Consider the following 72089-nt stretch of genomic DNA (forward strand, 5'->3'; position numbering starts at 1 on the left):
TTGATGATGAAACCACTCTTCTCCACTTTAAGCTCTCTATGCTGCATCTTTCCCTGTGAGGTGTACCATTTTCGAGCTGTGTCTTCATTGTCTTTTCCCCACTTGATTTGTTGTGGTTCAGTGTCTGAGAGCTGATGTGACAGGTTTTGTGGGTAGCACACTTTCTTCACAGTTGATAACACAGGAGTGGCAATAGAGGTGGACACAACTGCATGTATGTTTGATGCAGTGATTCTTCCTGCTCGTGTTGTATGCCAAAGGTCACATTTGTGCTACTCCCTGGTTTTCTCTTACAGTGCCTGTGTTAAAATCTCCCAATTCTTTTAATCTTTGGGCTGAAGGAAGGACAATACTCGGTGTGTAAATGCTCAATCACCAATCATTTATTTCCATACAATTCAACACTTATGAGCACAAGCCATCATGATGGGGAGACATGCATGAAGAGGGTCACAGCAAGTCTCAAAATGGTGACGGGTTACTCAGCTTCTTATAACCTCTAGTGGCCCCCACCTAGTCGTAAAAGCCTAAACATTCACATCCTTTCTCTGTTACGGCGCCTAAGTTATGACCTCGGCTCCCTGTCTTTCTGCTCTCTGTAAAGGTGGGGGTATGGAATGTGGTCTGTCTCTTCTATTATCGGCACAAGGTCCTCTGCACACAACATTCTCTTCATGATTCAGCAGTATGAAATGTCAAGAAACAGTGTAACACCTTCACAGCAGATCAAGGGTACAGGGTAATGCACACCTGTCTAACAAATCCAAAAATGGTCACATTCTTTTAACCCAAAAATATAATGGAAAGTAAGCTACATACACAGCACACAATCTAGACTAAAGGATATTATATGACCTACAGCAGTTAACATAATTCAACTACTTTAACTACAGATATAAGATAACATATGATAACAGAATAATCTCACACCTGTTAAGTTGAATTATTAAATGTTTGTCATTTTTATGTTTACCATTTGTACATAGTTTTAAAGAATTCTTTCTGTCCTCCCCTCCCCAGATCCTTAAGATTCTGGGAGGGGGGCGGTAGTGTTTTTATCACAGGAACACCCTTGTTTGATGTTGGCAAACTTCCTCCCCTTTGTATGGCTTCACTGTGTTATCTAGGGTGAACCATCTAGGGTGTGGGGGAGACTACCCTCTTTATGACCAAGGATGTTCCTCCTGTGCTTTTATGTTAAGTGACCCTTTGATCAGCAGGATCACACACACACACACACACACACACACACACACACACACACACACTCTCACATAACACACATACCAACCCAGTGCCTTGTCTTTTGTAACCAAGGGGGGTTACGGGGGGAAGGTATGTGTTGTAAACTATTGTTTATTGTGTGAACGTTGTCAATAAAAGGGAGCGAGAGGGGGCCGTCGGGGAGGTCATTTGTGATGAGCTGAGATACCGACAAGGCCTCCCTTGCAAGTGAAAAGATCGATCGCTGTTGCCTTGTTTTTCTTTCATGGGAATAAGTTCTGGGATCAGCGGGGTCTGACTTTAGACCCAACAGTGCCTCTGCCTCTCACACAGCAACACAGTGTTTCAGACCATCACAGTGCTGCAGAAGGACAGATAGCTCACAGCCCTTCATCTGTCGGTCATAGTAGAAGTGAGTTGGGGAGGAAACGAGGCTGGACAGGGTCTGCATATAGGTGGCAGAATTCCTCCATAACAGCGCATAGGCCTGACCGGTTTTCATGCATGAGATCTGTGAGAGGTTTTAACTCGGCCTGTGTACGTATTTGTAGCGAACTGCCACCAGTGTGAGTCCGGATTTTGAGATTTTGTGAACAATCACTTTGTCTTTCACTAATGGACCGGTCGAGTGCCCTTTTCCTTGCTGCACTGGTGGTGTAGTCGATTGCTTGGCCTGGTACTCCTTGCACTTTCTTCATGTTGGAGGGCATTATCCAGTAAGCTTGGACATCTGTTGGCGTGATATTCCCTTGTAGACGCACTGCAGTGTCAATTTTGTACAGGAGAGCCGCCACATGAAGGGCGATCGTGGCTCAAGAGTTGGGAGTTCGCCTTGTAATCGGAAGGTTGCCGGGTCGAGCCCCGACTCGGACAGTCACTTCACCTACCGCCTACTGGTGTTGGCCAGAAGGGCCGATGGCGCGATATGGCAGCCTCGCTTCTGTCAGTCTGCCCCAGTGGCTACAACTGTAGCTTGCCTCCACCAGTGTGTGAATGTGTGTGTGAATGGGTGGATGACTGGGTGTGTAAAGCGCTTTGGGGTCCCTAGTGGGGACTAGTAAAAGCGCTATACAAATACAGGCCATTTACCATCACATGAAACTGAGCAGGGCCACGCTATGAATTCTGGGATAGGTTGGGCCATGAAGTATACACCCGACCCATCCTTCAAATCTGGGGAAATGAAGGGCGCATTTGTCGGCTGCATTTGTCAAGTTTGCGGATGACACAACCATCATAGGCCTCATCACAGACAATGATGAGACGGCCTATAGAGAGGAGGTGATGGCACTGTACGAGTGGTGTCTGGAAAATAACCTGACTCAACATCAGCAAAACTAGAGAAATTATAGTGGACTACCGGAAACGACCAGTCAGGGAACACGAGCCCATCCACATCAACGGTGTCAAGGTCGAAAGGGTCAGCAGCTTCAAATTCTTTGGAGTCAACATCACCGAGGACTTCTCCTGGACCCTTCACACAGACACTGCTATCAGGAAAGCTCGCCAGCGGCTTTACTTCCTGAGGAGGCTGAGGAAGTTTGGCATGAACGCCAACATCACCTCAAATTTCTACAGGTGTGCAATCGAGAGCTTGCTGACGAGCTGCATTACAGTTTGGTACGGAAGCTGCTCTGCCAGCAGCCGTAAATCACTACAGAGGGTGGTGAAGGCAGCAGAGCACATCACTGGCATGAGGCTTCCTGCCATTCAGGACATTTATCTTCAGCGATGCCTCCGTTAAGCACACAGCATCATCAAGGACCACAGCCACCCAGCACATCAGCTGTTCTCCTTGTTACCATCTGGCAGACGTTACAGGAGTCTGTCTGCTCGGACTACAAGACTTAAAAACAGTTTCTACCATCAAGCCATACGACACCTCAACCGCAACACTTAAACAAACACACACACTCCACAGGACGCACTCAGAAGCTACCCTGCAGCTTCACAAGTACACTGTATAATCTGCACTGGTCACTCCACTTTATTGATATTTAATTTTTTTTAAAAAAAAAAGTGCAATACTGTAACAACTGCCACGAGAAACAAAAACTTTTGTACTGTTTAGTTTGTACTGCTGCTCATTCCTGTGCAATATCCCATCTGCCCCCCCCCCCACATTCCTATTTAAGATTTTCTTTATTTAATCACTAGTGTGTACATATACATATATATACATACATATATATATACATACATATATACATACATATACATATACATATACATACACATACATATACATATACATATATATATACATATACATATACATATATATATACATATATATATATATATATATATATATATATATATATATATATACATATATATATATATATATATATATATATATATACATATATATATATATATATATATATACATATATATATATACATACATACATATATATATATTAGTCAGTTAACTGAAAATCTCTTTTTTCTTTTACTACATCTTATTAATATTTTGCTCTTACTATTTTTCTATTTATTTTTTATTATTTTATTTTATTTTTTTCTACTGTACCATTCTGCTGAGTGACTGTCTTCTGCCTGTCAAATACATTTCATTGCGATGATGACCCTGTGCTAACTTGCATATGACAAATAAAACTGAAAACTGTCTGTTCTCTCAGTAAGTGAGTCAGACAGTGGACAGCAGTGAGGGCTGTGCGAGTGCATCGCAACACATAAATATGCCTGACACCCGTAAATGAAGCAGCATCTGGCTGCAGTTTAAAGACTTTTTGGTCTCGGCCTTGGTCTTGTCTCGACTTTGTCTTGATTTTGACTCGGTCTGTCTTGGTCTTGGTCTTGTCTTGGTCTCGATACCCTCTGGTCTTGGTATTGTCTTGGTCTTGGTTTGGGCGGTCTTGACTACAAGTGTAACTACTACTACTAATAATATTAATAATAATAATAAAGGTAGAATACTGGCCTGCTTGGACCTTTGGGTGGCGCTGTCACTTGGTGTTCGCTATCGCTGCAGTAGAGTATCACTTCCTGTTCCTGTTCTAACACACTATGGTGTTTTTGAATAGCTTATCTGCATAGCAATTTATTTAAAAACTTTTAGATAACCTCTTTTTAAATAGTATAATCTTCACGTGCTTCATCGAAGCACACTCTCTGCGTACTCACTCGCTAATTTATAGCCAAAGATTTTACTCACTGTATCTTTACTGTTTCACTAACTTAGCTTAGCTTGTAGCTGACTCGCTAGCAGCATGGCCTCTTCACCTGTCCCTCCTGCAATTTCCTGCTCATTGTGTCAGATGTTTAGTTACTGCTCAGCCTCCTTTAGCAGTAATGATACTTGTAATAAATGTAGCCTATTTGCAGCTCTGGAGGCCAGGATCACCGAATTGGAGACTCTGCTGCGCACCCCTGATGCACCCGTAGGTAGCCAGGCTCTTGTAGCCGGTATTCTGACAAACCATCCTACTTTGGCAAAAGGTCCTACCGTAAGTAGTTTATGCACATTTCTGCTGTCACAGAGTAATTGCAGCACAAATTTAAGTAGGTATGACTGTTTGCTACTTAACTTTGCCCATCAGAGTATGCTTGTAGCTCATATTCATAAAGCCAGGGCAGTTTGCCACTTCATTTTACCCGTCAAAGTATGCTTGTAGGTAACATTGACAACGGTAGCATGGTATGGCACTTAATTGTAGCTGTTAAAGTATGCTTCTAACTCATGTTCACAAAGGTAGGATTGTTTGCCACTGAATTTTAGCTGTTAAAGCATGCTTCTAGCGCAGATTAACAAAGGTAGGACGATTTGGCACTTAATTTTGCCCATCAGAGTATTTTTCTAGCTAATATTCACAAAGTTAGGACAGTTCGCCACTTAATTTTGTGTTGTGCGCAGAAACAACAGGTAGGATGGATTCCCAGGACACCGGTGCAGCCAAAGGTAGCGTAGACCCCGCTAGCTGTCACCTGGCAGGCCCCGAGCAGCAATGGAAAGAGGATGCCTGGGTGGCGGTGAGAAGGAAACATAGTCTTAAACAGAAGCCCCAGGTACACCACCAACGTGTTCATGTGTCAAACCGTTTTTCCCCACTCGGTGACACACCTGCCAAGGATCAAACTCTGGTAATTGGCGATTCTGTTTTGAGACATGTGAAGCTAGAGACAACAGCAACCAAAGTCAATTGTCTTCCAAGGGCCAGAGCAGGCGACATTGAGGGAAATTTAAAAGTGATGGCTAAGAGTCTCTTAGCCATCACTGTCTAAATTCAGTAAAATTATAATTCACGTCGGCAGTAATGACACCCGGTTACGTCAATCGGAGGTCACTAAACTCAATATTGAATCGGTGTGTAACTTTGCCAAAACAATGTCTGACTCTGTAGTTTTCTCTGGTCCCCTCCCCAGTTGGACCAGGAGTGACATGTTTAGCTGCATGTTCTCCTTGGCTGTCTGAGTGGTGTCCAGAAAACAATGTGGGCTTTATAGATAATTGGGAAACTTTCTGGAGGAAACCTGGTCTTGTTAGGAGAGACGGCATCCATCCCACTTTGGATGGAGCAGCTCTCATCTCTAGAAATCTGGCCAAATTTATTAAACCCCCCAAGATGGGACTATCCAGAGTTGGGACCAAGAAGCAGAGTTGCAGTCTTACACACCTCTCTGCAGCTTCTCTCCTCCTGTTATATCCCCAAAACCCCATCTCCATTGAGACCGTGTCAGCTCCCAAACAGACAAAAAACAAACTAAAAACCAGCAAAAAATGACTTAAATATAAAAAATCACAAAGAAAGAAAAATACAGTATCCACATCTGAACCAAAGAGTAAAACAGTGAACTGTGGATTTTTAAACATTAGGTCTCTCTCTTCCAAGTCTCTGTTAGTACATGACTTAATAACTGATCAACAAATCGATTTATTTTGTCAACAGAAACCTGGTTGCAGCAGGATGATTATGTTAGTTTCAATGAGTCAACACCCCTGAGTCACTCTAGCTATCAGAAACCTCGGGGTTTCAGTTCCTATCTAATTGCACAATTAGTACAAAAAAACACATTTAAACATATAAGTCTAATCAACGAAACATGAATTACTAGTTATTTCTTATTTATTAATATTTCAACTACTTATTGTTTCAACCTTAAATATCTTATAAAAATGAACTTAAATGGCCGAGTTGCCTATGACGGCAGCTAAACTCCCATCAAATCACTTGTGATTTCCACACATGAACTTATGAAATGTAAACTAATCTGCTTCTAATAGTGTCACAGTCTTGTGTATAGGTCTGTCAAGTAGAACTGGTTTACTCAGTCTCTTTCCATGGTCATCTAACAATGAGTCACTCATTAACAGTTGTACTTTGTGTATACATCCATCTTCACTCGGGTGTATGGCAACAACTTTGGCCAACTTCCAGTCGTTTCTTGATGCTTGGTCATCTTGTACAATCAATATGTCATTGACCTTTGCATTTCTGTTTGTTTTGTGCCACTTTTGTCTTTGTTGTAGGCTCAATAAATACTCTTTCTTCCATTTGTGCCAAAATTCATTGGCCAAGTACTGGACTCTACGCCATCTTTTGCAAAGATACAAATCTTCCTTTACAAAGTCTCCTGGTGGTGGCAGTAGTATTGATGACTTGTCTTTCCCAGGCTCCACCCATATGACTGGCAGAGGGAGGATTAATCACAAACTTGCAGCCTAGCTGTTTCAGACTTTCCTGATCCATTTCTTTTACTGCTTCCAGAAACTCACGTCTGGCTCCACCAAAATTTGTGCCTTGATCTGATTGCAACTGACGTACATTTCCACGCAAAGCAATGAACGAACGTAGTGAGTTTAGAAAAGCGTCGGTTGACATATCATCGAGTAGCTCTATGTGCACCACACGAGAGCATAGACAGGTAAATAGAAGCCCATAACGCTTCAGTTCTTTTCTTCCTTTTTTAATGTAGAACGGACCGAAACAATCCATCCCACAATACGTGAAGAGAGGAGTTGTCTCCATTCTCTCACTTGGTAGGGTTGCCATCTTTTGCTCTTCTGCTCGACGTCTGAATTTCTTTTGTTGGAATTTTGCTTCCAACAAAGGTGGGGGTGAAGCTCCTGTGGAATGTGCTCTGTCCTCTCTACTATCAGAAAAGCAAGGCCCTGACTCTCTGCACACAATATTCTCTTCATAACTCAGCAGTATGAAATGTCATGAAACAGTGTAACTCATTTACAGTAAATCAGCAGTCTAATGTAATACAAATCAGTTTAATAAATGTAATAGTTATCACCTTCTTCTAAGTCAGGAGAATAATGCAAACTAAAACTACATAATAATTTCACAATCTTTAATTAGGGGTCTAACGTGGAATAAGATAATATAATAATCTCACACACTCTAAGAACACCCTTCTCATCCAGGAAGGGATTCAGTAGATAGAGTCTATTTGTTCTGTCCTTGGGTAGATCCTTCCATGTTTGAAGTGCTTTGATTTCCTTGCAGAAGACTGATCTTTGTACAGTGGATATGATTTTAAGCTCTGCTTCTTTCCTTTCTTCAAGGTTAGTGGCTTTATTGCTTCTTCTTTCCAAGCCCTTAAACTCTCTCACAAATCTGAGAAGTCTTGCAGTAGCTTTGACCAACCTTGACCAACTGGAGAATTTCAGAAAACGTTCTGCCAAAGAATCTGTTTCCGTAGTTGTATGGAGTACAACAGTTTTGCATACTTCTGGGTTCTCTGCATCAAGTTTTCCCACCTTGACTTCTCTGTAGGGAAGCTTCTCTTGCCAAAGAAAACTTAGACCGCTAAACCAGTTGGAGGTAATGAGGTCTTTGGCCTTCAGTCCGCGTGATGCATGGTCAGCTGGATTGAGATCTGATACCACAAACTTCCATTGCATCGGTTGAGTGCTTTCCTTAATACGCTGAATGGGATTTGCAACGAAAACATGGAAACGTCTCGCATCGTTGTTGATATAGCCCAAGACAACTTGAGAATCTGTCACGGCGAGTGAGATGAGCCGTGTGGAAGAAATAAGGGAGGATCCAAACGCAGGCACTTGTAAAGGTGTGAGGGTGGTTTATTAAACACAAAATAAAAATGGGCAAATGGCAAAAGGAACAGAAGGCTATCTAAACTGAGAACAACTAAACTAGTGAACACAAACCAGGACATGAACATGAAGGAGGATGAGCAGTGGAGAATGGCGACGGACAGCAGGGAAAACACACAAGTGAGACATGGTGGATACACAGACGGACCAGCAACTACAATGACAGAAGATGCGACTTAAATACACACAGAGAAACACAGGGAGATTACACACAGGTGGTGGACACAGCTGGGAGTAATTAACAAGACGAGACAAGGGAGGTAAAACTGAACACACTCACATGAGATGCCGACCTTCACAATAAAACAGGAAACAAGAAAACACTACACAAGGACACAGACACGACACTGAGAGACAGACAGAAAATGACACATGGAACTTGAACTATACTATACAGACACAACCGAAGGACAATTCCTAAAACATGAATAAACAGACACATAGAATTCCAATAATAATAATAATAATAATAATAATCAACAAAGCACAAGAGTAACAAAACGATCATTCAAAAATAAATCAAAACATAATAAACTCAAAATGCTGGGTCGAACCGACCCAGAACCGTGACAGAATCTGTCCAGAAGAATTCTTGAGCATCTTCTAGCTCCAACTCTGCTTTGAGCATGTCACTAATCCACACTGCTACAACTGCTGCAGACAGCTCCAATCTTGGCACCGTAGTAACCTTCGTGGGTGCTACTCTGGACTTGGCAAAGACAAGAGAGCAGTGGACTTGTCCTGCTTCACTGACAGGTCTCAGGTATGTACAAACACCATACCCTGAAACACTTGCATTTGAGAAATGGTGAAGCTCGTACTTTTGAACTGTTTGAAAATCTCTTGGCACGTAACATCTGTCAATTTTGACATCAGCTAGATTTTTTAGATCCAACAACCAGGACTCCCACCGTGACTTCAGATCGCTTGAGAGTGGTTTGTCCCAATCTGCTTTCTCACAACACATTTGCTGTAGTATCTGCTTCCCAAGTAGAACAAAAGGTGCCACAAAGCCACGTGGATCGTAAATAGAGGCTAACATGGACAACACTCCTCTTCTGGAAAGTGGACGCTCGTTCACAACTACTTGAAACTGGAAATGATCCGAGTTGATGCACCATTTGACACCCAGGGCTCTTTCAATTTGTTGCTCGCCCAGTGACAAGTCTTTTCTTACTGTTTCTGCACAATCTTCTTCCGGCAGCAAATTAAGTACTTGCTTACTGTTTGAAACGAACTTGTGAAGTCGCAAGCCTCCTGTGCTGAAAAGTTCCTTAGCTTACTTTACCAAACGAATTGCCTCTTCTTCTGAGTGGAAACTGATAAGACCATCGTCCACATAAAAATATCGCTCAATGAACCTTATGGTAGCTTCACTGAACTTGCCTTGACCTTGTGCACCAATATATTTGAGACCAAAGTTCGCACAGGCAGGGGAAGAAGCAGCTCCAAACAGGTGTACGTGCATGCAATAGACAGATGGAGTAGAGTTGAAGTCTCCATTGTCCCACCACAAGAAGCAAAAGTAATCTTGATCTTCCTCTCTGACTCTGAATTGATGAAACATGCGCTCAATGTCGCACATCACTGCAAATGGACCGGCACATGACCCCAACCAGAGAGTTGGTTAACTCTGGCCCTGTAAGCAGGTAGTTGTTCAAAAACACTCCTTTGTACTTTGCTACACCACTCTTATTTTGCCAGGCTTTTGTGGATGATACACTCCATGGTGTGGAATGTACCAGGCAGGGCTTTTGTCCAGGTCTACAGAGGGAACTCTTTCTGCATCACCACGCTCTACAGTGGCTTGCAAAAGTATTCGGCCCCCTTGAACCTTTCCACATTTTGTCACATTACAGCCACAAACATGAATCAATTTTATTGGAATTCTACGTGAAAGACCAATACAAAGTTGTGTACACGTGAGAAGTGGAATGAAAATCATACATGATTCCAAACATTTTTTTACAAATAAATAACTGAAAAGTGGGGTGTGCGTAATTATTCAGCCCCCTGATTCAATACTTTGTAGAACCACCTTTTGCTGCAATTACAGCTGCCAGTCTTTTAGGGTATGTCTCTACCAGCTTTGCACATCTAGAGACTGAAATCCTTGCCCATTCTTCTTTGCAAAACAGCTCCAGCTCAGTCAGATTAGATGGACAGTGTTTGTGAACATCAGTTTTCAGATCTTGCCACAGATTCTCTTGCAGCTTTACTTGTGCATGGCTCTTGCAAACTTTCTTGCTCTTCAAAAGCTTCTTGCTGCTCCACAGCTTCAGTGTCACAGCCTTCTTGCTCCATGTCACAGACAGTAAAGGGTATTACATTACACTCGAGTCACCTAGGTCAACTTAAATACGTGAATAGTATTTATGAAGCACCTAGGAACTTAAATTGCTTAAATATATGTCACCATCACTTAAACCAAAATAATAAATTGCTCTTCACTTGTAGTAAAAACAGAAAATAACCTTCAATGTCAAACAAAATACTATAATGTGACCTTTAAATATCTAATAGTCTTAAAAATAAGCAAAAAACCCTTATAATCAACTTTTTTTTTTTTTTTGTGTGTGTCCCGTTTGGATCTTTAGCCATCAGAATTGTTTGTCTTAAGGCCAAGAAAGATGCCAAGCGGATTTATTTTACCAAGTGGATCATCATGGCCTTGCCATATTGGTCCATTTGATTGACCTTTATTATAATTATGAATTTATTTTATTTTCGGTTGCTACAAACGGGACAGACATGACTGGGGGTTAGGACAGGGAGAAAGAATGAAAGAAAGAGAGGGAGAGAAAGAAAACCAAAGGGGAGAAGAGACGTGAGAAAGGGGGGAAGAAAGAAAGAAAAACAAACAAAACACCTGGATCACCTGTATGGAGAAAAAAAAAAACAGAAGAGAAAGCAAACAAAAAAAAAGAGCAACATAATAAAAAACAGCACCATCACAATAAACTAGCAAGCAGTAGATAACAGTAGATACTAAATAATAAACGATATTGTGCAGCACGCAAGATAGACAGCGCACAATGTGCTTTGAGGCAGCAGCCAAGAAAGTCACCCAGCAGCTACGGAGCAGAGGCCAGAGGGGGTTGCAGTGGCGTGCCCGCGGTTCCTGCCGGCAGCCAGCTGTGCCAGAGAGGACCGAGCTTCAGGCCCAGAGGCCAGAGGCCTGAGGGCATCCCACCCCCCGGAAGGGGCCCAGCCGGGCCACAGGCGCCAGGCCCCGCCAATCGGCCACCAGGAGTGAGCCGGTACATACATGAGCGCCCAACCCCAGACGACAAGGACCACCAACACACCAACGTCTGAGGGCATCAGCCACCGGCAGGGAGTGTAGTGAGGGGAGATAGGCCTCCGTACTTTGGAGGGCCTGAGATGTACCCAGAGAGGTTGAGTCTAAGACCCAACCTGACATATAGACACAGACGAACAGGCGCACGCTGACACAAACGTGCTTTCCCACCCCATATGCACAACCAAATACTCGGCACTCACACAACGTGTAGACAGACACAAATAGACACTGCACAGACAGTCGCACTCCCCAAACATACTCTATATCCCAGGTCCAGGTACCCCCGCCCTCAGAGGGGCAAGCCGCACCTAGACCCAGGAGATGTAACCCTTCTCTCTGGGGTGGAGGCAAGCGGACCACCTCCTTATCTGCAGTAGCAGGGAGGCCCCGCATCCCAGACCCCAATCTGACGGCCAGCACCTCCTCCCAGCCCCCCAGCCCTGACGGCTAACAGAACCGGGGTGAGTGAAGACCTCAAACCTCCCTACGCCCGCTCATATGTAGTGTTGCTGTGTGCTGTTCTAAAGTGCATTTAAAACTCAGGAAAGCATGGTACTTGCTTCCTCTCAGAGAGCAGCACGGCTCCTCCCGAAAACCCTTAGTGTCTATATGCATTTAAAATTGAGGGTAGGGCACCAGCGCCAGAGGTGGGTTGGAATACACCGACCATCCTCTGGATGCTGTAAAACGTGCCCACCCCCAAGGCCCTATATGTATGTGTTATGTGAGAGTGTGAGTAATGTGGATGTCTAGGTTGCAGAATAAAATTGAGGCACAGGCGGCCAGAAGGGGACAGAGGGGGAGTGCCTCCCCTGCACCCTGGTGACATACCTGCACCCCAAGCCCTGCGTGTGTGGGTGGGTGTGGTAGAGCGGGAATAGGGAGGCAGCTGAGGATGGGGAGGGAAGAAAGGGAGGGGCAAGCAGCCCCTCCCTGGGGCCAGCTCCCCCGCTGACCCCAGTAGGCACCCCCACACTCTGGAACCCACCAGGGCAAGGGGGCCCAGGCCCATCTGGACCGGGACCCGCAGCAGCAGCACCGCCCAGCCCCACAGAGTCCGGGGCAGCCTTATAATCAACTTAAATGTACCTTAATTACAGTTAATTAGCATAAACAACTAATAACATGAACTTAAACTTTTACTCCAAAACCACCACACTTCCCCTTTCATTGCTTCAGTCCCTTTCAGTCCCTTTAAGATGAGCTAACGAAATCTACTCTCCACATTTAACTTGTATAAACGTGTTACTTCTTTGTAGCTCAACCAAGCTGCACCACTGGACTCTGGTTGCCTTATGGGATATCTATGTGTGTGTTTGGGTTTCTTTGATGCTTGAGAGAGATGGGAGATTAACCACGTGACCAAGCGCGCTGTCGGCTCAGCTCCATTCCCACTCGGCTCTGCTGTGACTCGGCTCCACTGCGGCAGACCTCTTTCTCATTCTCTCTCCTCCAGCACGAAGCAGGCTGAGTTCTGACTGTTACTCCCCTCGAGTCTTAATAAAGCTCAACTTGTTCTTTGCGTTTTAACTGACATTTATTTCGGACAGGAGGATTCTTCCACATGTCTTAACATGTAATGATGTCTAACCACAGCCGATACAATGCCGTCAGAACTAAAAAGAAATACAAACTTAAACGAATATTCTTAATAAAGTCCTTAAGCATTATATATAACGAAACATCCCAACAAAAGGATCAATAAAGTACACATTACACCTCACACTGCGGTAATTGCACTTGAGTATCACGCAACACTCGCGTATTTACATACAACGATAAGGAACAAAATAAAACATTTACCTCATTGGCCTCACTCAAAGGGAATAAAACTTTCATCTTTACATCATGGGGAGGTCCAAAAAGGCACTCTTTTATAACTTTCTGTAGACATGCAAACCTCGTGGCTCTTCTCTTAATTAGCTTGCTGAGTGTGGCAGCCAAAAAAAATGCCCTTTTAGCAACAACAGACGGAACTTTAGAAAAAGTTCTATCTATTTGCACAATTAGCACAAAAAACACATTTAAACAGATAAGTCTAATCAATGAAACATGAATTACTATTTATTTCTTATTTATTAATATTTCAACTACTTATTGTTTCAACCTTAAATATCTTATAAAACTGTGAGAGTTGCCTATGACGGCAGCTACAGCGTTGTTTGACAGAAATTAAGGAGAAATTTTGTTCATTTCTTTGTTTGTTCTTACATGAGCTTTGATTTGTTGAGTATCTGAGGCTGAAAAACATGATTCTTGGGCTTCATTTCTATACTGAACAGTCATCTTAAGATTAGTTGGTAAATAAAAATTAGCTAATGTTGTTCATGAGACTAACATAATCTCACTTTGGTAATGTAAATATAATATGGCTAATATTATATTAATCATGATTAGTTATTACAGCAGTGAGCTTGAACTCTGTGTCATTCACTGGGCTTCAGTAAAGATTCAAGTTAAATTTTTTCAAATTTCCTATTGCCTTAAATCTTCACTTAAAGTATCTTTGACAGTGTATATATAGATGTATTATATATAAGAGACAAATATTGTTCGTTTAATATGTTGGCATTACTAAATTTGGCTCAATGCTTACATATGTGTAAAGAGAAAATGTACGAGCTGTGATAACTGTTTCTGATAGAATGAAGAGTAGACTGATACATTAAATATTCCTTTATTGGGTGAGAAAATCATACCATGTCATAACTCCTTATATCATACAGAATAGATATAAGTAGTGGTGTGCGGATCGATACTGAAATATCGATTCTTCTGATACCATTAATTTATGTTATAGAATCGATTCTCATATTAAAATATCAATATTTTAGTACTTTGGGGTAAATTTGTTGTTTATCATTAACAGGAACACAGTGGAAAGAAACTATATCATTCAGATCATCTAAATAGGAAGGAACTAAAAGAAATAATGGATTGTGTAAGGCAGGTGGTAACCACAGCTAACTTTGAGCCTATGCAAGTTTCCCCTGTATTTAATGTCCACCATCCTCATGCACACACCTGACCTCCACCCACTCTGCTTTCAACAATATCCTGAACCAGGGTTTGATTCTGGTTCCTTACTTGCTCTGGCATCACAACCAGAGCAAGAGAAATGAAAATCTCAAAATGCCCTCACAGCTGCTCAACCTTGAAAGCAATTTCAAGAATAAATTCAACTCTGTTAAGAAAACACAAGGAAATACTTTGTGAGAAATCCACTACTTTTTTCTAACTCACCAGTGAAGACTTCAGGTGTAGGTAGAGGCAACTCCGGAGGCCCAGAAGTTAATGGTGGTCAAGGTACATTAGACAGTGCGCAGATCTGAAAATAAGGAGGAGGTGGCCCCCGGTGGGTCGCATTAACCTAGGACTTCCTCTTGAAGGAGAAACATTTGACCTTTCTAGGCTGGGAATGGCAAATGTTCTCCACAATAAAACTCCTTGTAACCCCCATATCTTGCAAAATCTTAACACATACCTTCTCCTTTCCATCCAAAGATGCAAAATCACCTGAAACAAACGGTACATCTCATCAATACAAGTAGGTTGTGCAATATTTCAAAGGAGATAGACAAGTCAGTGCAATATACTGTTGACAAAAGCACAGTTGATTTCACAGAAACAGAGGAATATATATGCAGGAAAGCCTACATGTTTTTACAGGACAAATAGATTTTAGTAGGCTCAAACTTTCCATTCATACCCAGAACACAGCACTCACAGCACTGAGTAGACTTATAAGATGCCTGGAGCTATATTGTGCCTAAACTTAAAATTCTTCCTTTGCTTCATTTCTCTACGAATCTGACAAAGGGCTGGGTCTGTATCAAGTGTCAAAACATATTAATTGGTCATAACAGCAGTAGCAGAAGCTGTCTTCATCTTCTTCTCATTAATGTCATGGTCCCTGTGCCTCACCAGCTGATCCTGTATTAGGCAACATGTGTTTTGCTGTTTTTTGCGCTCTCTCTCTCTTACCTGCCGGGGCGGTGCTCATTATGGGCTCCCGCCCCTGGCCGACGCACCTGCTGCCGATCGGGGTGATTGACAGGAGGCCTTACGGAGTCCACTGCTCAACAATGTTCGTGAAGAGGTGAAAGATGAACTCATTATGCGAGATCTCCCTGACTCTCTCACCGAGTTAATGGCTTTATGCTTTAAGGTGGATGACCGACTGCGAGCTCGTCTTCTGCCGCGACACTACAGTTCCCAGGACGCCGCGGGGCAGTTGAGGGCTTGCTCCTCATCGGAGCTCGGCTCTTCCCGGCAAGCAGAGAGCGCAGACGCAGGAGAGCAACCCATGCAGATAGGAGGATCACATCTTTCTGCCGCGGAACGCCAGCGCCGCGGAACGCCAGCGCCACGGAACGCCAGCGCCGCATCACTGCCGGTGAGTGCCTCTATTGCGGTCACAAGGGACATGTGGTTGCCTCCTGCCCTTCTCGAGCAAAAGGTCGCGCCCACCAGTGACGGTAGGAGTGCTGGTGGGCGGTCTCAGCCAAGACAAATCTCCTCCACGGTTAATGCTATCTGCCAAGCTCTCAGTCAGCATCAAATGTCACATTCTCTCCGTTTTGATAGATTCAGGGGCGGAACAGAATTTTATTGACTCTGAGTTAGCTCACCGCCTTCAGCTAGAGCAGGAACCTCTTCCCCACACTCTGCACGTCACTGCCTTATCCGGCCAGCGCCTACCCGACATTACTCACGTCACCGAGCCTGTCATTCTCACTCTGTCTGGCAACCACTCCGAGGAAATTTGTTTTTTTGTGTTCAAAGCCACTCGGACACCGCTCGTTCTCGGGCACCCTTGGCTTCGTCAACACAACCCGAGCATTAATTGGCTTAAGGTATGCATTATGGGGTGGGGGGAGGAGTGCCATATGACCTGCCTTAAGTCTGCCTCACCGCCTCACACGCCGGCCTCCTCCACAGAGTCACACACGCCCTCCGATTTGTCCAAAGTACCCCCCTGTTTACCATGACCTCGCCGAGGTGTTTCGCAAGGATCGGGCCCAGTCGTTGCCTCCACATCGGCCTTACGATTGCGCTATCGACCTGCTCCCTGGCGCGCCATTGCCCACAAGCCGTCTCTACAGCCTCTCTCTACCGGAGCGGGAGGCTAAGGAGTCATTACTGAGTCGCTCGCCGCCGGCTTAATCTGCGCGTCCTCTTCGCCCGTAGCAGCGGGGTTTTTCTTTGTCGAGAAGAAAGACAAGTCTCTCCGCCCGTGCATAGACTACCGTGGATTAAACAACATAACCATCAAGAACAAATACCCACTCCCACTTCTTAACTCTGCTTTTGAGCTGCTCCAGGGGGCAACCGTTTTCAGCAAATTGGACTTGAGGAATGCGTATCACTTGGTTCGGATCCGAGAGGGCGACGAGTGGAAGACCGCTTTCAATACTCACCTTGGGCACTTTGAGTACTTAGTTATGCCATTCGGCCTCACTAATGCTCCTGCAGTTCTTCAATCACTTGTTAATCATGTTTTGAGGGATTTCATCAGCAGGTTCGTCTTCGTCTACCTCGACGACAGGTCGTCGTCAGACAGGTCCTGCAATGCCTGCTGGAGAATCGGTTGTTCGTTAAAGGTGAAAAATGTGAATTCCACATGTCCACAGTTGCCTTCTTAGGTTACATCATCGAGCGGAGAAACCTACGCCCTGACCCAGCTAAAGTAAAAGCTGTAATGGATTGGCCTGAACCCCCCAACCGCCGGCGGCTGCAGCGGTTCCTCTGCTTCGCTAACTTCTATAGGAGATTCATCCGGGACTATAGCAAGGTAGCCCTGCCTTTAACACAATTAACCTCTCCCAAGGTTCCTTTCCAGTGGAACGACGCTGCCCAATCAGCCTTCCAGGAGCTGAAGAAGCGATTCGCCTCGGCACCTATTCTGGTCCAGCCCGATTTAACACTGCAGTTCGTGGTGGAGGTGGACGCATCCGAAACGGGAGTAGGAGCGGTCCTCTCACAACAGAGGGATGGTAAGCTTCACCCATGTGCCTTTTTCTCCCGTTGTCTCACCCCCGCAGAACACAACTACGACGTCGGTGATCGGGAACTTCTTGCCATCAAGCTCGCCTTGGAAGAGTGGAGGCACTGGCTGGAGGGCACTGCTCAACCATTTATCGTCTGGACAGACCATAGAAATCTAGCATATCTGCAATCCGCTAAGAGATTCAATGCCAGACAAGCAAGGTGGGCTCTGTTTTTTGCACGATTCCACTTTTCCATCACCTACAGGCCAGGATCTCGCAACGTCAAGCCGGACGCCCTGTCTCAACAGTTCTCCACCTCTGAAGGCCCGGCGGACCCTGCACCCATCCTCCCGGCCACCTTTGTGGTGGGGGGCATCTCCTGGGAAATTGAGTCAGCCATTCGCAAGGCTCAGAGAACGGAACCGGACCCAGGAGGAGGACCGGCGGGACGCCTGTTTGTTCCCCAAACTGTCACCCAGGAATACACCGCACCATTACTTTCCTGCAGGGCTACTTTTGGTGGCCCACCCTGAGCCGGGAAGCCAGAGAATTCGTCTCCGCTTGTACAGTCTGCGCTCGAAACAAAGCTTCAAACCAGCCACCCTCGGGTCCTCTTCATCCCTTACCCATGCCCACCAGACCATGGTCCCATGTTTCTCTGGATTTTGTGACCGGCCTCCCACCGTCTGCAGGTAATACAGTCATACTCATGATCGTTGACCGCTTCTCGAAGGCGGCTCACTTTGTTGCTCTGCCCAAGCTCCCTACAGCATTGGAGACCGCACGTCTACTCACAAATCACGTCTTTCGCCTGCACGGCATTCCGGATGACATCGTGTCTGACTGGGGTCCCCAATTCACATCCCGAGTGTGGAAAGAATTCTGCGTCTCTTAGGGGTCTAAGGTCAGTCTGTCCTCTGGATATCATCCGCAGAGCAATGGCCAGTCTGAACGGGCGAACCAGGAGTTGGAGGCAGCCCTGTGCTGCGTCGTCTCTTCCAACCAGGCCATCTGGAGTGAGGAACTGCCGTGGATCGAATACGCCCACAACAGCATAACCTCGACCGCCACAGGCCGGTCGCCTTTCAAAGCCTCTCTGGGATTCCAGCCACCTCTTTCCCCCTCCATCGAAGGCGAACACTCTGTGCCATCAGTCCAGGCGCATCTTCGGAGGTGTCGTCGGGTGTGGAAGGCCACCCGGGCTGCGTTATTACGCACCAAGGACCGTAATAAACACATTGCTGACCGCCATCGGTCCTCTACCCTCTACGCTGTTGGACACAAGGTATGGCTTTCCACACACTTCGTTCCCGTCAGGGCGGAATCCAAGAAGCTCACTCTGACCTTTATCGGCCTGTTCGAGATCTCTGCTTTGGTTAACCCTGTATCCGTACAGCTCAAACTACCTCGCAACATGAAGATACACAACGTCTTCCATGTGTCTCAGATTAAACCTCTCCAGTCCTGTCCTCTGTGCCTGCCTTCCAGGCCCCCTCCTCCCCCCCGGCTCGTGGATGGTCTGCCGGCCTACTCTATCACCCGTATCATGGATTCTCGGCGCCGGGGGCGTGGCTACCAGTACCTGGTGGATTGGGAGGGCTACGGCTTGGAGGAACGGTCCTGGATCCCTCGGGCGGCTGTCCTGGACAAGCGCATGCTGCGGGAGTTCCATCGCCTGCATCCGGGTAAGCCTGGTGGGTCGCCGGGAGGCTCCCGTTGAGGGGGGGTACTGTCATGGTCCCTGTGCCTCACCAGCTGATCCTGTATTAGGCAACATGTGTTTTGCTGTTTTTTGCTCTCTCTCTCTCTCTCTCTCTCTCTCTCACCTGCCGGGGCGGTGCTCATTATGGGCTCCCGCCCCTGGCCCACGCACTTGCTGCCAATCGGGGTGATCGCAAGGCCTATTTAAGATGGCAGCACTGTGTCACTCGTCGCTGGATCGTTGAGCTATCAGCGTCAGTCTCTCTACCATTAGTGAGTCAAACTCTGTAAAGTTGTTTCCGTGTGTTCGTCGCTAACCCCAGTTCCTGTGTACAGATCTACCCCGGACCTTTTCCTGCCTGCCTGTTTCCGTGTGGACGAGTGAGAGGATTTATGTAACCCCGTTGTGGAGAGTGAAGAGAGAGCCTTTGGAGTGTGTCTGATTCCCGTCTTTCCCCTCAAATGCCGCGGAACCCTGGATCCCCCTCCCTCCAGCACGTTGTAAATAGTATCACCTGGTGTTGTTTGTGTAAATAAACTGACTGCTAACTCTGCAAGGATTCCCGGTCTGCGCCTGAGTTCATTAACTAAAACCTGATAATTAATTTAATTAGCCAGGTGAGCAGACAGAGTACCCAAGTAAAATACTTCAACTGCATGGATAACACATTAAAAAAAAAAACAGCTTATGAAAAATTACTTGTCCAATCCAGTGGACTACATGCACCTGAGCACTCAGCATGAAATATTGGGAACTTACTGTAAAAATGAATTATCTTGTGTTCTATTGGAAATATACAAACACTTGTTTGCTTGTATGCTTTGAAAAACATCTCAGCAATTTTTTGGAACTTTCAACTCATATAGCCCCAATGTTTAGGCGTAAATAACAAAATCAATCAACAGTCCTGTTGGCAACATCTTCAGGGGATTGGCCAGCACAGGACGAGACCAGGTGGAGGACAGAACTGTCGAGCCAACGTGTGACAGTGATGTTTGAATTATTGCTGACAACAGAACAAGCTCCTCTGCCCAGTTCTTTCAGTTGTTTTTCACTCTAGAGTTTGTTATCTGCTCCCTTCAGCCTGTTTGCTCTGTATGTACCTGTGCCATAGATCCCTTGGTCTTTCAAGGCCTCGATGAGTGGAATGCTGCAGAAGAAGTTATCAAAAAACACCTTGTGATTTTTGTGTTTTATGTCATCACAAAGATGCATCACCACATCTCAAGCCATTCCCAATTCACTGATGCGACCACTACTTGCAGAGCCTTGGTACACTTCAAATCTATTCATATAGCCTGAGGTTCCTGCTCTCACCCATACCTTCACTCCCCAGGGTTTGGGCTTTTTTGGGATGTATTGCTTGATGGACAGTAGGCCTTTGAAAGGAATTATCTGCTCATCAACTGACTGAAATTCCTCAGGGTCTGCTGCTGCCTTGAATGTCTCCTGAAGAGCACATAGGATTGGTCTTATTTTGAAGAGCCTGTCTGTGTTTGCTGGCTGGTAAGTCAAGTTATCTACAACGTGCAGGTATCTCAGGATTTGCTCATATCTGTTTACAGACATGGCATTTGCAACTATTCCAAGACGAAGACCGTCCTCACTATACCAGTACATTCGTGCCCTAGGATACCGAATGTACCCCATGATCAGGTTGATCCCTAAAAAACCTGCATCTCTTCTCCTGTTACTGACAGATTTTCTTTCCCTTTTGGTAGAACATACAAGTTGGTGTTGTATGTTATATTATCAATTAGATCTGCTGGAAACAGATGTCTGAAGAAATCTATGGGATCCTTCCCCTCCACATTCAATTTCCACTCTCCTAGATAGGAGGCAAGTCTCCATCAAAGTCATTGTTTTGGACTTTCCAAACATTTTTGCAGGCTTGAGTATGGTCAGGTGCCATGTGCTCATCTCCCACAGCTCCCTGATCATGCTGACCTTCCTCTTCATCCTGGCCCTCATCATTCTCACTTTCTGTACCCTGACTGTCTGTGTCTACATCATAGGTAGCTCCTATGTCTCTGTTCTTCTCTGGCAGCCACTCATCATCACTGGACTTATCACTAAACTCATCATCACTGCACTCATTAATGAAATCATCATCAATGGAGCTGGATGGAATTTCCTGGACAATTCTGTACGCTGCCTTATTCTTTGCTGCATTTGAAGTCTACAAAATATGATAAAATAATTATTATAGTAACTCAAACTACAGCTGATCTGCACAAAAATATATATTTTAAATGAGTAGCTTTTAAATGTAACAATTATACGCTTACTTATAACCAAACAGTCCCAAGAAACAGTGAAGCAACTTATGACTTATGTTAAAAAAATATAGTGGGTAATGCATGATGTCCACTTCATTGGACACATAGTTAATTGTAGTTTTCTAAATATTAGACATAACAATTTCTTATTCCAAACAGATAATATCCTTCCCTAGATGTTACTGCATATCGTCATTTTTTTTTTTACCTGTTGGGCTCTTCTAGCATAGAAGGACTGACAGGATATGCAAGCAGTGGTCGGCAGGGGTGGCAGTTTGTCTGCCATCTTTGATTCAGAGGAAATTTACTTGCAGTTGCACTAACTGAACACTGAATTGACCTCAATGGAGTATGGCAGCAGAGAGCACTCTAAAGGCTAATATCCAGTTCCACCATAGAAACCAATGCATTAAAGAGATATGTACGTTTTAGTAGCTGTCCACTCCAGTGACCACTATGCATCAGAGGGTTATTATTATTATTATTATTATTATTATTATTATTATTATCACTAAGTAACTGTTGTTATTATTTTAATGCAGTGTCAATTATCAGTTGAAACTGCAGAGGTTCTTGTCCATGCATTTGTGTCTTCGAGCATTGATTATTGTAACGCTCTTCTTTCTGGGTTACTGAAGAAAAGTTTTAGAGGTTTACAGATGGTACAAAATGCAGCTGCTTGCATTTTAACCAAAACTGGAAAATTTGAGCACATTACCCCCGTACTGAAATCTCCTTACTGTTTCTTAATTCTATGCCTATTAGTTTTTAAATTGTATTGTTTTTTTTCTGTATTGCTTTTATTTATTTATCTTTTGTATCTGCAAATAGCTGTTCAGCACTTAGTTTGAAAGCGCTTTATAAATAAAGTTATTATTATTGTTATTATTATTATTATTATTATTATTATTATTATTATTATTATTATTATTATTGCCTGTTGGGAAACACAAAAATGTTTCAGCTAGATAGAAAATGGTGCAGCCATGCAACAGCCAAAAGGTTGTATAATGAATAACCGGTACTTACGATTCATCTTGGACATGGAAAGTCAATTTATCAGAAAAATAACCTCTCCAACAGTTCTCAGTCCAAATGAAAATTGTTGCTATGGATCTCCCTAGCCAACTTCACAGCCTTAACATTCAACGTTTTTGCAAATTTGATAATAGGTGAGACCCCACTTGTTATGTCCAGCTCCTTAAAAGGGAGATAAACACAGGAACAGTTTTCAATTAATTATAATTATAAATTAATTATTGATTCTAAACTAAAACAAAGAACAAAAGGAAACTACGTGCTAACCTATAATCATCATTTCTCTTAAATTAGGAATGACCACAACACAAGCAAACCAAAGGAGAAAGAAAACCAAGTTGGTTGCCTGAAATGCACCAACCTTATATAGGCTCCCAAATACGCAAAGTCATGTTCTTTATTAGATGATAGGAACTGTGAATTAGGACCTGACAATAAAGAAACAAAAATGGGCCTAACAACCAATACCAAGAAGTCCAGAGCTTTTACATTAGATTTACTCACAAAAGTCCAACTTTATGCAGTCTAAGGGTTGGAAATCAGTCATGATAACTCTGCTTATATCTTTTTGAACTCAGCTGGCTAAATCCACAAAGAGCAGGTCAACTGATCACAACCTGTACACAAAATGCATTGGAGCTTTCAACAGAAACCAAGTGCAGTTTATTTCAAAAATTATACTAAACTCTGCCTCCTGACATCTGACCCACGTTAACACATGGACTGAACATACACACACCCACAATGGACAACTGTACCCTCAAACACACAATAATAACATGGACTGAACCACCACTCACAACCACTAGCACTTTATATAGATACTGTAGAAATTATCCACATATCTAATTTATCTTAACTGCACTACTGTATAGCTCTGTAAATAATCATTCTGTACATACGATAATTTTTAACCCTACAACTGTTTACAACTTGCATAGTTCCCATTTCTGTATAACTGTATATCTCAGATTTCTGTAAAGTTATTTATTTCATATTCTGTATAGTTTTTCATATTTATATCCTGTTCATAGCCTGTACATAGCTTGTACTCACTACAGCCTGTACATACCTATAGTTATAGAATATTCACAACATACTTCATACCGTGTACATTATAACATACCATAATAGACCCATTTCTGTAATATACTTACATATCTATATTATTGCTAATATATATTGTAATATATCTATATCACTAAAGCACTTCTGGATGGATGCAAACTGCATTTCGTTGCCCTGTACCTGTGCATGTGCAATGACAATAAAGTTGAATTCTATTCTATTCTATTCTAAATCATTCTGTTCCTGATGTTCCACCACCGCAACCTATCTTAGAGTTCTCCCACCTTCCAAATCGCACTTTAACCCCTGACTAGCCTGATTTTCTGTTTAGATATGAGTCAAAGTAACAAGGGAGTATGGGTAGTGATCGACCTAAATAAATGATGAACGGGCGATGGTCACACATGTGGTAACTAAGTCTTTCCAGCTTTACTATCATTCTTTTAGCAATCATTATTAAAAGAAAGAATAGTAAAAATATTTTCTCCAAAGAGAAATCTTGCTGTGGCTGCCAGACCTTGTTACATAATTTGAATAAAATCCCAGAACCAAAAGAATAAAACTACAAAGATTAATGGTTATTCTCTGTTCTCACTGAATAGACTTGCTAAAATCAGACTGGACTCTCAATTTAAACTCCCAGACTAGCTCTTTATGCTGATTTTAAACTTTCTCACCGAAAGAATTTAAGATGTCCTTATTAATGGACAAACAATCCATTAGGTTTGTGTCAAGCTTTGTTCACCTCAGGAATGTGTTAAGCCACTCCTTCTATTTATTACGTACACCGAAAGCTAGAGAACATCTTATGAGAACAGATTTATACTTAAGTTTTTTGATAACACTGTACTCTTGTCCTTGCTTCAAGGTTCTGAGTCTGTCGATGGTCCTGAATTTGTGAAGTGGTCTCATGATAACTATCTGGACTTAAATGTGTCAAAAACAAAGGGCTTCATAAGCTTAAACACTGAGTATAAAGCCTGTGTTACTCACAACACTGATATCCAGATTTATAAGACTGCACTATCTTTGACCATCAACTTGTACCTCAGTGTAGAACCAACAGATACTTAAAATCCTTCTGTCTGTGGTTGTTCATTTTTAGACATTTTTCTTTGTTATTCTACTTTTATTTTACTTTTTATTTATTTATTTATTTTTACCTGATTGTTTGTTGATCTCTGCCTTGACATGTAACAGTATTTGTGATTAGTCGCTAAATACTGTAGATTGTGTGAGTTTGACTGTGAGAATAGGTTGTGTAGGTAAGTTGCAAACAAATTGCCCTTTTTGGGGATTAATAAAGTTTAATATGATTCTTCAACGTACCCAAGCCTGACACTGTCAAGTTGTGAGACATTATTGTAAAAAATCATTTAAGGAAACAAAACAGTTGATTATCTTGTTAATAATCTTACTTTTTAAAAAACGCTCAAATCAGAAGAACTTGACTCCCTGGTATAACTCTCAAACGCGCACCTTAAAGCAGAAAACTGGTAAGCTGGACATGAAATGGCATCTCACTAATTTAGACAATCCTCATTTAGCCTGGAAAAATATACATCTCACACTGAAGAAAATATGAAATGCCCTAGGTTTTTCTTTGTAGCCAAGCTGGCAAAAAGTCAGAGCTCTGTTAAGTCAAGCATTCCTTTAATGTTAAATAGTAATGACTTCGTGAATTTGTTCACTATTAGAGAAAAAGTAACAGCTAATTTCAATACCACTGATATTTATTTAGTCTAGTAATGTGCAATACAACCGCTTTCCTTTTTGATCCGATATCAAGTAAAGTTCAGGCTGATATCGATAATACTGATCCAATACTGATACTTTTTATAAAATCTCAATGTGTTTGGAAAATCAAAAACAAAAGTAATGCATTTTAAATTATACATTAGTGTCATGGTGAAAAACTATGCATTTTTACTTCTAAGCTGGACTACTATAATTCATTATTATCAGGTTGTCTCCCTGAAAAGCCTTCAGTTGATCAAAAATACTGCAGCAAGAGTAATGACAGGGACTAGAAAGAGAGAGCATATTTCTCATATATTGGCCTTCCTTTATTGGCTCCCTGTTAAATCCATAATTAAATTCAGAATCCTGCTCCTCGCATGCAAGGTCTTGAATAATTAGGCCCCATCTTGTCTTAATGACCTTACAGTACCATATGACCCCAGGAGAGCACTTCACTCTCAGACTGCAGGCTTACTTGTTGTTCCTGGAGTATTTAAAAGTAGAATGGGGGGGGAAGCCATCATCTTCTGTGGAACCATCTTCCAGTTTGGATTTGAGGAGACAAACTGCAAGCTCTCTACTTTTAAGATTAGGATTAAAACATTCCTTTTTGATAAAGCATATAGATGGGGCTGGATCCCTTTGTTACGCTGCAACACGTCTAGGCTGCTGTTGAATTCCCATGATACATTGAGTATTTCTTCTTGAGTTTCACTCATTCTGTGGTTATAAGTCAGTCATTAGTTACTATTATCTCTGGCTCTCTTCTACAGCACCTTGCTGTTCTTTCTCCCTCCAGTCACCCCAACAGATCATGGCAGATGACCGCTGCTTGCTGAGCCTCTTACTGCTGGAGGTTCTTGTTAAAAAGGAGTTTTTCCTTCCCACTGTCGCGAAAACACTTGCTCATAGGGGCTCATGTGAAATCTGGGGTTTTCTCTGTTTTCTTTGTATTATTGTAGGGGTTTTACCTTACAATATAAAGTGCCTTGAGGAAACTACTGTTGTGACTTGGCGCTACATGAATAAAACGGAATTGAAATTTAATTTAATTTAATTTAATTGAGAGACCAATCTGCAAACCTTGCCTTTTTTTAATTAAAGCTCCTGACCTCAAAGTTTCTTGATCAACTTTCTCTTTACCCACCCAAACCGTTAGACGTCACAGGAGACGGTTTTAATTTCTCATAAATTTTGTATTCTGTTCATTATGATTTTTCTTACAGAAAATGTGCAAAAAAAAAAAAAAAGAAAAGAAATCTCGCAGAATACAGAAATGGAAAATTATAAAAATACACACTATATACTGTGTATTTTAAATATATATATATATATATATATATATATATACACATGTGTGTGTGTGTGTGTGCATGCGCGCGTGTGTGTGTGTATATAAACCCAGCTTTACAATCATTTAGAAAATAATGGATGAGTTGTGGATAATTTTCTTAAAAATTTAAAAACTTTGTGCATTTTGACCTTTTTTCCCAGTACGAAAAAAGAACAGTTAACAGACATGAAGGCAGAGACACACTTACAAGCAAGTGACCTGGACCTAAACAGGCCAGTGTTTTCTCTGTATTATTGTAGGGTCCTTACAATAAAAGTACCTTAACATTACAACATAAAGCACCTTGATGTGACTATTGTTGTAGCTTGGCACTATATAATGAGCTCAACTGCGTAAAGTTCTAAGCTTCTACACTACAGGCCCACCCACAGGATATATTTAAAGCTTTTGTTCATGCATTCTTAGGTCAGATTTGCTGTAGATGATTAAATTAACTGGGTGGTTAAAGTCTGTGTCATTCTTTTCAGGCCAGAGTCATTCTAGATAATCACATGGCTTGGATTTCTAATGTCATTATTTTCTTTTCTTTTTTAAATTCATTTCAGTGAAAGAGTTTGTGTTCTGCTGGCCATTCACATGGAAACCAGCACAGATGCTATTGCTGGTTTGACAGAAGCCATAACAAGAGCACCAGGGGGGAAACAGTGCTGGGATTGATCTTGTGGCATGCTCCACTTGAAGCTGTAGTTGTAGATAATGCAGTTGTAGTTGTGGAAGCTGTAGGTGCAGCAGTAGTGGAATTGGCAGTAGTTGGTGCAACAGTCGTGACATTGATGGGAACTATAAAATATTTTTCAGAAGTAGATTAATATGTATTTGTGTACAGACTAAAATAATTTCTTTATCCTTGATTAATTCCAAAATAAATTTTGGTTACATTTTCAAATACTCACCAGAAGTTACTGATATTGTGTCAGGAACTATGGCAATGCTGAAATTGCTGCTGGAACTGTTAATAGCCTGTTTCAAAATTTGAACAATAGTAGTATCATTTGGGACTTGTGCATTGGGTGCTGTTTGATTGAACACAAGCTCCACCTCTGCCTCAGTTCTATCCACTCGTGTTTGGACTCTAACAAGACTGTGCCATGAAAGAAAGTGAGTCAGATGTTAGATAATAATGGCAGATTATTGAATGGTTTAACTATGTTACATGGTACATTTAACATTCAAAATTAAATTAAAATAATAATTTAGAGGAAAGTAACTTAATTACTGTTAAAAAGTTTTTTTTACCTGAACCGAATGACAATGGCACGGACGAAGAAAGGAAATTTTGATTTGTAGATTCTATCACACTGCAAAAAATTAACACAAAAAGAAAATTTAAACATGGTGAAACAACTTCAAAATTACATTGTCTAAAAATGCCTATTTAAATTAAAGAAAATGTATGATTTCAGATTTGTTCTCTAGATAAAGTGTCAGTCAATAAAAGATATATTAAGTTGAAATATTACTCACCGTCTCTTCAACTCGTCTTTTGCGATCTTGATATACACTGCTGGTGGGGTCTGTGAGTTCAGGTACATATGGTTCAAGGAACTGTAGAAACAGAAAAACTTGGACAGGTGCAGTCGGAGCTTTTGTAGTTGTGGTAGTTGTTGGAGAAGATGTTGTTGTTGTTGCAGCAGATGTAGTAGTTGATGGTGTTGTGTTTGTTGTTGGGGTAACTGTGGTAGTTGTTGGAGCAGATGTTGTTGTTGTTGCAGTAGATGTAGTTGATGGTGTTGTGTTTGTTGTTGGGGTAATTGTGGTAGTTGTTGGGATCACTGTGGTAGATTTAAAATGAGGACAAAATGGACATAAAACATTTAACTAAGTCCCTCTAAAACCTTTGAGACTTTTTGATCAAACATAACGAAATGTTACTCACATGTGCCACTGACAGTGATGGAGGCCCTTTCGATGTCAAAGCCTGTCACGTTTGAGGCTTGACTGATCAAAACACTTCTAATTTCAGTGTCATTTGGAACAGATGAGTTTAAAAAATGAAGTTCTATGGTGTTGATGACTGATCCTTGCCTGTAAATGCAGACACAAAAATGATAGTTTTGAATATCTAGGGCGTTAGGTCAGTGCTCTTAACATTATATGTCAAAATACTGAAATTACCTGAAGCTCACAACGGCCAAGGAGACAAAGGAAGAAGGGAACGAGTTTTTGTAAGCAGGTTCAATCTGCAGACACAAAGCAGATTTCCTTAAAACAATGTCTATCTGTTTCTTAATGTACACAAACAGATGAATTTTATATAAATTGTAAACTTTACAGTAAGACAGAAGACTAATTAAAGGGCAAATCAAAGAACATGACCTCTATAGTGAGTAGCAATGATGGTTCAGTACAAAAAAAAGTACTTGCTCTATCAATTTTGTATATTTCTGATGTCTAATGTTTTCACCTCTCTCTCTAGGTCAGCAATCTCCAATTCATTTTTTAAACATTTATTTCACTGAGTATTTGGTGTTTTAATGTCTATTCTGTTTACAGAGCACACAGCATTCATTCTGCTTTCCACATAGAGGGGAGCAGATTGGCCTCGGACGATGGAAAAAAACTAATTACATACCTAATAAATGCTATATATTAGTGGGAAAAGTAAACGATTACCTGTGTCTTTATAGATACAGATCGGTCTTTAAAAGCATCAGATGATGAATTCGACAAGTCCTTGGTAAAATTGCTTTGAAGGGATCTGAAAACAACATATCTGGTGGTTGTTGTTGTCAGAGTAGCCGTGGTTGTTGTTGTGGGAGGAGCCGTGGTGGTGGTCGGTGGGGCAGTGGTGGTTGTTGTAATAGCTGTGGTGGTTGTTGGAGGAATCGTACTGGTGGTGGTCGGTGGGGAAGTGGTGGTTGTTGTCAGAGGAGCCGTGGTGGTGGTTGTCGGTGGGGCAGTGGTAATTGTTGTAGTCAGAGGAGCCGTGGTGGTGGTGGTCAGTGGGCCACTGGTGGTTGTTGTCGGAGGAGCCGTGGTGGTAGTGGTTGTCGGTGGAGCAGTGGTGGTTGTTGTGGGAGGAACCGTGGTTGTGGTCGGTGGGGCAGTGGGGGTTGTTGTAATAGCTGTGGTGGTTGTTGGAGCAATCGTAGTGGTGGTGGTCGGTGGGGCAGTGGTGGTTGTTGTCGGAGGAGCCGTGGTGGTGGTGGTCGGTGGGGCACTGGTGGTTGTTGTGGGAGGAGCTGTGGTGGTAGTGGTTGTCGGTGGGGCGGTGGTGGTTGTTTTCGGAGGAGCCGTGGTGGTGGTGGTCGGTGGGGCACTGGTGGTTGTTGTCGTAGGAGCCGTGGTAGTGGTGGTTGGTGGTGCAGTGGTGATTGTTGTCATAGCTGTGGTGGTTGTTTGAGGAATCGTAGTGGTGGTGGTCGGTGGGGCAGTGGTGGTTGTTGTGGGAGGAGCCGTGGTTGTGGTCGGTGGGGCAGTGGTGGTTGTTGTGGGAGGAGCCGTGGTTGTGGTCGGTGGGGCAGTGGTGGTTGTTGTGGGAGGAGCCGTGGTGGTGGTGGGTGGGGCAGTGGTGGTTGTTGTGGGAGGAGTCGTGGTGGTGGTCGGTGGTGCAGTGGTGATTGTTGTCATAGCTGTGGTGGTTGTTTGAGGAATCGTAGTGGTGGTGGTCGGTGGGGCAGTGGTGGTTGTTGTGGGAGGAGCCGTGGTTGTGGTCGGTGGGGCAGTGGTGGTTGTTGTCGGAGGAGCCATGGTGGTGGTGGTCGCTGGAGCACTGGTGGTTGTTGTGGGAGGAGCCGTGGTGGTAGTGGTTGTCGGTGGGGCAGTGGTGGTTGTTGTGGGAGGAGCCGTCGTTGGGGCAGTGGTGGTTGTTGTCGGAGGAGCCGTGGTGGTCAGTGGGGCACTGGTGGTTGTTGTCGGAGGAGCCGTGGTGGTCGGTGGGGCAGTGGTGGTTGTTGTCGGAGGAGCCGTGGTGGTGGTGGTCGTTGGGGCAGTGGTGGTTGTTGTCGGAGAAGCCGTGGTGGTCGGTGGGGCACTGGTGGTTGTTGTCGGAGGAGCCGTGGAAGTGGTGGTCGGTGGGGCAGTGGTGGTTGTTGTCGGAGGAGCCGTGGTAGTGGTGGTGGTCGGTGGGGCAGTGGTGGTTGTTGTCGGAGGAGCCGTGGTAGTGGTGGTTGTCGGTGGGGCAGTGGTGGTTGTTGTGGGAGGAGCCGTGGTGGTAGTGGTTGTCGGTGGGGCAGTGGTGGTTGTTGTGGGAGGAGCCGTGGTGGTCGGTGCGGCACTGGTGGTTGTTGTCGGAGGAGCCGTGGTTGTAGTCGTTGAGGCAGTGGTGGTTGTTGTCGGAGGAGCCGTGGTAGTGGTGGACGGTGGGGCAGTGGTGGTTGTTGTGGGAGGAGCCGTGGTGGTGGTGGTCGGTGGGGCAGTAGTGGTTGTTGTGGGAGGAACCGTGGTTGTAGTGGGTGAGGCAGTGGTGGTTGTTGTCGGAGGAGCCGTGGTGGTGGTGGTCGGTGGGGCAGTGGTGGTTGCTGTCGGAGGAGCCGTGGTGGTGGTGGTGGTTGGTGGGGCAGTGGTGGTTGTTGTCGGAGGAGCCGTGGTGGTGGTGGTCGGTGAGGCAGTGGTGGTTGTTGTCGGAGGAGCCGTAGTAGTGGTGGTGGTCGGTGGGGCAGTGGTGGTTGTTGTCGGAGGAGCCGTGGTGGTGGTGGGTGGGGCAGTGGTTGTTGTTGTGGGAGGAGTCGTGGTGGTGGTCGGTAGGGCAGTGGTGGTTGTTGTGGGAGGAACCGTGGTGGTGGTCGGTGGTGCAGTGGTGATTGTTGTCATAGCTGTGGTGGTTGTTTGAGGAATCGTAGTGGTGGTGGTCGGTGGGGCAGTGGTGGTTGTTGTGGGAGGAGCCGTGGTTGTGGTCGGTGGGGCAGTGGTGGTTGTTGTCGGAGGAGCCATGGTGGTGGTGGTCGCTGGAGCACTGGTGGTTGTTGTGGGAGGAGCCGTGGTGGTAGTGGTTGTCGGTGGGGCAGTGGTGGTTGTTGTGGGAGGAGCCGTCGTTGGGGCAGTGGTGGTTGTTGTCGGAGGAGCCGTGGTGGTCAATGGGGCACTGGTGGTTGTTGTCGGAGGAGCCGTGGTGGTCGGTGGGGCAGTGGTGGTTGTTGTCGGAGGAGCCGTGGTGGTGGTGGTCGTTGGGGCAGTGGTGGTTGTTGTCGGAGAAGCCGTGGTGGTCGGTGGGGCACTGGTGGTTGTTGTCGGAGGAGCCGTGGAAGTGGTGGTCGGTGGGGCAGTGGTGGTTGTTGTCGGAGGAGCCGTGGTAGTGGTGGTGGTCGGTGGGGCAGTGGTGGTTGTTGTCGGAGGAGCCGTGGTAGTGGTGGTTGTCGGTGGGGCAGTGGTGGTTGTTGTGGGAGGAGCCGTGGTGGTAGTGGTTGTCGGTGGGGCAGTGGTGGTTGTTGTGGGAGGAGCCGTGGTGGTCGGTGGGGCAGTGGTGGTTGTTGTCGGAGGAGCCGTGGTTGTAGTCGTTGAGGCAGTGGTGGTTGTTGTCGGAGGAGCCGTGGTGGTGGTGGACGGTGGGGCAGTGGTGGTTGTTGTGGGAGGAGCCGTGGTGGTGGTGGTCGGTGGGGCAGTAGTGGTTGTTGTGGGAGGAACCGTGGTTGTAGTGGGTGAGGCAGTGGTGGTTGTTGTCGGAGGAGCCGTGGTGGTGGTGGTCGGTGGGGCAGTGGTGGTTGCTGTCGGAGGAGCCGTGGTGGTGGTGGTGGTTGGTGGGGCAGTGGTGGTTGTTGTCGGAGGAGCCGTGGTGGTGGTGGTCGGTGAGGCAGTGGTGGTTGTTGTCGGAGGAGCCGTAGTAGTGGTGGTGGTCGGTGGGGCAGTGGTGGTTGTTGTCGGAGGAGCCGTGGTGGTCGGTGGGGCACTGGTGGTTGTTGTCGGAGGAGCCGTGGTGGTCGTTGGGGCAGTGGTGGTTGTTGTCGGAGGAGCCGTGGTGGTCGGTGGGGCACTGGTGGTTGTTGTCGGAGGAGCCGTGGTGGTCGGTGGGGCACTGGTGGTTGTTGTCGGAGGAGCCGTGGTGGTGGTGGTCGTTGGGGCAGTGGTGGTTGTTGTCGGAAGAGCCGTGGTAGTGGAGGTGGTCGGTGGGGCAGTGGTGGTTGTTGTCGGAGGAGCCGTGGTAGTGGTGGTGGTCGGTGGGGCAGTGGTGGTTGTTGTGGGTGGAGCCGTGGTTGTGGTCGGTAGGGCAATGGTGGTTGTTGTGGGAGAAACCGTGGTGGTGGTTGGTGGGGCAGTGGTGGTTGTTGTGGGAGGAGCCGTGGTTGTGGTCGGTGGGGCAGTGGTGGTTGTTGTGGGAGGAGCCGTGGTGGTGGTCGGTGGGGCAGTGGTGGTTGTTGTGGGAGAAACCGTGGTGGTGGTCGGTGGGGCAGTGGTGGTTGTTGTCGGAGGAGCCGTGGTGGTGGTGGTCGGTGGAGCACTGGTGGTTGTTGTGGGAGAAACCGTGGTGGTGGTCGGTGGGGCAGTGGTGGTTGTTGTCGGAGGAGCCGTGGTGGTGGTGGTCGGTGGAGCACTGGTGGTTGTTGTGGGAGGAGTCGTGGTGGTAGTGGTTGTCGGTGGGGCAGTGGTGGTTGTTGTGGGAGGAGCCGTGGTGGTTGTGGTCGATGGGGCAGTGGTGGTTGTTGTCGGAGGAGCCGTGGTAGTGGTGGTGGTCGGTGGGGCAGTCGTGATTGTTGTCAGAGGAGCCGTGGTAGTGGTGGTGGTCGGTGGGGCAGTGGTGGTTGTTGTCAGAGGAGCCGTGGTGGTAGGTGGGGCACTGGTGGTTGTTGTCGGAGGAGCCGTGGTTGTCGGTGGGGCAGTGGTGGATGTTGTGGGAGGAGCCGTGGTTGTGGTCGGTGGGGCAGTGGTGGTTGTTGTGGGAGGAGCCGTGGTGGTGGTCGGTGGGGCAGTGGTTGTTGTTGTGGGAGGAGCCGTGGTGGTGGTCGGTAGGGCAATGGTGGTTGTTGTGGGAGGAACCGTGGTGGTGGTCGGTGGGGCAGTGGTGGTTGTTGTCGGAGGAGCCGTGGTGGTGGTGGTCGGTGGAGCACTGGTGGTTGTTGTGGGAGGAGCCGTGGTGGTAGTGGTTGTCGGTGGGGCAGTGGTGGTTGTTGTGGGAGGAGCCGTGGTGGTGGTGGTCGATGGGGCAGTGGTGGTTGTTGTCGGAGGAGCCGTGGTAGTGGTGGTGGTCGGTGGGGAAGTGGTGATTCCTGTCATAGCTGTGGTGGTTGTTTGAGTAATCGTAGTGGTGGTGGTCGGTGGGGCAGTGGTGGTTGTTGCGGGAGGAGCCGTGGTTGTGGTCGGTGGGGCAGTGGTGGTTGTTGTCGGAGGAGCAGTGGTGGTTGTTGTCGGTGGGGCAGTGGTGGTTGTTGTGGGAGGAACCGTGGTGGTGGTCGGTGGGGCAGTGGTGGTTGTTGTCGGAGGAGCCGTGGTGGTTGTTGTCGGTGGGGCAGTGGTGGTTTTTGTGGGAGGAGCCGTGGTGGTGGTGGTGGTTGGTGGGGCAGTGGTGGTTGTTGTCGGAGGAGCCGTGGTGGTGGTGGTCGGTGAGGCAGTGGTGGTTGTTGTCGGAGGAGCCGTAGTAGTGGTGGTGGTCGGTGGGGCAGTGGTGGTTGTTGTCGGAGGAGCCGTGGTGGTCGGTGGGGCACTGGTGGTTTTTGTCGGAGGAGCCGTGGTGGTCGGTGGGGCAGTGGTGGTTGTTGTCGGAGGAGCCGTGGTGGTGGTTGTCGTTGGGGCACTGGTGGTTGTTGTTGGAGGAGCCGTGGTGGTAGTGGTTGTCGGTGGGGCAGTGGTGGTTGTTGTGGGAGGAGCTGTGGTGGTCGGTGGGGCAGTTGTGGTTGTTGTGGGAGGAGCCGTGGTGGTGGTGGTTGATGGGGCAGTGGTGGTTGTTGTCGGAGGAGCCGTAGTAGTGGTGGTGGTCGGTGGGGCAGTGGTGGTTGTTGTCGGAGGAGCCGTGGTGGTGGTGGTCGGTGGGGCACTGGTGGTTGTTGTGGGAGGAGCTGTGGTGGTAGTGGTTGTCGGTGGGGCAGTGGTGGTTGTTTTCGGAGGAGCCGTGGTGGTGGTGGTCGGTGGGGCACTGGTGGTTGTTGTCGTAGGAGCCGTGGTAGTGGTGGTTGGTGGTGCAGTGGTGATTGTTGTCATAGCTGTGGTGGTTGTTTGAGGAATCGTAGTGGTGGTGGTCGGTGGGGCAGTGGTGGTTGTTGTGGGAGGAGCCGTGGTTGTGGTCGGTGGGGCAGTGGTGGTTGTTGTGGGAGGAGCCGTGGTTGTGGTCGGTGGGGCAGTGGTGGTTGTTGTGGGAGGAGCCGTGGTGGTGGTGGGTGGGGCAGTGGTTGTTGTTGTGGGAGGAGTCGTGGTGGTGGTCGGTAGGGCAGTGGTGGTTGTTGTGGGAGGAACCGTGGTGGTGGTCGGTGGTGCAGTGGTGATTGTTGTCATAGCTGTGGTGGTTGTTTGAGGAATCGTAGTGGTGGTGGTCGGTGGGGCAGTGGTGGTTGTTGTGGGAGGAGCCGTGGTTGTGGTCGGTGGGGCAGTGGTGGTTGTTGTCGGAGGAGCCATGGTGGTGGTGGTCGCTGGAGCACTGGTGGTTGTTGTGGGAGGAGCCGTGGTGGTAGTGGTTGTCGGTGGGGCAGTGGTGGTTGTTGTGGGAGGAGCCGTCGTTGGGGCAGTGGTGGTTGTTGTCGGAGGAGCCGTGGTGGTCAGTGGGGCACTGGTGGTTGTTGTCGGAGGAGCCGTGGTGGTCGGTGGGGCAGTGGTGGTTGTTGTCGGAGGAGCCGTGGTGGTGGTGGTCGTTGGGGCAGTGGTGGTTGTTGTCGGAGAAGCCGTGGTGGTCGGTGGGGCACTGGTGGTTGTTGTCGGAGGAGCCGTGGAAGTGGTGGTCGGTGGGGCAGTGGTGGTTGTTGTCGGAGGAGCCGTGGTAGTGGTGGTGGTCGGTGGGGCAGTGGTGGTTGTTGTCGGAGGAGCCGTGGTAGTGGTGGTTGTCGGTGGGGCAGTGGTGGTTGTTGTGGGAGGAGCCGTGGTGGTCGGTGGGGCAGTGGTGGTTGTTGTGGGAGGAGCCGTGGTGGTCGGTGCGGCACTGGTGGTTGTTGTCGGAGGAGCCGTGGTTGTAGTCGTTGAGGCAGTGGTGGTTGTTGTCGGAGGAGCCGTGGTGGTGGTGGACGGTGGGGCAGTGGTGGTTGTTGTGGGAGGAGCCGTGGTGGTGGTGGTCGGTGGGGCAGTAGTGGTTGTTGTGGGAGGAACCGTGGTTGTAGTGGGTGAGGCAGTGGTGGTTGTTGTCGGAGGAGCCGTGGTGGTGGTGGTCGGTGGGGCAGTGGTGGTTGCTGTCGGAGGAGCCGTGGTGGTGGTGGTGGTTGGTGGGGCAGTGGTGGTTGTTGTCGGAGGAGCCGTGGTGGTGGTGGTCGGTGAGGCAGTGGTGGTTGTTGTCGGAGGAGCCGTAGTAGTGGTGGTGGTCGGTGGGGCAGTGGTGGTTGTTGTCGGAGGAGCCGTGGTGGTCGGTGGGGCACTGGTGGTTGTTGTCGGAGGAGCCGTGGTGGTCGTTGGGGCAGTGGTGGTTGTTGTCGGAGGAGCCGTGGTGGTCGGTGGGGCACTGGTGGTTGTTGTCGGAGGAGCCGTGGTGGTCGGTGGGGCACTGGTGGTTGTTGTCGGAGGAGCCGTGGTGGTGGTGGTCGTTGGGGCAGTGGTGGTTGTTGTCGGAAGAGCCGTGGTAGTGGAGGTGGTCGGTGGGGCAGTGGTGGTTGTTGTCGGAGGAGCCGTGGTAGTGGTGGTGGTCGGTGGGGCAGTGGTGGTTGTTGTGGGTGGAGCCGTGGTTGTGGTCGGTAGGGCAATGGTGGTTGTTGTGGGAGAAACCGTGGTGGTGGTTGGTGGGGCAGTGGTGGTTGTTGTGGGAGGAGCCGTGGTTGTGGTCGGTGGGGCAGTGGTGGTTGTTGTGGGAGGAGCCGTGGTGGTGGTCGGTGGGGCAGTGGTGGTTGTTGTGGGAGAAACCGTGGTGGTGGTCGGTGGGGCAGTGGTGGTTGTTGTCGGAGGAGCCGTGGTGGTGGTGGTCGGTGGAGCACTGGTGGTTGTTGTGGGAGGAGTCGTGGTGGTAGTGGTTGTCGGTGGGGCAGTGGTGGTTGTTGTGGGAGGAGCCGTGGTGGTGGTGGTCGGAGGGGGAGTGGTGGTTGTTGTGGGAGGAGCCGTGGTGGTTGTGGTCGATGGGGCAGTGGTGGTTGTTGTCGGAGGAGCCGTGGTAGTGGTGGTGGTCGGTGGGGCAGTCGTGATTGTTGTCAGAGGAGCCGTGGTAGTGGTGGTGGTCGGTGGGGCAGTGGTGGTTGTTGTCAGAGGAGCCGTGGTGGTAGGTGGGGCACTGGTGGTTGTTGTCGGAGGAGCCGTGGTTGTCGGTGGGGCAGTGGTGGATGTTGTGGGAGGAGCCGTGGTTGTGGTCGGTGGGGCAGTGGTGGTTGTTGTGGGAGGAGCCGTGGTGGTGGTCGGTGGGGCAGTGGTTGTTGTTGTGGGAGGAGCCGTGGTGGTGGTCGGTAGGGCAATGGTGGTTGTTGTGGGAGGAACCGTGGTGGTGGTCGGTGGGGCAGTGGTGGTTGTTGTCGGAGGAGCCGTGGTGGTGGTGGTCGGTGGAGCACTGGTGGTTGTTGTGGGAGGAGCCGTGGTGGTAGTGGTTGTCGGTGGGGCAGTGGTGGTTGTTGTGGGAGGAGCCGTGGTGGTGGTGGTCGATGGGGCAGTGGTGGTTGTTGTCGGAGGAGCCGTGGTAGTGGTGGTGGTCGGTGGGGCAGTGGTGATTCCTGTCATAGCTGTGGTGGTTGTTTGAGTAATCGTAGTGGTGGTGGTCGGTGGGGCAGTGGTGGTTGTTGCGGGAGGAGCCGTGGTTGTGGTCGGTGGGGCAGTGGTGGTTGTTGTCGGAGGAGCAGTGGTGGTTGTTGTCGGTGGGGCAGTGGTGGTTGTTGTGGGAGGAACCGTGGTGGTGGTCGGTGGGGCAGTGGTGGTTGTTGTCGGAGGAGCCATGGTGGTTGTTGTCGGTGGGGCAGTGGTGGTTGTTGTGGGAGGAGCCGTGGTGGTGGTGGTGGTTGGTGGGGCAGTGGTGGTTGTTGTCGGAGGAGCCGTGGTGGTGGTGGTCGGTGAGGCAGTGGTGGTTGTTGTCGGAGGAGCCGTAGTAGTGGTGGTGGTCGGTGGGGCAGTGGTGGTTGTTGTTGGAGGAGCCGTGGTGGTCGGTGGGGCACTGGTGGTTGTTGTCGGAGGAGCCGTGGTGGTCGTTGGGGCAGTGGTGGTTGTTGTCGGAGGAGCCGTGGTGGTCGGTGGGGCAGTGGTGGTTGTTGTCGGAGGAGCCGTGGTGGTGGTTGTCGTTGGGGCACTGGTGGTTGTTGTTGGAGGAGCCGTGGTGGTAGTGGTTGTCGGTGGGGCAGTGGTGGTTGTTGTGGGAGGAGCTGTGGTGGTCGGTGGGGCAGTTGTGGTTGTTGTGGGAGGAGCCGTGGTGGTGGTGGTTGATGGGGCAGTGGTGGTTGTTGTCGGAGGAGCCGTGGTAGTGGTGGTGGTCGGTGGGGCAGTGGTGGTTGTTGTCAGAGGAGCCGTGGTGGTCGGTGGGGCAGTGGTGGTTGTTGTCAGAGGAGCCGTGGTGGTAGGTGGGGCACTGGTGGTTGTTGTCGGAGGAGCCGTGGTTGTCGGTGGGGCAGTGGTGGATGTTGTGGGAGGAGCCGTGGTTGTGGTCGGTGGGGCAGTGGTGGTTGTTGTCGGAGGAGCCGTGGTGGTTGTTGTGGGAGGAACCGTGGTGGTGGTCGGTGGGGCAGTGGTGGTTGTTGTCGGAGGAGCCGTGGTAGTGGTGGTCGGTGGTGCAGTGGTGATTCCTGTCATAGCTGTGGTGGTTGTTTGAGTAATCGTAGTGGTGGTGGTCGGTGGGGCAGTGGTGGTTGTTGCGGGAGGAGCCGTGGTTGTGGTCGGTGGGGCAGTGGTGGTTGTTGTCGGAGGAGCCGTGGTGGTTGTTGTCGGTGGGGCAGTGGTGGTTGTTGTGGGAGGAACCGTGGTGGTGGTCGGTGGGGCAGTGGTGGTTGTTGTCGGGGGAGCTGTTGTGGTGGTGGTTGGTGGGGCAGTGGTGGTTGTTGTCATAGCTGTGGTGGTTGTTGGAGGAATCGTAGTGGTGGTGGTTGGTGGGGCAGTGGTGGTTGTTGTCGGAGGAGCTGTGGTGGTGGTGGTTGTCGGTGGGGCAGTGGTAGTTGTTGTGGGAGGAGCCGTGGTGGTGGTCGGTGGGGCAGTGGTTGTTGTTGTGGGAGGAGCCGTGGTGGTGGTCGGTAGGGCAATGGTGGTGGTTGTCGGTGGGGCAGTGGTGGTTGTTGTCGGAGGAGCCGTGGTGGTGGTGGTCGGTGGAGCACTGGTGGTTGTTGTGGGAGGAGCCGTGGTGGTAGTGGTTGTCGGTGGGGCAGTGGTGGTTGTTGTGGGAGGAGCCGTGGTGGTGGTGGTCGGTGGGGCAGTGTTGGTTGTTGTCGGGGGAGCTGTTGTGGTGGTGGTCGGTGGGGCAGTGGTGCTTGTTGTCGGAGGAGGTGTGCTGGTCGTTGCTCCTGTCCCCGTAGCTGTAGGAGATAAGTTCACATACTCTTAAATATGAATGTATGTATGTATTAAGTACAATTTTTTCATCAAATTATTCTGAGTTACCATTCCCAAATGAATCCTTAATGTAGTATAACTTCCTACTGCACAAATGTCATGAATTCATTCCAACATCAGATTTTGGAACAATTTTCACCCTTACCTGAGTACATCAATATAATTTATACAATAGAACATTTTTAGTTTGATGGTGTTTTTAGTAGACAAAGTTGAATGGCTTAGACACAAATTGAGCTGCAGTTTGGGGAAAGCCTAGGAGGGGATTGATCCCCATGTATTAACGAGAAGTGAAGAAGTGAAAGCTGTAACGGCCTGGAGGTTCAGCTGGTCGCTGATCAGCTGTTTCTCTCTCTCTCTCTCTCTCTCTCTCTCTCTCGCCAGGGAGGAACTGATTACGGGTTCACGCCCTTGGCCCACACCCTCGGAGGAAGAAACACCGGTGCCTCATTAGTGTGGCTGGCATTTAAGCCAGGAATCAACGGCTGTTCTTCGCTGGATCGTTGTGTGAATCGCGTCAGTGAAAGTCGAGCGTCTAGCAAGTGTTTTTCCGTATAGTTGTGTGTTAGAAACTAACAAGCGTTTCTTTGTGCGCAGACCCTCTGGACTGTTTTCCCTAGTGTTCCCTGAGCGGTGAGTGTTCGAGGAGAGAGATTGGATTCGTGTGTGGATTGCTTGGAGAAAGACGTGAGCTCGTGTGTGGATTGTTTGGAGAGAAATGAGAGTGTTCCCCTGGATTTCTCCTGGAGCCCTGCCCCTCTCACCTTTTGTCTGTAGCACTGCCCCGCACCTTTTGTATATACACTTGTTGGACATTGTACGTTAATAAATTCTCTTGTGTGCATCAATCCCCGGAGTCCAGCGCGTGAGTCCACCTTGTACACCGTGACAAAAGCATTACAAAAGGGGAGGGAGGGTGGGGCACTAAAATGAGAACAAACTGCTTTTAGAACTGGGGAATCATACATAGATAAAAACTGGAAAGAGCGTGTTTGGAGGCATGGGCCCGCTCCTGAAATTCAGATACTTTATCCCCAACAAAAGCATCCATGAGCAGTCAGGCTGGATCCTTCATATCTGTTCATGTCTTTTCAGTATAATCACTGTGGCAATTGCCACTCTTTGTGCTGGTTTTTATTTCTGCTTTGCATTTATACATAAATGATATATCATATATGTTCTCATTGGGATAGTGATTTGGTTGGTGTGTGGGAATAGAGTCTATAGGTTTATATTGTTAAATGTTATCTTACAACATATGTTTCAGGTCATTATACAGAGAAATTCAAAAGTAATGTAAAGAGTAGTGCAACAAAATACTTCCTCCTTGGAGTAATTAAGTGATGTACTGCATTAAGTATGTTACGTAAGTACTTAATAAATTTAGTACTTAAAGTATGCTTTTAAGTAAAACGTTCTGTGTAATATATTTAACACATTACTCTTTTTTAATTAACCCTTTAAAACCGGTCAGAGCGGGCACGCTCCGTTTTGCACAACTACTTTTAAATCCTTGTAGAACTGCAACCACGTAAGCTAGAGCAATAATTTTTTTTGCATATGAAACCGGAGGAGTTGTACTTACATCTTACGCCATCAGCTTGTCCTAGGTCACGGTTTCGTTCCACATATGGCTTTGCAAAAACGGCATAAAAAGCGCTTGCAGGAACAAAAACAATATTCCAGAAACACGCTTTGCCGATCCAATCAGCTGTTCATAACACTTCCTACGTTAGAATAGACGTCAGCGTGAACTATCGCATGTCCGCCATTACCTGCCCGAAACCGGAAGTGACGGTAAGCCTCTTAAATTTCTCTAACTAGAAATATATGTTAAAAAAAAAAAAAAAAAAAAAGATTTTCAATTTTTTTGTAGTTTATTGCACTTTCTTGCAATTTATGTAATTTCTATGCACTTAATGCATACATATTATCAAAATTTGGGCTATAATGGTTGTATTGATGTATAGCAACTTAAAATGCTCCCAAAAATGGCACTACAACATGTAAAAATATAATATAAGCTCTGGCGGACTTTGTTCTATGGTAGGTCTTAAAGGGTTAATGAACCCAACACCAATATGGACAGGAACTGATAAGAATTTTGCAATTTCGATTCCATTATCATGATCATTTATTGATTACGTAGTAATTCTTACTGGCTCCACTTTGTTGTCAGGTCTGCAGACCTGGTGGAATAGTGGACCCAAACGCAGACAAAACGAAGCGTTGAAACAAATTTCATTTAACCTAGCCTAACCCAAACTGAAAAAGAGCCGTTTTATTTGTGTAATGGGGAAGGCTTTAGGACCCAGGGGACCCAATGGAGGGTATAAAAGAGGAAGTAGCAGCAGGTGCTCTTCATTTCCACTGACGAGCGGCTGTGAACAATGGTTGTGTGAGTAGGTGAAGAGCCTGAGAAGTTTTAATTGTCTGCTACACAAACAGTTGTTTTAAACCTCTACAGCAGAGGTTCGAGTAGTGATTTTTAGAAGATAAGCCAAGATAAGCCAGGTGTGCAGCAAACACAGTTGTCTGCTGGAGGGCAGGCTGCACATGTGAATTTGTCACTGTTTTTTTCCTCCTTCTCCTTTTTGTTGCGTTTTTGGTTTTAGTAGGGTCACCTTTTAAAACTGTTTTTTTATGCCGGGTTTGTTTTTATTTCTACTGGGCTGGTGCAATATTAGTCGGGCAATGTGCAATCCCTGAGCTGGGCTCTTACCTTAGGGGAAGTAGGTCTTTTTAGAGGTGCTCTGTGTGGATTTGCAGTGAATAAGTTTTATTAAGAGTGATTTTAGTGCCACCGATTATTGCCTGAACTAAAACACTTAGTGCATGCGATAAGTGTTCTGTTGGGCTCGTATTTATTTGGGGTGGATTTGTTTCTTTTAAAACAACGAGCATCTGGGACCACCGGGGTAACGCAAGCCCTCAGGTGATAGCTGCATTGCTGGCAGGTTGCACCAAGACTATCTTGTGGTCGTTAGTGACCTTTCCCATTTTGATGTTTTAGGCCTTTTGCAAACCCTTTGTGTTCTTTTAAAATAATACATTTTAACATATCTGACTGATATTGATCCTCTTGTCCCGTTTATTCTGGGCTCGTTCCTGTAAGAGCTTTGGGCCTGAAAGTTTGCACAAGTAGTATAGAGGCCCTTAGCGGTTACTCGGTGGCTTTCACTCGCTACATTTGGGCTGAGCAAACCTATAACAAACAGTAAATGTCAAGTCTACTGAGGCAGATAACGTGGAACGGAGAGTGTGTGGACCCAAATGCAGATAGAGTGAAATATTAACCAAAAAAATGGGCCTTTATTTTGTATTGAACAAAACACACAAAAACAAAAGGTGAAGCGAGACTAAAATAAACTAACAAAACTAAACTGGGAAAAGCTAAAACAGTAAGAAAAAACAGTTAACTGACATAAACTATATGAGGATCTATCAAAATTAAACAGGAAACATGAGACAGACTAAGACGCAGACTTGACACTGAGACATGACTGACTGACTTTTGAGTTACGCGACGTTTTGTAACTCCAAAAATCTGCGTTTTTCGCCTCTCGCCGCGATCTAATTCTGACTGCTCATCACCCTGTTTTCCAGGCGGCCCTCGCTCCTGCCAGTGGCGCCTTTGGTAATGAAACAGATCTTCAGATTCCACCTTGTCCAACTTATTTTTTTCCATTACAAATTACTACACTATCACAGACCAGTGATCTATAGTGCTAATTTATTACAATGCTGAAAATTTTATGATTTTAGCAGCTTTTCTAATATGGACCTCAGATTCTTGTTAACGCTCCATGGCAGGAATACATACAAGTACACAGCCTGATGAAGCAGACAGAAGCAGTACCTCTGATTGGTGGACTGAAATTGAGCAGAACCAGGTTGTTCTGCCTCTTTTCAGCAGAAAGTTCAGCGTTTTCACCTCTTATCAGCACAAATCTCAGCCTCTTCTGCTGTTATTAGAAAAAGCTTTTTCACCTTTTTGCAGTTACATGAGTACCAGTTTGCCTCAATGAGTAGCTGAACAATTTCAGCTTCTTCTGCTCTTTCAGAAGAATTTCAGCTTTTTCACCTCTTTTCAGCACAATTTTAAGGTTCCTTATCTTTTCAACTCTATTCTGCACAAATTTCAGTTTCTTCACCTCTTTTAGTTTTTTTCAGTTACGTGAGAACCAGTTTGGCTCAGTGAGATGAGTGGCTGAAAAATATAACTTTTATACTTTTTGAGATATTCAGCTTTTTATGGCATTTTTTGCCCATTTTGCTGACAGAGACCACATTATCAGTGTTATCACCAGTTTTGCTTGCCAGGCTGAGCCATGTTTTAGCTCAATGAGATGAGCAGCAGTTCTCAGAGCAGGAGGCCGGGGTTCGAATCCCGTTCATGACAAAAAAATTTCAGTTAACGGTTGAACTGTTTAAACTCTTTTCAACACAAATTTCAGCTTTTTCACCGCTTTTTAGCAGAATTTTTCACTACTTTTCAGCACAAATTCCAGCTTCTTCAGCTGAAAAAAATGTTGCCATAAGCTGGATTCCTCAGCTGAAGAATCCAGCTTTTTCACCTCTTTTCAGCACAATTTTCAGCCTCTTCTGCTCTTTTCAGCACAATTTTCAGCCTTTTCACCTCTTTTCAGCACAATTTTCAGGTTCCTTATCTCTTTTTTGCTGAACATTCAGCATTTTCACATTTTTTCAGCACAAATTTCAGCTTCTTCTGCACAGTGCACTTTAAATTTAAATTTCCTGTTTAATTTTTAAATTTAAATTGATTTCAGTAATTAACAGAGCCCAAATAGATTTTCTCAGCCTTGAAAAAGTCACAAGACTATCCTATAGTGTAATGTTATAAGGGGGTCAAAAACATTGGACAAAAATAAGACTTATTGAAAAGTGTGCAATATCAGCCTAGTCCTTGCATTTTAAGTTCCAGATAGTTTTAAAGTATGAAGGTAATCTTTTGCATGGCTTCATTTAATATGTTAAAGTTATATAAAAGTGAGGGGGTTAAGGCTTTCAACCTTTTTTAGAAATGAGTGATTTTAAAGGGAATGATCTATGTGTGCTGTGACACTGAGTATGAGGAAAACCAAATGCTTCAGCCTCAAGAAGGAAAGAGACAGACAGAAGCAAAACTATCCCCACGTATGCAAAATTTCCTCATCTCAGCCAAACTCAAAGTTGCTCAAACCCACTTTTTGTAGAAATTAAAAAAAATAGAAATTTGGCTTCTTGCATCATTAGGTACAACTCACCTAGATTTACTTCACTCAAGTTAATATGTGCATAACCATTAAAGTATTATAGCATTCATCATTAATACAGTCTACATATTTTCTATAGCAATTATTCATGACATTATATATAGCTATGCTAAAGCAGTTCATTTATTTTATATCACTAGTAAGATTAGCATCTCTTAGCTTACCTGTTAGAAGCAAGGAAATTGATATAATCAGTCCAATCCCCATTGTTTAATCAATTAAATCTGTAAAAGAAACATATGTCAAAACTATACATGACGATTAAAACAAAAACTTGAAAAACGAGTTAAAAACCCAGTAAAATAAAATGTGACAAAAATGCAAAATAATTATTATTAACTGTACTCATCATTATACTTAAAAAAAAAAACAACAACAACTATACGTGAACATTTTGAAATAATATGGGTAAAATACTTAATTAGCATTAGTTTAATAAGTAAGTGAAAGAAACAAAAAGTCATATTCACAGTACATAAAATCAGTTTTGTACATTGTACTTACAAAAACTGAGATCAGATGAAAATGTATTAATTCTCCCCCTTTTTAATCCTTTTTTTAGATATTTTTAAATCACTATGTTTTAAACAGTGCAGTTCACCTCTTCACTCTATTAAATCTTATGTTCACACCTCTTGTGGCCTTATATATTTCAGAAGAGTGAGGGCTAATGACGTATGTAAAAGAAGATAGAGGAATCTGTGACATCCTGAGGAACAACGTCACATCACAGGACTTGCGAGTTTGTCAAGCGATGAACCTGAAAGTTTCTTGGTTCAGGATAACAGCCTCTCCCTTCTTTTTGTTAGTGACCGGAGTTATTTGTAGACATCAAGGCAGGCAAACAAATAATGAATTCCAGTAGAGTGAAAAACATTTGGAAAATATGTCGCATGATATACTGTATGAGTTTTCAAAGATTTTTCACTGTACCATGTAATACAGAACTTTTAAACAAAGTGATACATTCTAATAATAATAATAAAATGTTGTGAACTCACAGCATTGCAGTTAATATTCCTTGCATTTATGCATTAAATACCACACTGCTTATATTCATTCACTATCTTGTCTCTGTTTGCTGCATTGAGATGATTAAAGCTGACATGGTATTATTTTTGAATACTGGTTCAATTCTTGTCACTTTTTCCCTCAAGCCAAGACGAGGAAGCTTTGTAAATCTGGCATTGAGGAGCCATGGACTAGAAATTAATCTAGCTGTGTATGTGTCTTACATCAAGACCTTAGTTGGATCATTTTGGGAATATTTTTCCTGTTGTTTTGTTTTGTTTTGTTTTTACGATGCATTTTCTGCAGCTTATCTGCCCAACAATGGAGAATGATGATACATTCATATGCTTCCTCACATTTTCAAATTACAGTTCTGCTGAAGAGTAAAAAAATAAGGATAAACAAAGAAATACAAACAAGATTTCAAGAATATTGGCCCAGCTTAACATTTTGTTTCTTCTAAATGTATTTTCTCCACTGCTATTGTCTATTTTGACTGAAGAAATGTACTGCAATCTTCTACTGTGGCATGTTAAAACATTATTCTGTGTATTGATTTGTATTTTCTATGTAGTCTTCACATAGACAAAATGTATACCCTGCATACTCTGGTGCTTTCCAGACTCAAGGAAACAAAAAAGTAGTATTTTGTACACTAAAATAAATGCCAAAATATTAGGTCTGCCTTGTACCTACCTGGAAGTGAAACAGTTTCTTACATACTCATATAAAACCTACATGAGCCTACAGGAACAGCTTGGTCATGGAAATTTTTGCCATGAAGCTCCTGGTGCATTTTTTTGTGTTAATGTTTATGCAAAAGGAGATTTGGAAATGTAGTTATTGAGTCAGCAGAGCCTTTGTGACCTTCGTGCACTATGTTTCAACATTAGACAACTGCACTCTGTAACTTTACATGATCTGCCACTTTGTAGCTGAATTCCTGTGGTTCCTAAACACTTCCACTTTGCCTTAATACCACTTACAGTTGATCATGTAATATCTAGGACAGAAGAAATTTCACAAACTGGCTTGTTGCAAAGGTGGCATCGTACATTTGAACTGATGTTGGCAAACAGCGAAATCAGTTGATCTGCAAAGGTTGCAGCTGAGTGTGTCTGCCGGAAATAACTCTGTTCTTGATTGGTGGCTTCAGTATATTATGGAATCTATTCCACTTTTGCAGACTGAGTTTTTCAGTTTTCAGTTTTATTTGTCATATGCAAGTTAGCACAGGGTCAACATTGCAATGAAATGTGTTTGACGAGCAGCAGTAACTCAGCAGCATGGTACAGTAGAAGAAAATATAATAAAATATAATAAAATAAAATAATGAAAATAAATAAATAGAAAAATAGTAAAGAGCAAAATATTAGAGAGATGTGGTAAAGTTACTGAACCTCATTATGTGGGTTTGAATCAGCCAAGGAATGGACAAATTATGGTGTCGCCAATCAAAGCTTGCATAAACTGCCTAACAATAAGGTTCAGGACTGATTTAATACCATAAACACTTGAACAAACATAAAGAAAGGCGTTTTGTCTGGATAAAAGTAATAATCCTTTATTAACAAGCATTATTTATCCATGAATGATGTTTGAGATCTAGTATGTTATGTAACCAGATCTTTTCACATTTATTTTTAGAATCGAGCAGGTACATGTGCGTCACTTTCAATATTGTTTATAACAAGGTGGGGTTATTTCTTGTGAAACAGCTTCATGCCAGTGAACAATCACGTAGACAAATGGCATCTATCACATTGTTTTTACATTTCTAATCCACTCAGGTAAATTCTGACCCTTTAGTTTGTGATTTAAGTACATCTAACTTACACTGGTAGATGTGATGACATTTTCTACAAAGAAAAATGCAACTTAATTAGAAATATAGATACCTGTAATATAGCTACATGTAGCACTTGGTGCACTTTAATTAAATCCTCTCAACTGCTGGAATGGAGAATATTTTAAGTCAAAGTGCAGAAAATCACAGAATATGAAAGAAAAAGAAATCTGCAGACAAGGATACGTTTTAACATAAATAAAAAGTCTAAGATTAAATCAGTTTAAATTAGTAATTAAACGGGTTATTTTTCAAATCAGGTGAACAAAACAAAGGCAACAAAGAGAACAAAATAATTATTGTAAAATCTTAAAAATATGAGGGAAATGTTATTGAGAAGTAACTATAAACATCAATAATAACATTTGGGTAAATGAACAAATATTAATATGAATATTAATATTTTTTGTAGTAACAGAAACATAAATGCTTTAAAGGTCACGGTCTACGTCAGCTACATGCCATTGGTGCCACATTCACAGACTATTTTTCAGAGCAGCTTCAGTAAAAGCTAAACTAATAATGGAACAGGAAGCCTCCATCAGTACATATCTTTCTCAAATGAAAAATGCATGGGGAGTGTCCAGCACACCCACACATTTTCACCAAGTATATTTTGAAGGGGAACAAAGGGGAAAATGTCGTCACACCAAACTGTGATTGTTGGTGTGACAGTCTGTTGACAGTCAGACAGTCATACCTCTCAGTAATCCTCATGCACTACTGAGTTTATTAATCTTAATACATATTGATGGACATTGTTTAATCTGTGACATTAAAGGTAATAAAGTTATTGCTATATTATCTGCATGTGTGACAAAATGTATAAAAAATAAACTTTTTCACTTTTTAATGGGCATGCTGCAGAATTTCTCCAATCAAATATTAACATGTTAATAACTTTTCAACAAGACAGCTTGAGATTGCTGACATGAAACAAAATGTATCACATATACAAAACCAAACCTAATAAATTATTCTTAGACGCTTACAGCTGTTTGTTTGAAGTTTTTCCTTTTATCATTTAACAGGATCTTTTGAATCATTAAATGTAAAAATAGAATTGACATAAAAGAAACTGAACTGCCCAGACTACCAAGATTACTGAAGAGGAAGAAGACTAGAGGAATGTTTTGCTGCAACCATGGTGAAAAAAAAAAAGCAAAAACATTTAACATACTTGGCCTTTCTCATTTAGACATAATGAAACACACACTTACACACAAACACTTGATCTGTGGTGCTTCAGCCATTAATCTTGTACAAACACAGACAGAACACTAACAAAAACATAAATGCTATAAAGTTCATTGTCTTTGTCACTGCACATTTGATTAATGTCTCATTGTCAGACTGTGTTCCAACGCTACAGATTATACATTAGGTTTATTAATCTGAGCTGTTTAATGTTGATGGACATCAATTAGCCTATGACTTTCAACTTGTGACTATTGTATTTTCTACAGAATGTATGATAAAAAGGATAAAGATAAATTACATTTTTGCTGCATACTTTTCAGAATCAAATAAGTATAGGTATATAGCACCTTGTTGCTTTGTCATCTTGAAGTGGTCATGTTAACCACGGCTACTTTATTCTTCCTCAGCCAAACAGCAGCACCCATGTGATTGTTTTGCCCCTTTAGCCCCAGGTGTTGTGCCAAAAAGTGATCGTCTGCCAGAAAGTGATTGCCGACCGTGGGAGCGCAGCTGCACAAAGCTGTAGCGCCCAGATTACTTACGTAGACAGCTACTTCGGTGCAACTGATATAAGGTGTGGTAAGCTGAAGACAGCTTCAACTGTCTGTTTGTTGAAAAATAGTAACGTGACCGCCCCGCATTTTCTTGTTAGTAACGGCGTTGTAACGATAAAAATAGTAATTAATCAAAAGATTACTCGTTACTGAAAAAAGTAACGCCGTTACTTATAACGCTGTTATTCCCATCACTTTACATAAATAGCACAATAACAGATAGTTAATAGCTAGAGTTTATTCCTGGTGCTTCAGCTCACCCTGCTGGATAATACATCACTTGTCCAATGCACATTTACAATCACAGTGACTGTATTCATCCATCAGTATTTTTTTTCAGGGTTTTTTGGATATGTGTGGTACACTTGGTCAAGGATCAAATAATTATGGGGACAAATGCCCATCCCCATGTGTTTGAAGGCATTTTTGAGGGTCAAAATGTGGTTTTAATGTCAGGGTTACAATTAGGTTATGGTTAGATATAGGCTAAGGGTTAGGGAAAGCCATTCAATTTTGATGGTTAGGGTTAGGGTAAACAGCTAGGGAAAGCATTATGTCAATTATATGTCCTGACTAAAATATGAAAACGTGTGTGTGTGTGTGTGACCTACTATACTCACACCTGCAGAATTAGAACAGATATTTCTCGTGCGGTGGTGGGTAGGTAGGATTTTCTCACAAGGACATTAACAGCTTATGCAAGATAAGGGAGGAGCAAACTTATAAAAGCTTCCATGACCCCCTTCTATTTAAATCATTAGTCTTGGTGCACGGTGTACTGTGCAAACTCTATGTTCCCTAAAAAAAATTCCTCTGGGAACAGATTTACTGTCAATGAAATTGACATAGAGGCGAATGTGTTTGAGACAGAGGATTGTGTTGAGGAGGACGCCGATTTTGAGGAATTCTCATCTGATGAGAATCTCTCCCCCCCCCCCCCCCCCCGCAACACACACACACACACACACACACACCCACCCTCTCACATCATCCATAAGTCCATAAGTGACTGAGACAGGACTCTCTTCCAGACACTCTAAACCCACTGGCACAATGTAAATTTCAAATTCCTTTAAATTTAAATATGTTTACATTGTCTATTCTATAAAACAGTCAGATTGTCTATTCTTATTTAATTCACTTAATGTACAGAGTTCACCTGCTTGCTGCATACATGCTACTACTGCACATTCACCTAATGTATATATTATACAGGGTGGGCCATTTATGTGGATACACCGTAATAAAATGGGAATGGTTGTTGATATTAGTCCTGTTTGTGGCACATTAGTATATGTGAGGGGGCAAACTCCTCAAGATGGGTGGTGACCATGGTGACCATTTAGAAGTCGGCCATCTTGGATACAACTTTTGTTTTTTCAATAGGAAGAGGGCCATGTGACACATCAAACTTATTGGTAATGTCACAAGAAAAACAATGCTGTACTTGGTTTCAACGTAACTTTATTCTTTCATGAATTATTTACAAGTTTCTCTTTGTTCACAGCCATTGACATGTCGAAGAGGTTTACACATGAGGAGCGGATCGAAATTGTGTTGCTATCTGGTGAACGCAGTAACTGGGTCATTGCAGCAGATTTCAATGCAAGACACCCTACGAGACCACCCATCTCCCATGCTACAGTCAGCAAACTGCTTGATAAGTTTCGTGAAACTGGTTCAGTGTTGGATTTGCCAAAATGGGGATGCAAGAAAACTGTCACTAATGAAGAAACATCAGTGGCTGTCCTAGCTTCATTCAGCAAGAGCCCACAGCGTAGCACTCGCAGCATGTCACTGGAGAGTGGCATTAGTCGAACATCCCTTCAGCGGATATTAGCTACTCCCAAATGGCACCCTTACAAACTCCAGCTACTGCAGCATCTCAAGGATGACCCAGATTGGCGCACAGAATTTGCAGAATGGGCAAAACAAAAATTGGAACACGACTCTCAGTTCATGCAGAAGATTTTGTTCAGTGATGAGGCAAACTTTTATGTGAATGGTGAAGTTAACCAACACAACCACCGCTATTGGTCTGACACTAACCCACATTGGATGGATCCCTCCAAGACTGTTGGAACAACAAAAGTGATGGTTTGGTGTGGTATATGGGGTACAACGATCATGGGTCCATTCTTCATCAATGGAAACCTCAAGGCCACTGGATATTTGAAATTACTACATGATTATGTGTTTCCCTCTTTATGTACTGAAGCTGGCACGTTCCCTGAGTTTTTCCAGCAAGATGGTGCACCACCACATTATGGGTGCCAGGTCCGAGCATTCCTAGATGAACAGTTTCCTGGAAAGTGGATTGGTCGTCGTGGGCCAGTTAAATGGCCCCCAGGGTCTCCCGATCTGACCCCTTTGGACTTTTATCTTTGGGGTCATCTGAAGGCAATTGTCTATGGTGTGAAGATACGAGATGTTACGTTGAAACCAAGCATACCATTGTTTTTCTTGTGACATTACCAATGAGTTTGCATGGCCCTCTTCCTATTGAAAAAACAAAAGTTGTATCCAAGATGGCCAACTTCTAAATGGCCACAATGGTCACCACCCATCTTGAGGAGTTTGCCCCCTCACATATACTAATGTGCCACCGACAGGACTTTAATATCAGCAACCATTCCCATGTTATTACGGTGTATCCATATAAATGGCCCACCCTGTATATATAATGTTCTTCCTCTACACCCCCCCCCCCCTTTGCATAAGTCGAGGAGCGTGTCAGGTTACATTTCGCCGTGTGTTATACTTGTATAACTATGCATGTGACAAATAAAGAACCTTGAACCTTGAATGATAGTGTTAACCCTCCTGTTGTCTCTCAACCATGGCAGGCACAATCCCTTCCAAAAATGGAAAGATAATATGGTCCCTTTCCCAACTCCAACAACAGGGTAGACTTATTGCTGCCAATTATTATCAAAATGGTTCCAGTCACCACCAGATACACAGTCAGCCATCTCTTCAACTCTGCCACTGCCAGTCTCAAGCCCGGATAAGAAAAGAGGAGAGATGAGTGAAAGCGATGTTGTGGAGCGAGAGCAAAGGGTCTAGGGCATGGTTCAGCAACCTTAAACACGCAAAGAGCCTTTTGGAACTGGTTTCCACAGAAAAGAAAACACTGGGAGCCGCAAATACTTTTTGACATCTAAAATGAAGATAACACTGTATATATTGTTTTTTTTTTGTTTTTCTTTTACTTTTACACTTTGTATAAACAACTATAGTGTGTTGTTTATGAAATTCATGAAGTGTTACAGAAAAAATTACATTTTATTTATGTGATGAACAGAGATGGGCAGTAACGCGTTACTTGTAACGCGTTACTGTAATCTGATTACTTTTTTCAAGTAACGAGTAAAGTAAGGGATTACTATTGCAAAAACGGTAATTAGATTACCGTTACTTTCCCGTAGGAACGCTGCGTTACTGCGTTACTAAAACCGTGATTTTTTTGCGAGAATGTCTCATGACAGTGACGTAAGCGAGTGCGACGTTCGTGACAACAGCTGTCTGCAGATCAACAATGGATCATATATCGAGTGCGGGAGAGAGTATGAGCGTGCAGCATTTAAAGCGTGGAAGTACTGACCTTACTTTGAATTTGATTCCTTAAAAAATGACAAAAACATTAGTGTCCGTTGTGCGTGGGAAGAAAACTTCTTTTTACACCGAAAAAAACCCCCTAAACAAGCTCTGAGTGCGCAACGTTGTAATGGGAAATTCACAGAGAAACTCGCGGATTCTTCCACTGACCGCTGCGCCACACCTGCACCAGGGTAAACCTCCGCCTATCCTACTCCTGCTTTACAGGTGAAAATAGAGCAACAGGACCGCTAGTCTTTGATTTTATTTACTTTCTGCTGTGTTTTACTTGCATCTATTTGAAAGACTGAGTGTAAACACAAAAAATATTTTATTTTATGTGCTGGAATGTGCAGAAAATAGGTTTAAATGTTAAACTAATTTCTTCAAGTCAGAGAATGGTGCATATAATTTAATTTTTGCTTGATGCATAAAGTTAAAAGATTAAACTGATAAAACAAGTTAAAAAAAAGAGACTTTTCCATTTGATTACATTTTGTATGATGGATTATGCAGAAAAAGTAGAATTGGGTTGACAGATCTATCGCTTTATCACCTATTCAGGTTGTAAATCATGTTTTTAAAAAGTAACTAAGTAATTAATTACTTTTGAAAATAAGTAATCAGTAAAGTAACGGGATTACTTTTTTGGGGAAGTAATCAGTAATTAGTTACTGATTACTTTTTTCAAGTAACTTGACCAACACTGGTAATGAACATATTTTGAACATTTTGAACTCTTAAACAAATAATCACAAAAAAGAAACACGCCGAGTTGAAGGTCTGTTTCAAATGAATTGAAAAGCTGAACTTGAATTATCCATGTAGCAAACAAAAAGTGTAGTGAGCCGTCATCCTTATATCGCCTGTGGGCTTTTGGAGCATATAGCGGAGCCTTGACCTGAACTTAAAAAATAAATTGGAAAAACCACTATGTCACTAAATAATGAAAAATAAATAAATATAAATATTTATTTTACCTGGTTAATGGGACTTCTGCTCCTGAACCTCTGTGCACAGCGTTTGCAAATTGTACGACGTCACTTTCATCTTTAAGCAGGACTGTAAACTGTCGTCTGTGAGGCGTGAGCTTTGTTTGTTTTTAACATAGTTCATGGTGAAAAATAGCTGCTCACATACATATGTGGATCCGAAGATCGACAGGACTCCCAATGCATATTCATGTTTATGTAGGTGTTGGGGATTCCATGTTTCAAATACGAGTTTGTCCGGTCTTTGAAGGTTCTTAATATCACTCCATTTGTGATTCTGAATGGTAGTCAGGTCAGGGGAGTGACGGGGGAAGGTTAATGTGTGTTTTTTTCCTCTCTGATCACAAATGATGCTGGCATTGTGATGACTGCAGACTGCAAATTCTCCAAATGTATCACCTCTGATCTCCCTTAAAAGAGGGGAAGTGAGACAAAGGCTGTGTGTTTATTTTGGAAATGTCTTGCAATATTTGACCTTTTATTGTTAGCCAGTGCCTCTCCACAAATTAGGCATACTGGTAGGCCACTCTCGTCAGAAGTAAATGCAAATGAATCTGCCCAGGCATCATTAAATGTTCTATTTTCTTCAGATATTATTCTTTTCTTACATTTCTCCATACTTGGCCTACCCGGGGTTGAAAGACTCTATAAATGCATGGCATTTTGGCGGGTATACTGGCTTCCGTGAGTGTGATGCATATTTTGAACAATGAAATAAATAAAATATAATTTTATTTTAATATTTCAAGATCACAATAATCTTCCAAATTAGAGCTACAATTTAAAACAAGAACTAACACAAATAAAATACACTTCAATTAAATACCAATTAATTTTCCCAAGCCAGGTGGAGCAACAGGATGAAAGAGCCGCATGTGGCTCCGGAGCCCCGGGTTGCCAACCTCTGGTTCAGGGTTACAATAATCAGAAGGATTCATTCTAAAGGGCATGGATGTGCACCCAAAATTAGAAAAAAATTGGATGAAAGAGTTTGAAGATACAATAAATCTACAATTGAAAATTTGACCTGATGGTGGCGCTAGAGAAAAGGTCATGTCATCACCAAAAACATCACCAAAAAATAGGGTTCATCCTTGTCATCATTAATGTTGTCAGTAATTTTAAAAAGATTTGAATGCAAACTTTTCAAGATACATTTATTCTAAATTAAAAGTTTTGCCTGACTAGCCCTTATTTAGTGTTTGATAGGTGTCACTTGCAGCTTTCTTTTCTCAGCTGTTCCAAAACACTTTCTTCTATGGTTTTCCTATATGCTTTCCATCTTACATTCACACATGTATGTTACTCAGGAATTGTTTCTTACCTAAAAAAAACGTTACATTTCTTACTAAAAAAAATGTAATTATTATAGTATGTTTTTTATAGCTCCTCCGTGAATCGCTACCTTATCGTGGTGGAGGGGTTTGTGTGTCCCAGGGATCCCAGGGGCTATGTTGTCTGGGGGCTTTTGCCCCCTGGTAGGGTCTCCCATGGCAAATTGGTCCTGGGTGAAGGACCAGACAAAGACAGATTCAGAAGACCCTTATGAAGAAAACATCGAGGGAACAGTTTACCCTGCCCGGGATAGGGTTACCGGCAGTGTTGGTCAAGTTACTTGAAAAAAGTAATCAGTAATACTAATAATCACTAATTACTGATTACTTCCCCAAAAAAGTAATCCCGTTACTTTACTGATTACTTATTTTCAAAAGTAATTAATTACTTAGTTACTTAGTTACTTTTAAAAACACGATTTACAACCTGAATAGGTGATAAAGCAATAGATCTTTCAGCCCAATTCTACTTTTTCTGCATAATCCATCATACAAAATGTAATCAAATGGAAAAGTCTCTTTTTTTAAACTTGTTTTATCAGTTTTAATCTTTTAACTTTATGCATCAAGCAAAAATTAAATTATATGCACCATTCTCTGACTTGAAGAAATTAGTTTAACATTTAAACCTATTTTCTGCACATTCCAGCACATAAAATAAAATATTTTTTTTGTGTTTACACTCAGTCTTTCAAATAGATGCAAGTAAAACACAGCAGAAAATAAATAAAATCAAAAACTCAGCAGTCCTGTTGCTCTATTTTCACCTGTAAAGCAGGAGTAGGGTAGACGGAGGTGTGCTCTGGTGCAGGTGTGCCGCAGCGGTCAGTGGAAGGATACGGCAGCTTCTCTGTGAATTTCCCATTACGTGGTAGTGCACTCGGTGCTTGTTTAGGGGGTTTTTTTTCGCTGTAAAAAGAAGTTTTCTTCCCACGCACAACGGACGTTAATGTTTTTGTCACTTTTTATGGAATCAAACTCAAAATAAGGTCAGTACTTCCACGCTTTAAACGCTGCACGCTCATACTCTCTCCCGCACTCGATATATTATCCATTGTTGATCTGCACACAGCTGTTGTCACTGAACGTCGCACTCGCTTATGTCACTGTCATGAGACATTCTCGCAAAAAAATCACGGTTTTAGTAACGCAGTGTTCCTACAGGAAAGTAACGGTAATCTAATTACCGTTTTTGCAGTAGTAATCCCTTACTTTACTCGTTACTTGAAAAAAGTAATCAGATTACAGTAACGCGTTACAAGTAACGCGTTACTGCCCATCCCCGAAAAGGGGACATGGGCCCATCCTCCCGCAGGCCCACCACCCGAAGGAGGCGCCATAGGGGTCGGGTGCATTGTGTGCCGGGCGGCGGCAAGGAGCAGAGGCCCTAGCGGACTGATCCCCGGCTGGCAAGACTGGCAATTGTTACATGAAATATCACCTCTCTGGTGGGGAAGGAGCCTGAGTTAGTGCGTGAGGTTGAGAGGTACCGGCTAGATATAGTCGGGCTCACCTCTACGCATGGCTTGGGCTCTGGAACCAGTCTCCTGGAGAGGGGCTGGACTCTGTCTCAGTCTGGAGTTGCCCTTGGTCAGATGCGGTGGGCTGGGGTGGGTATTCTAATATCCCCTCGGCTTGCTGCCGGTACGTTGGGGTTTTTCCTGGTGGATGAGAGGGTTTGTTCCCTGCGCCTTAGGGTCGGGGAATGGGTCCTGAATGTCATCTGCGCTTATGCCCCGAGTGGCAGTTCGGAGTACCCAGCCTTCTTAGAGTCCCTGGGTGGGGTGATGGAAGGTGCTCCACCTGGAGACTCTGTTGACCTGCTGGGAGACTTCAATGGTCACGTGGGTAACGACAGCGAGACCTGGAGGGGCGTGAATGGGAGGAACAGCCTCCCTGATCTGAACCCGAGCGGTGTTTTGTTATTGGACTTCTGTGCAAATCACAGTTTGGCCATAACAAACACCTTGTTTGAACATAAGAGCATCCATAAGTGCACGTGGCATCAGGACACTCTAGGCCGCAGGTCGATGATCGATTTTGTAATCGTATCACCAGACCTGCGACCATATGTTCTGGACGCTCTAGTAAAGAGAGGGGCTGAGCTGTCAACTGATCACCACCTGGTGTTGAGTTGGATCAGGTGGCAGGGGAGGACGCTGGACAGACCCGGTACACCTAAACGTGTAGTGAGGGTGTGCTGGGAACGTGTAGCAGAGGCCCCAGTCTGAGAGATCTTCAACGCACACCTCCGGCAGAGCTTCAACAGCATTCCGAGGGAGACTGGGGACATTGAGTCCGAATGGACCATGTTCAGCGTCTCCATTGCCAAAGCTGCTGCATTGAGCTGTGGCCGCAAGGTGGTTGGTTCCTGCCGTGGTGGTAATTCCCGAACCAAATGGTGGACACCAGAGGTGAAGGAAGCCACCAGGCTGAAGAAGGAGTCCTATCAGGCTTGGTTAGCCTGTGGGACTCCGGAGGCAGCCGACAGGTATGGACAGGCCAAGCGGAATGCAGCTCGGGCAGTGGCTGAAGCAAAAACTCGGGTGTGGGAGGAGTTCGGAGAGGCCATGGAAAAAGACTTTCGGACTGCCTCAAAGAGATTCTGGCAAACCGTCAGGCATCTCAGGAGGAGAAAGCGGTGCTCTACCTGCACTGTGTATAGTGCTGGCGGAGCGCTGCTGACTTCAACTGAGAAAATTGTCAGGCGGTGGAAGGAATACTTCGAGGACCTCCTTAATCCCACTGACACGTCTTCAGAGGAGGAAGCAGAGTCTGGGGATGAGGGGAATGACCCGCCAATTTCCGGGGGCAAGGTCACTGAGGCAGTTAAACAACTCCTTGGTGGCAGAGCCCCTGGTGTTGATGAGGTCCGCCCCAAGTTCCTGAAGGCTCTGGACGTTGTAGGGCTGTCCTGGTTGACACGCCTCTACAATGTTGCGTGGAGATCAGGGTCAGTACCCCTGGACTGGCAGACCGGGGTGGTGGTCCCCATCTTTAAGAAGGGGAACCAGAGGGTGTGTTCCAACTACAGGGGTATCACACTCCTCAGCCTCCCTGGGAAAGTCTATGCCAGGGTGCTGGAAAGGAGAGTTCGTCCGCTAGTCGAACCTCGGATAAAGGAGGAACAATGCGGTTTTCGTCCTGGTCGCGGAACACTGGACCAGCTCTTTATCCTCTCAAGGATACTTGAGGGTGCATGGGAGTTTGCCCAACCAGTCTACATGTGTTTTGTGGACTTGGAGAAGGCATTCAACTGTGTCCCTCGGGGTGTCCTGTAGGAGGTGCTGCGGGAGTATGGGGTGTCTGGCCCATTGCTACGGGCCATTCGATCCCTATACAACCGTTGCAAGAGCTTGGTTCGCATTGCCGGCAATAAGTCGGACTCATTCCCGGTGGGTGATGGGCTCCGCCAGGGCTGCCCTTTGTCACCGATTCTGTTCATAATTTTTATTGACAGGATTTCTAGGTGCAGCCAAGTGGCTTTCACTTCGATGGCCTCAGAATCTCATCTCTGCTTTTCGTGGATGATGTGGTTATGTTGGCTTCATCAGGTGAAGGCCTCCAGCTCACACTGGAACGGTTCGCAGCCGATTGTGAAACAACGGGAATGAGGATCAGCACCTCCAAATCTGAGGCCATGGTTCTCAGCCGGGAAAGGGTGGAGTGCTCACTCCGGGTCGGGGATGAGTTCCTGCCCCAAGTGGAGGAGTTCAAGTATCTCGGGGTCTTGTTCGCGAGTGATGGGAGAAGGGAGCCGGAGATTGACAGACGGATTGTTGCTGCGGCTGCAGTGATGCGGACGCTGCACCGGTCCGTCGTGGTGAAGAGGGAGCTGAGTGTAAAAGCGAAGCTCTCAATTTACCAGTCGATCTACATCCCTACCCTCACCTATGGCCACAAGCTGTGGGTAGTGACCGAAAGAACGAGATCGCGGATACAAGCGGCAGAAATGAGCTTCCTCCGAAGGGTGGCTGGCCTCTCCCTTAGAGATAGAGTGAGAAGTTCGGCCATCCGGGAGGGGCTCAGAGTAGAGCCACTGCTCCTCCACATCGAAAGGAGTCAGCTGAGGTTGTTCGGGCATCTGACAAGGATGCCTCCTGGACGCCTCCTGGGTGAGGTGTTCCGGGCATGTCCCACCGGGAGGAGGCCCCGGGGCAGACCCAGGACACGCTGGAGAGATTATATCTCTCGGTTGGCCTGGGAACGCCTTGGTGTTTCCCCGGATAAGCTGGAGGAGGTGGCTGGGGAGAGGGAGGTCTGGGCTTCTCTGCTTAGGCTGCTGCTCCCGCGACCCGGCCCCGGATAAAACGGATGAAGATGGATGGATGGATGGATGGATGTTTTTTTATAGAATGTAATAAAGATGATTCAGAGAGCTAAAAGTCTAAACTATTTTATGTTGACTCGTATGTTTTTTTAAAAAATTATTTATTATTTAAAGAGTTTAATTTCTATTGTTTGTCCACTCAAGGTTTATAGGGAAGTATTTAGTTAAATTACTTATTGAGTAATTAAGTTATTTTTCAGACACAGTAATTAGATAAGTATTTTAAATACAATATTGATTAAGTAATTAGTAATTAATTACTTTTTTAAAGTAACTTATCCAACACTGTTTGTAGCATACCATTAAAAAAAATTGTATGGTCATTCTTTTTCTGCCCATATATTTATGAATTCTTTTCAAGTCAACAATTTTTCCATTGTTTATAGGATTATACAGACTGAGATAAAGAAGAATCATATACAGTAGATTAGATCAAATAAACAATATGCAAAAAACATTTCCACCGTGACCTAAACTGAACTTAAATTCCACGGTAAATACTCCTGGTGTTTTTATTTTTTCCAAGTTGATGCCATGCTTTTCTCAGTTAAAGATAAAAGATAAAGCATAAATGTGACCTGTGACATAATCCTTATGTGGTGGTCATTCAAAAAATGGGCAGCTGGATAAACAGAAAGAAAGTATTAACTATTACTTGTACTATGATATAGTGCAAATGACATATCACAAATAACATGGAAGTGAAGCAGCACAATCCAAAAAGCATATGTGGGCGATCGTGGCTCAAGAGTTGGGAGTTCGCCTTGTAATCGGAAGGGCCAGTACCGCCTACTGGTGTTGGCCAGAAGGGCAATATGGCGGCCTCACTTCTGTCAGTCTGCCCCAGGGCAGCTGTGGCTACAACTATAGCTTGCCTCCACCAGTGTGTGAATGGGTGGATGACTGGGTGTGTAAAGCGCTTTGGGGTCCCTAGGGGGGACTAGTAAAAGCGCTATACAAATACAGGCCATTTACCATTTACCATACATACTTACAATGTGTTTATTCATATTTCTGCAGCTAGAACCTTTTTACCAAGCAAGATTTCCTTCATTCCACTTCATCAGTGTGATTGCATTCAGGTAAATTGTTTATGGTATACAATTTCACAACTAAAATAAAGTCAAAAAATAAAGTTTGGGGTTATTCCTTTTGCAGTAATGGATCCATTATCAATGACATGGACATTGGATTTGCATTGTCACTGGTCCCTAATGCAAATGCGATTGCACAAGTTTTGATGGATGCAGCCAAGGTAACACCCTTCGACACTTCTATATTTGTGAACGGCACACGTAAGATATATTTAATACAATCATGTCAAAGCTGTTTCTATACTACAGAACAGTTTTCTAAAAGCAATAGCTTTCTTTTTTCTTTTTGTCAACATTTACAAAAGTGTCACATGGAGTGAGCCACAAGATCAGTCTTCTCACTGCTTCCTGTATGGTGCTGCTGTCATGGCTCCTGTCAGGCCAGCAATAACATCTGAATTGATGCTCTTGTGAAATAACGTGAGGAAATGTCTTCTGTGACTGGGTATGAAAAAGGGCTTTGTTCCAACTGAAAATCCACGAGGAGCTTTACATTTTGGATTTTTTAAACTCTTAAAAACTAATAACAATAATGAAACACAATTATAAAGCTGAACTTAAATTATCCATGTAGCAAACAAAAAGTGTTGTGAGCTGTCATCCTTATATCGCCTTTGGGCTTTCAGAGCATGTAGCGGAGCCTTGACCTGAATTTAAAAAAATTAACTGGAAAAAAGCACTATGTCATTAAATAATGAAAAATAAATATTTGCAAAATATCTGCATAAATATTTATTTTACCTGGTAATGGGAAAACACCTGGAAAGCAAATCCTTCTTATTATGTGTGCTAAAGTGGACACTAAGGTGATTGGTCAAAACAGTTTAAGGTGGCCTTAGGTCTGATGTCGGCTCAGGTTTCTTCTGCTGCTTCCTGGCTACTTCTCGTGTGTAGACGTCAACTTACCCATCACCATAGCAACCTTGTGCTATCCTCTTGCATAAAAACGAGCTAGAGTGCATTCCATAAGAGCAGATTTAAGACCAAGGTCCCATTCCTGAGAGGGGTCTTAGGTTGTGTCTGGTAGTATCAGAGTTACAGTCTACTTCCAAAACTTCTCTACAATACACTGTGTGTAGTAAAAGAAAAAATACAAATATGTGATGCTAATTATGAGATATTAGCCTTACAGATAAACAATTCCAAAATTCCAACAATTCCCAAATAAGACGAGTTTAGATTTAGTGATAGTTTTGTCATGTGTTTTAATTTTACACATTTCTTAAGCAATTGTATCCTAGAACTCCTTTAGATTCCCCCCAGAACAAAAAATATTTGTGTCATCTGCAAATAAGACTAATTTTAATATATCAGATAGGTTACAAATATTATTTATATAAATAATACATATTCTTGGACCTAGCCTTGTGAAACACCACATGCAATGTCCAAGTCTGATGGGGAATACTTACCCAGCTTCACCAATTGTTTCCTGTCACTTAAACAATTTTTCACCCAGTGCAGTACAACCCTTTAACGATCTGAAATGATAAGTTGCAGATATATTTTAGTGGTTATGAGATTTCTTCTATGACCTTCTTGACAATTTTCATATCAATATTGTTACAGTCAGTTGATGTTTCGTATTTACACCATTTACAATAACATGGAACTACTCATTACTGAGTTCATGTTTGGAACTTGGATTTCTGTTTTGGGGGGTTTACAGGTTTTTTTGGAAGTGTGGTCCTAAACTTTTGATCAGCTGCAAAACAGTCTGTTTCAGTTTAAGGGTTGTTTTCAATAAAATGTTTTGTCTCACTTCCATTGCTTCTTGTTGTAACCTTGTTAAGATCCAACCATGCAAAATATGATATTGATATATATATATATATATATATATAGCAGAAGCAGAAGTATAGCTAAAGTACTGTCAAGTGTCTGGCCAGAAAGAGAGTACCAATTTGTTTATTTGGTAGAAGGCTTCAGTTAATTAAGAGTGAGAAAAAAAGTTTGTTTGTTGAGTTTGTTTGTTTTTTTGTACTACTTGAACACTAAAGTGGCCCTCACATGAGATGACAGTGCCAGCAGTGGCCCACAGCTCATTTAAGTTTGAGACCCCTGCTCTAGATGATTTCTCTTGTAATTAGTGTCATAAACTGCAAAAACTGATAAGTGATCACTGATGTCATTAATTAATAATCCACTCACAATGTTGTTTTCCATGTTGTTGGTGAAAATAATGTCAATTAAGGTGGCACAATGAGGCGTAATTCTGCTTGGCCTCGTTATTTTAGGGTGTAAATTCAAGATGAAGATGAAGTTTTTTCAGACAGTGCTATGTGGTGTGTTGTGTGTCAAGTCACATGTGTATTCATACCTCCAGTGTAAGATGAACATCAGTATTTGTCCAGCTCTTCAATGTTTCTAATGACCAATACTTTGGCTTGTTTCAGTGTTCCACTGAGTTTAATGAATACTTTACAGTTTTTGGTCCATGTACTTAGAATTTATCCCTGTTTATTCAAGCAACACGCTTTCCTGCTGATTTTATCATTGCAATTTTCAGTTTTCTGTTAAAAAATTTCACAATGATGGCTGGTTTGTCACTGTCAGTTTTTCACTGCTGTAGAGGGTGGCAGGCCTCAATGTTGTTATAGTCCACTTCAACACCTTTGAACCGTAGAAAGGTAACCACTTGACGCTCCATGGAGCTGACATCTTCCTCTCCGGGCTCACCCACACTGCCATAGGCCACCGCCCGAGCATATGTCCGGGGTTTGATCACATCATTCATCTGGATGTACTGCTCCAAATCTCCTACTCTTTCTCCAGGCATGCCAGCTCAGCGTTCAGGATACAGCGAGCCTTAACTTCCTCCACCGAGGTCCAGGATGGTTTTCTGTTGCAGTTTAACAGCAGAAATTTCCTCTGTCAAACTCCAGTGACTTCTTAATAACATCACCTTCCTCAGGTGTCAGTGCTTTCTTCTGGCCCATACTGAGAGACACTCTTGTAGCATTACCCTGAAGACCCACTAGCTAGTTTTTCAACAGTGACTTCATCTAAAATATTCCAGCGATGATTAAGCAGTGTTAACCAAGGTTGGTACAAATGTCTTATCTCTACACCATTAGGGATGGGTAGTAACCAGACCGAAAAGCAGCGCACATTTCGGTGCTTTATTTCGGTGCTTTTTTTCCCCTGAGATGTCATACACTTTGAATTCTAGCCAATCATTTTACCTTTGCAAGCGTAGTAGGTGGGCCCAAGGCGAAGCAGTCCAAAGTCTGGCTGTACTTCACAGCAAAATATGCAAACTCAGCAGCCTGCAACAAGTGCTTTAAGCTGATACTGTGATTCTGTGCAAAGGAGGTAACACCTCAAATCCGATGAAACACCTAGCGACGTATGGCATTTTGTTAAAAGCCGAGAAATGCACCGTATTTGATGCGAGACCTCACACAAAGCACATCTACTGTGGGTGTGGTGCCTGTTATCGGACCCAGAGTTAGAACCCGAAGAGGAGAGTCCTGGCCCCTAGCCCTGCCAGTGTAGCAGAAATGATGACGGATGATGATGGCAGCAGCAGCCGTTCTTCTCTGCGTGAGTAGCTTAATGTTGTTTGTGTGTAATTTACGTTGAGTAGTCTAACCACGTTATTACATAAGGTGAACTAGCAAACACCGTCATGGTTACATGCGGCTGTCTTCTTGTTTGATGGCAGATACTCCCTTCACCCTGGCCAAAAAGGCTAAAATGACCAAAGAAAAAGAGGGAAACAGCTAAACATGAGAGGTTTTTGGACAAAGTTTGTGTTTTTTTCCATTGTTTAAGCACTGCTTCCAGCCAAGAGTGATACCATATCTGCCCCATAGCTGCAGAAAAAGCTAACATTGTTATCTTTTTACAAAAAAACAGCTAAACATGAGAGGTTTTTGGACCAATTTTGTGTTCTCCATTCTTTAAGCACCGGTTCGAGCACCGGTTCGAGCACCGTTTAAGCACCGGCACCGTTTCAAAAGTACCGGTGTGGTACTGGTATCGAATAAAACCTAAACGATACCCATCCCTATACACTATAGTGATGGGATTTCCGGCTCTTTTTAGAGAACCGGCTCTTTCGGTTCGGCTCACTAAAAAGAGCCCGCTCTTTCGGCTCCGAACCGGCTCTTCAGGTTGTTTTGTTGCTTTAATTAATTTATTATTAACAATAATATAAAATTATGCACAAAAGGAATTACTAATGTTGAAAAAAAGAAAAACATTGGTTTTATTTATATATGTTTATATATAAATATATGCGGTGGCCCCTAGAGACAAAACACGTACAAACTCCAAAACACATTCCTAGAGTTAACTGAACTTCCAAAACAGAGCTACCTAGATCACTTAAATTACACAATTGAAAGCATATGTGTATTGTTTGTGTATTCATACACAAGCACTCATATATATTCAAATAATTTTAAAAAAATGTTCATTTACCTGTTACTACCACACACCAAATCAGGTCGTTTGTACTTGCTGGCTTGTGTAGCCACTAGGTAACAAAAGCTCAACACTGCACCTAGCATCCTGGAGCACTTCTGTTGTGTTTTGTACGTGCTTCAGAGTTTGTACGTGCTTCTGAGTTCGTACGTGTTTTGAAGTTTGTACGTGCTTTGTCTCTAGGGGCCACCGTAAATATACTTTTATTTATTCACGCCACATAAAATGTAATAAATAAATCATATAATACAAAAACCAACTAGTCACAGTTCAACTTTTAACTATTTAAATTTTCAGCTTTTTCCTTTTAAACCAATTTAAAGTGAAACAACACAAAACACTGCAAACCACAACACAATTAAATATAAATTAAAATATGAAAACAAAAAGAACATGCACATTCTCTTTCATATGGGCCAGCATGAATAAACTTTCTGAATCCTTTATCATCCGCAACTGAAAATAGTTGTGGATGATTACTATACCTTTCTAATGTGATGTTGTTGTCCCTGGCTCTTTCTCTGTCTCTCCCTCCTGCTCTGTTCCTGTGCTACTGCGAGTGTAACTACTGCCCCTCCCCCCTCTTCCCAGCGCAAAGCACAAGGCTCGAATGCGGAGTGAGGCGGAAAAAAAGTGCGAGAGAGGGTGAGAGAAAGAAGAAAAAAAAAAACACGGCTTGCGATAAGGAGCTGGCTCGCGTCGTTCACGTCAAAGATCCGGCTCTAAGAGCCATTTCGTTCGCGACCAACACATCACTAATATACACCATAGTCTACACCACACTTTCTTCCATTGTTCTGTGGTCTAGTTCTGGTCCTCACGTGACCACTGTTGACAGTTGTCATCCACCGCTGACTTCTCAGAATCAGAATATAATTTTTAACCTTAAAGAATGTGTGAGTGTGTTTTATATAACAGATGGTCTTAAAAATGTGTTCAACAATATATCAAAAATCAATTTGTTATAGTTGCTGGTTGCTGAAGTTGTATTTTCAACATATATATATTTACAAATTTTCCAGACTTCTTCATAACATTTTCATTCTATTATTGGTTTTAACAGTATTATTTAATTTAGCTCATGCAATCTTTAAATAACACAGTCTACCTCAGTTTGTTTTGCAGCATGTTTCACCATATGAAAAATCATAATGTCACATGTACACACCCGCTATCTGTTTTAAAAACATGAGGACTTACATGCAAGCTTTAAATGTCCAGTTTATCAATTCTGAGCAGTTCTTACATTTAAACCTAACCTCTCCTTTTCCTCTCTTGTCCTTTCTTTGTTTCTGAGTGAAGTTAGATCCCTTTCTTTTCTCTCCCTGTGAAATACAGCAGGTGGACCTTTAGCTAGCAACACACTGTGCGACAAACTGCATGCAAACAGTTTGTGTGTTTGCTGATGTTTGTTCAGCTGAAAGAATTTGAAATTACCTGCCATTTAAAACATATTACTCTCTCTATGTTTGCTACTCTTCTGCTAGATGCTGAAGTACTGTGAACACAACTTACAGACACCTGCAGTTGTTCTGGTTTTGTTCCAACAACAATAACAACAACAACAAAGAAAAAAAAAACACTGGCCCACTTTAACCCCTCAGTATGGCAAAAGTTTATTTGCATTTTCCATCTTTTTTTATGTATAATTAATACACAAACAGAATTACCTTTTAAGTGTTACTCTTTAGGCTCAAATTGGTTTGATTTTTGACGGCCTGCTGTTATAAAAACTGCCCTCAAATACCTTTAAACAAAACTAACTGTTCTTAAAATGTAAGGAGTACAAAGTACAGATATTTGTTTCAAAATGTAGAGAGAGGAGTAAAAAGTTGTCAGAAAAATAACTAATGAAATAAAGTACAGATACCTGAAAATTCTACTTAAGTAGAGTAACAAAGTATTTGTCATACTTCGTAGTATGTTGTTATGTATGGGGGACCACAAGAGCCATGCGCATCGAAATAAAGAATTCTGTGCTGAAATAATGAATTGTAGAATAAATTCTCCATTTGTAAATTCATTTTTGAATTCCAATTTAATAAACTGATTTTTAAAATGCTTTTTAAAAACTTCATTTCAAAAACCTTTTCCAATTGCACTTTAATAAACTGCATTTCAAAATCCTTTTTCCAATTGCACTTTAATAAACTGCATTTCAAAAACCATTTTCCAATTGCACTTTAATAAACTGCATTTCAAAATCCTTTTTCCAATTGCACTTTAATAAACTGCATTTCAAAAACCATTTTCCAATTGCACTTTAATAAACTGCATTTCAAAATCCATTTCCCTTTCCTGTTCGCTCAAGGATTAATTTTTGGATTACCTGCTGGATTAGCTGTTGGATTAACAACTTAATTTTAAAAATCCTGCGGCTATTCAAATTAGCCACACTGTGGGATGTAAGGAGCTCTCTGATTGGTTGGACAGACACAGGCTATCTAGCTCATAACTTCACCCTGCTACGAAGCGTGTGTGCTTGTACAAAGGCACTCAGTCAACCTCTGACTGAGTGCCCGTTTACTCAGTCTGACCACCTGTTGAAGGTAACGTGCTAACATGGCTAATGCTAGTATCACTGCACGTAGCAGCAGTAAAATTTTACGTCGCAGCTGTACGAGCTAGCTAAGTGTTTTGTAAGCTGCTGTGCTCTTCAGAAATAAAGCTTAAAGCAGCTCAGACTATTACAACCACCACTGAGTCCTGTTACACAGTGTTAGAGCAATGGCTGCAACATACAGCCTTTAAACTAGCGATTAAAATGCTGACAGTAAACTCGTCAGTCCAGATGTTACCACATTACTTTGTGATACTTAGAGTTAAAACAACTGAGACAGGCTGATTAAAATAACAGCTGTCAGTTCTCTCATTCCTTATATCAAGACTGGAGATCACACTACTGATTTCAGTTCATTTAATATGTGCGTGCACAGATTCATTCTCAACTGGACATAAATGATGATCAAAGGTTGTATATATGATGAATTCATCAAATCCCAACCTCTAACACAGTGCGCTGAATCTTAGCTTTGAATGTCCAGTATATTCTAATCAGTGCAATTTAAGCATTCACTGAACCTACAGTATCTACACCTGTGTGGCAAATGTGTGGTAAAGATACAGATAATGAAATTTAATTATTAATACAATCTACATCATGAAAAACGAAAGCTGAAATTGATTCACTTTAGCACATTTCTCTATATGCTCTGTGATTTTTAATGGGCCTTAAATTCTGTGATATATACTGTAAATGATTTTCACAGAGGTCTTAAAGTAGTTAAATTACTGCTGATAGTCTGGTTGTTTATATTTTCACATGTTTTTGTGTCTGTGGGGCTGTTTGATGACGATTTGGACTCCTCTGGGAGATGAGGACACACCCACATCTGTTCCATACTGCAGCCATTGATGGTGTTACGGCTCTGAGTCAGCTTTGCATGGTCTGTACAACATGCCACATTCACCCATTCACTCCGATTCACACAAGCACTGTCTTCTATGCTTTTAAGTCCTTACTACATTGAACAAAAATATAAATGCAACACTTTTCTTTCTGCTCCGCTGCTCTGGTTCATGAGCTGAACTTGAAGATCTGAAACATTTTCTACATACACAAGGGACCCATTACTATCAAATATTGTTCACAAATCTGTTTAAATCTGTATTAGTGAGAACTTCTCTTTTGCCGAGATAATCCATCCCACCTCACAGGTGTGGCATGTCAAGGTGCTGATTAGACAGCATGAATATTGCATAGGTGTGCCTTAGACTTCCCACAATAAAAGGCGACTCTGAAATATGCAGTTTGATCATACAGCACAATGCTACAGATGTTGCAGCTTTTGAGGGAGCGTGCAATTGGCATGCTCACTGCAGGAATGTCTACCAGAACTGTTGCCTGTGAAATGAATGTTCATTTCTCTGCCATAAGCCGTCTTCAAAGGCATTTTAGAGAATTTGGCTGTACATCCAACTGCCTCACAATCGCAGACCACGTGTAACCACACCAGCTCAGGACCTCCACATCCAGTATGTTCACCTCCAGGATGGTCGACCAGGTGGAGACCAGCCACCCAGAAAGCTGCAGCAACAATCGGTTTCCATAACCAAAGAATTTCTGCAAAACTGTCAGAAACAGAAAGCAGAAAGCTCATCTGCATGCTCGTCGTCCTCATCGGGGTCTGGACCTGACTGCAGTTCATCGTCATAACCAACTTGAGTGGGCAAATGCTCACGTTTGATGGCGTCTGGCACGCTGGAGAGGTGTTCTGTTGACAGATGTTTTTACTGTTCAGGGCAGATGGCAGACAGCTTGTGTGACGTCGTGTGGGTGAGTGGTTTGCTGACATCAACGTTGTGTATTGAGTGGCCCATGGTGTCAGTGGGGTTATGGACAATGAACACGAGTGCATTTTATTGTTGGCATTTTGAATGCATAGAGATACCGTGTTGAGATCTTGAGGACCATTGTCGTGCCATTTATCCACGACCATAACCTCATGTTCCAGAATGATAATGCATGGCCCCATATTGCAAGGATCTGTACACAATTCCTTGGAAGCTGAAAACATCCCAGTTCTTGCATGGCCAGCATACTCACCGGACATGTCATCCATTGAGCATGTTTGGGACTTGCCAGTTCCTGCCAATATTCAGCAACTTTGTTCAAGTATTGAAGAGGAGTGGACCAACATTCCACAGCCCACAATCAGCAACCTGATCAACTCTATGCAATGGAGATGTGTTGCACTGTGTGAGGCAAATGGTGGCCACACCAGATACTGACTGGTTTTGCGACATCCGTAGCATTGTGCTGTGTGATCAAACTGCATATTTCAGAGTGGCCTTTTATTGTGGGCAGTCTAAGGCACACCTATGCAATAATCATGCTGTCTAATCAGCACCTTGACATCCCACACCTGTGAAGTGGGATGGGATGAAAAGAGAAGTTCTCACTAACACAGATTTAGACAGATTTGTGAACAATATTTGATAGTAATGGCTCCTTTGTGTATGTAGAAAATGTTTCAGATCTTTAAGTTCAGCTCATGGAAAATGGGAGCAAAAAAAAAGTGTTGCGTTTATATTTTTGTTCAGTGTAACTACCATTCAGACATATTCACCCCTGGTGGATGCATCAGAGAGCAACTTGGGGTTCTTATCTTGCCTAAGGATATTTGACATGCAGACTACGGGAAGCCACCAACTTTCAGATCCCTAGATAACCTGCTCTACCTCCTGAGCTACAGCCACCCCCTTATCTATCCCAAAGTCAATGGACTAGTTAGTGATACTTCTTCCTCCCTGTAGGAGACTAAAATGCTGTGAGCAGCAGCATCAGGATGAGATTATGTATCAAAAACATTTTAACACTTTTTAATGAAATGAACAGTTTCTATTTATCACTGTTTGAACCAGTTTTAAAGCTCTGCCCCAAAGTAAGATATCCATATGTGCTATGTTGGCATAATCTAACGAGTGTGTATGACACAGTTGTTTAAACACTAAACAAGCACTGGGTTAAGGAATGAGGTAGATCGCGACACCGAACTGACGGAGACGCTGACATAAATACACAGGAGGATAACGAGGGAAGTGTGAACACACGGGGAACACAGCTGATATGAATTAACAAGACACCAGAGGGGCACTACGCCAAACATGAAAACACGAGACTTTCACAATGGGACATGAGGGAGCATGAGAGCGAGGACAGGAGAGTGCTGAGCAGGTGAATGAGCAGGTGACTGAGCTTGACTCCTAGCTGCTCTTCTCCAGTGAATGCGGGTGAAACGGGTGCTGGGCCTGGCCGAACATTAGCCATCCCCACCCAAGGAACAGATATGGGTGCAGAGATGAATTGGGTTCTGGATGCCCTAGCCCTGGGATCCGGCGTAGGTGCAGGAGCTAGCTGAACCTCTGTCGCTCCCACCCAAGGAACTGAAACGGGTGCAGGAGTCGGCAGGGTCACAGTTGCCCTCACCCGAGGAACCGGAACAGGCACAGGCAACGGCTGGGCGTCCAACATCCCCACCTGAGGAGCAGGTATCGGTGCAGGGATGAATGGAGCTACCGCCTGCCTGGGGACTGAAGAAGGGACGAGCTAGACGAGATAGAATAAAATCAGGATTACCACTAAAAATGATAAACCATAACACAAAAATTCATAAAAACACAAGAAACACAAAATGCTAGGTCAAAAGGACCTAGAACCATGATATGAGGCTTTAGTCTGTGATCATAAAACTTCCTTTCTGTTTCAGCCACTTGTTGTGGCATTAGGTTTAAACAACTGGTTCTAGTTCAAGTAGATTAGTAAGAGCTTTAAAACCATGTTATCAATGTCATTTAGCGTAATGATTGCTCACTGAAACAGTCCCTTCCTGTTCTTATAAACACTAATCTTGTGTATGGTTTTATGTTGTATAATTAAAGTGACAAATGCTGACTAAATAACTATATGAACAGCAGCTGGTGCAAGTCACTTGCTGCTGATTCATCCCTGCATATGACCTTTAAATAAAGAATGCTTAGTATTAACAAGACAAAAGGGCTTTTGGCTTGTTTGCTCAAGTGTTTATGTAATTAAAGCTTTAGGTAATTTTTTTTTAGGTGAGCACAACTGATAAAAATCAAAAGAAATTTTCACTGTGGACCCACCTAAATTCTTATGACACCCAGGTACTGTAGGTTTTTTCATGCAAATGCATCCGATGTTGACATTGGATTTTAAAGAAAATGTAAAACGAAAATGTTTTTAAAAAATCTGTGTATGTGCACTTCTTATTTGTTGGAAGTTTGTAGGGACAAAGTGCAGACCAGGTTACCGTGTAAAAGCAGAAACCAAACAGCTGTGATTTTCCATGAAATAATCAAAAATTAGACACATTCCTCCACTAGGTGTCAGTGATGCCTTCCATTACAGCCAACAACAACAAGGAAGCGTATTATCCTTGGACATCACTTTAAGGAAAAACAATGAGCTGTTGTGTACACTCCCTTTCCCCCCTTTATAAAAGCGAAGTAGAAAAGTCTTTAAAATTTCACATTTGTTTGTAGAACCAAATTAAAACACAATTAGGTAAAACGAAACAAAAACATATGTAAAGAGCCATTATTTATT

General features: G+C 43.9%; 1 protein-coding gene, 1 long non-coding RNA gene and 2 pseudogenes across 2 annotated transcripts; all 4 read right to left on the reverse strand.

The window, feature by feature from the left end:
- The window catches only part of LOC146391342 (uncharacterized), a 3924-nt pseudogene extending 800 nt beyond the window's left edge, over positions 1-3124 (reverse strand).
- Positions 3125-23840: 20716 nt separating this feature from the next.
- Positions 23841-38717, reverse strand: LOC146391343 (uncharacterized; the record flags this gene model as incomplete). The annotated part of the gene is made up of 14 exons (XM_084922732.1): positions 23841-27571; positions 27685-27872; positions 28028-28089; positions 28256-28563; positions 28668-28816; positions 28907-28971; positions 29405-29621; positions 29743-29856; positions 29953-30117; positions 31687-32249; positions 32478-33090; positions 33985-34154; positions 34395-35662; positions 36959-38717. Coding segments are annotated over 14 exons (5826 nt in total), but the record flags the coding sequence as incomplete, so codon positions are not given.
- Positions 38718-39052: 335 nt separating this feature from the next.
- Positions 39053-45172, reverse strand: LOC146391344 (uncharacterized). Its single transcript, XR_014799918.1, has 3 exons — positions 45076-45172; positions 44736-44795; positions 39053-39258 (listed from the first exon to the last, which is right to left on the reverse strand). It is a non-coding gene; the product is annotated as an uncharacterized LOC146391344 (long non-coding RNA).
- A 23585-nt stretch (positions 45173-68757) lies between these two features.
- Positions 68758-69931, reverse strand: LOC146391345 (uncharacterized; annotated as a pseudogene).
- Between the last annotated feature and the right edge of the window lie 2158 nt (positions 69932-72089).

The sequence above is a fragment of the Perissodus microlepis genome, chromosome 3, assembly GCF_051167445.1.
Source record: "Perissodus microlepis isolate ML-2025 ecotype Zambia chromosome 3, ASM5116744v1, whole genome shotgun sequence".
NCBI classification, from domain to species: Eukaryota; Metazoa; Chordata; class Actinopteri; order Cichliformes; family Cichlidae; genus Perissodus; species Perissodus microlepis.